General features: G+C 42.6%; 1 protein-coding gene across 4 annotated transcripts; it reads left to right on the forward strand.

The window, feature by feature from the left end:
* Positions 1-15,049: 15,049 nt before the first annotated feature.
* On the forward strand, positions 15,050-59,253 carry LOC147615151 (uncharacterized). 4 transcript variants are annotated; one of them, XM_086779156.1, is made up of 9 exons: positions 15,050-15,374; positions 15,495-15,593; positions 15,819-15,906; positions 15,991-16,076; positions 16,179-16,257; positions 16,389-16,448; positions 56,445-56,566; positions 56,697-56,768; positions 58,873-59,253. In XM_086779156.1, exons 3-9 carry the CDS (start codon positions 15,895-15,897, stop codon positions 58,973-58,975), a joined length of 534 nt encoding a protein of 177 aa, XP_086635282.1. In that variant the 5' UTR covers positions 15,050-15,374; positions 15,495-15,593; positions 15,819-15,894; the 3' UTR covers positions 58,976-59,253. The 4 variants fall into 4 exon arrangements, with proteins under 4 accessions (XP_086635282.1, XP_086635280.1, XP_086635279.1 ...); XM_086779154.1 differs by lacking the exon at positions 15,495-15,593 and having other exon boundaries at positions 56,445-56,577; XM_086779153.1 differs by lacking the exon at positions 15,495-15,593.
* The last annotated feature ends 12,836 nt before the right edge of the window (positions 59,254-72,089 follow it).

The following is a 72,089-nucleotide window of genomic DNA, read 5'->3' on the forward strand; positions in this document are numbered from 1 at the left end:
TATCTAGAACTTGGATTCAAGAAAGCTGCTGACCACATAGTGAAACGTCGCACAATATTACAGAACATCATCATTGTAGAGCATGTAGGGATAAAGTCACAATGTTCAGTACCTTGGTCTCTATTGTGAGCGAAAGAACCTGTGTCAGTGTAACATAGCAGCAAGCGAGAGAGAGAGAGAGAGAGAGAGAGAGAGAGAGAGAGAGAGAGAGAGAGATCCTAAAAATCGCGTGTATAAACGCGGCTAGATCCTTAAAATCGCATATATAAATGCGGCTAATCTATCATACATGCGAAAATACATGCGTTTCTACACGCGACGACCTGTTTAAACTAAAAATAACCCGCCTTCCCCAAATAAACATTTTGAACTAACATATCTGCTCTCTTTCGTTTTCGCCTCTTCCAACAAACACTAAACCTAAGTGCAAGGAGCAGAGAAGGAGCACACACGGGTGAAGGAAACCAACCAAAAAAAGAAGACTCACGTTTTCAGAGGTGAGTCAGTTTGTCCTTTGCCTTGTCTCTTTCCTCAGATTTGTCCTCAGATTTGTTTATGTTATTTTCTCTTTGCTTTTTGGGTTTATCTCCGTCCTTTTTCTTCTTTGGTTGCGATTTTGGGTGAACGATTCTGACAAGGGCGACAGTGGGCCTTTTATAAGGAAACATTGTCGGAGGTCGGTCGCTTTCAAAATTTTTTTTACGCAGGTTGCGTGTAAAAACGCGTGTATATCTGCGTGTATCCTGTCTGCACAGACTGTTCATGCGCATATACACGCGTTTTTGGACGGGTGTATACACGTGTTTCTGGACGGGTGTATACACGAGACTGTGTTTCCTGTTTCTATGGTTTGCAAGCTGATAGGTGGCTTGGATGATGATATTTGTGTGAGTCAAAAGACAGCCCATGATGTACATGAGGATTATTTTTGTAGATTCTTTATGGATATTCCAGGTTCTTCATCCGATCCATTTGTGTACAGCAATTGGCTGATGGAGATGCTAAATCATTTTGGGCGCCATTCTGGTCCAGTTGAGCTTACAGAGTACATGTATGCCCATCCCCCTCCTTCCATGCCTGGTGTCTATACCCCTACCGCGAGTATCCGGGGCACTCCACTGCCGTCTATGCCTACGAGTCCGACGAGACGGCATGCAGCTTCTCCTCTTCCCTGCCCACCGAGGAGACATACCTCGTCCCAGACACACTCACGGACACCCTCCCAAGCACTGTCACGTCAGGGCTCATAGCCACCATCACGTACTCCCTCAGAGCCACCGTCACGTCAGGGCTCACAGCCACCGTCACGTAGACAATCCCCCAATCATGACTCCACCCGCAGCAGTAGGAAGAGTGGGAGTGGAGGATGCGGCGGGTGCTTTGGTGGGGGAGGTAGTAGGGCACGCAGTGAGAGAGGAGATAGAGGGAGAAGAGTTAGAGGAGACAGTTCAGAAGAGGAGGAGATGAGAGAGGTGGAGGGAGTGATCTGCTATGCTGTGACGGATAGGGGCAGGATAGTGATGGATGTGAGGGGAAAAGAGGTAATGGAGTACATGCGTGGGGTAGTATCAAACTTGTATAGAATTTGTTTTATTAAATTTAAAGATCAATCTGAGAGCTTGAGCATTTCAATCAAGTCATTGTTTTTGATAGCAGACTTGATTATAGCAATTCTCTCTAGAGGATTATCCAATAAAAAATCTCCCACACTACTCATAGCAAGCCTCATCCATTTCTTTTTGCAGCCCCATGTGTTGCTAGGCGTGTAACACTCTTAAACTATCTATATCTCTCTCTTGACCCAAATGAAGTTCTTTTTAATTGGGGTTTTTGGAGTGCATGTTCCTCAAATTTTTTGTTAGTTTGTCTAAGCTCTGTTATCTCTTCCTAAGATGATTAAAGTAGTCTTTCTAACTCATTTACACGTTGAGTTTCTAGCCCTCTAACAGATTGCTTGTACACACCAAGCAAAGTTTCAGCCATGTGTGTGTGTGTGTGTGTTGATAATGGGAAATAGGAGCTTGATTATTCAATCTTGAGCAGTATCCAAATAAGCCTTCTCTACCATCCCCAATGAATTGAACAAGATCATGCGAAATGCTAAATGATTGAGGCTTACTAGTTGATGGATCAAGAGGGTATAAACCTCCTTGAACCCACAAATCTACATGCTTCTTCCCTTATGCATGTAGTCTTTGAGCTTCAGCCTCACATGTAAAGCTTTATGATGAATACTTCTCCATGTGCAATAGTCTTTGTCAAGCACCAAGTTGATATGGTGTCTTTTCTTTGAGTGAGGATCAACCCTTGGAGTCGCTATAGTAGTAAAAATGATTCAAAGAGAAAGCAAGAGATGGCAAGGAGAGAAAAAAAGATAGTAAAAAGAAAAGACAGGGAAAAACTCATGTCATGCCCTATAGAAGAGAGAAGTATGTTATGGATTCAAATATTTAAAATAAACTTATTTTAGAAAACGTATACTAAAGTATGTAAGACGACCACCAAGGATAGGTGAATTAAAGACACTATAGATACGTGATGGATGGCATATTGAAGACACTCTCCTCTAAATATAGGTAAAAGAGATGCATTTAATATAACTATTTTTCTCTACTATTTTAGTTAAATCACTTTGATTAAGAAAGTTAAATCCGATCCTTATATGACCCTTTTTTTTTAAATTTTGGCCCCAATATATGGTGCCTAGATGTAGAAGGGTACAAAATTATATAGCTACTAATCCTTTCTTCTCCCAATGGGAGACCTCTCTTCTATCTCACTCACTCAATCACACATACACACACAAAAATGTACTTTCGATATTCCATGTTTCTCCAAAACAGGGAAAAATCACTATTTGAATATGATCAATATACTTTTGATAATTTTTTTCAATGGACACTAAAGGCGAGAGCAATGTAATCCATGTCTATTAAAAAGAGAGAGAATTTATCATAAAAAAGTGGAAATTAAATAATAATGTGAAAATTATGAATGTCCTTTCTTTTGAGATGAGGAAGGAGATGCTTGCATAAAGGGTTTTCCTCATTTTCAACAAATTTGGGTCCTAAATTCTTTATCTTATTTATTCTCTAGAGTTTCACTTAAAAAAATGAACACTATGCTTTTTAAATGTTTAAGTAGCTTCAACAAGGAAAGCTTCCTCCCAAACAAATTTGGGAAAATTGAACACTCTGCTTCTCAAATGTTTATTGAGCTTCATGTCAAATGTTTATTGAGCTGCATGTCAAAAAATGCTTAATCTTATGGTCAAAAAATGCTTAAGATTATTACACTCCCATGAGATCATAAATAGTGCTTCAAATTCACCAAGTCATGAGTTGAAGACACTTCACCTCTACTTCATGCCTTCTTTTAAAGGGATGTAAAAAAGCGCAAATTTGAGGTCTACACACAAATGACCCAGTGTCCTTAGAATAGAATAGTCACGAGTTAAACAATGCCTCTTTGAAAAGAAAGTTACCTTCATCTTTGATGATCACGTCATTTTGAAGCTCCAACATGAAATATTAAATATCAATTCTTTGATCATGAAACCTCAATAGAATACCAATTTTTGGATCATGTAACCTCACTAGATCCACATGCCCACCTCATAATATAATCATGAATTAAGCAACACTTTTTAAATCATTTTTAAAACACGTATTAAATATCTTGAAAGTTTTTATCATGAAACCTCACTAGATCGACACGCACGGCTCATAATATAGTCATGAATTAAGCAACACCTTTTAGAGCATTCATCTTTATTGATCACATCACATAAAATAGTCATGAGGAAAGCAATGCCTTTAGAAGAACCTTTATCTTTATTATCACATTATCATTAAGCTTTGAAAATATGAAGAGTAATTAACAAGGTTCCAACCCTACTGGAATTATGATTTACTCTATATAGTGATTAACAAGGTTCCCTATTGGAATTATGATTTACTCTACATAGCGAGTAATTAACAAGGTTCCAACGCTATTGGAGTTATGATGTACTCTAAAGAAGACCCTATTAATAGAGTTTATCTATAGCTTACCCTTAAGACCATATTTATAATAGAGTTTACCTATAACTTACCCTTTTATTTAAAGAGTTCACCTATAGCTACTTGGTCACAAATCACGTGAATTGTGTAACTCAAGCATATTGACCACCCTCTTACCCTCAAAAAATCATGGAGTTTATATTTGAATGAAAATGTAGCTAACTATAACAAAATTAAAAAAACATGATATATATATATATATATATATATATATATATATATATATATCCTAATATTCAAGAATTACAAAACGCATTTAAAAACGGGGCCTGAACATTGAGACGATAATGAAAATGAAATTGAGAGCCACAATAATAATCTTGTTAAATAGGAGTCATTTGGAACGACATTGAAACTAAATTGCAATACATGTATTTACATTTGGCAAAGCGTAAGAGAAACATGGCCGATTATTTATCAACCGAAATTTTGCAAGCATGCAATTATATCCTAGCTCAAACTCATATATTATATAGACCAACAAAATGAAAAGATTACATTGATGTCTTCCTGTGGGTTTTGCTTGCAAGAAACCATGCAAAACCCTACCAATTATGATGCTCTCTCACTGACATTATTGGGTTTTTGCCTGCAGAAACGCATGCAAAATAAGACCGGCCAAGTGTTTGGAATAATATATTATCCATGCATGTAATTATCTTCCTTCGGTAGCCGCAAGAAGCTGCCATAGTGCTTTCAAACGCCATGCAAATGCGTTCCAAATTGCTGCAGTTACCTTAGGACAAACCATGCAAATGCTTTCCAAATTGCTGCAGTAACCTTAGGGCAATAATCTTGGGCCAGCTATGACGAGAATCATTAATTGCAAGGGTGGCAATTAATTAATCACTTATGGGTGGATTGATAAACCAGTGTCTAATGGGATGAAGTGGGCCAGCTATGACGAGAATCATTAATTGCAAGGGTGGCAATTAATTAATCACTTATGGGTGGATTGATAAACCAGTGTCTAATGGGATGAAGTATCCCTTGGAGCAAACATGACTATGCAAACACCAGCCAGGGTGATGGCAGCCCCAATACCATCCCATACATCAGGCATGGCTCCATCCAGGGCCCAACCCCATAGAAAAGAGACGCATATGAAGAAGCCACCATAGACTGCATAGGTTCTAGAGAACTCTTGCTTCTGCAAGGTGGGTAATACCCCCGAGGTCAGCAACACAACGCATCCCAACACAAAGATCCACCAGTGCCACCCATCTCTCTTCCATTTCCATATGCACCAGCCGCTTGAAACCTCGCATATTGCCGCAGATATCAAGAGGAGAATGGTTATGGCTGTATCTGCAGTAGATTTGGCAAACATGATGGGGAGATTAACAGAAGGGCACAGTTTTGAAGGGGGTGCAGGCAAGAAGATCAAAGCAAAGGTAGGCTTGAAAAAATGGAGTTGAAGAGGGTGGCAACGAGGGAGAAATGCTATAATAAAGCTTGTTTTTAGATAGAGAGAGAGAGAGAGAGAGAGAGAGAGAGAGAGATGGAGATCTCTCTATGTTGTCTGCCCTTATAGGCAGGCATCACATGCAACAAAAGCCACACTCTGCGTTGCACCTACCTACCTTCCCTTGCCACGTGCCACCTCATCTTTCATAGATCCATCTTCTCCCCCTTTCGCCTTTGGCGAGGGCCTCTAACTCCACTTGCCCATCTACCCCAACATCAGTTTCTGCAAACTACGTGTGTTGTTTTGGAGCTTGTGGGTGACGAAGCCATACGAGTGGTACCCACTTTGCCATGTCACTTTGTCTCATATTTATCATATGCATAACCCCTTCTCAATACCCTTTGTGTGTGTGTGTGTGTGTGTGTGAGAGAGAGAGAGAGAGAGAGAAAGACATGGTACATTAACCTCGTTTCATGTACTGGCCTCTCGTGCTCTTATAGTTATTTATTTTTCAATTTATCTTCATGAGAATTTCATTAAAAGTACTACTAAGATAGAGGTGATTAAAGTAAATTGCTACAAATGACGTGTTCTCTTTTTCTCCTTGCCCATAGAGTATATATTAGTTTACATGACACAGAGCCACCCACCACTAGTCAACTAGCGGTGGATCGAGATTCAAGATACCATCTTATGAAGACCCATGAGGTAATGCAAGGCTCGTCACTTGTCATTGTTATTTCTTGAACGGTGGTTTGCAAGATGAGGTTATCTAGTTTTGTTTAGTGGGCGCCCTTGAACATGAATTTTTTCAAGAAGAATAGCTAATCTCTCCTAGTTAGCCAAGGAGTTTCACTTCAAAGTCTTCTAATGAAACATCACATGCAAAGTTGGGCAACTAAAACTATAATCCGATCGAATATCCAATAATTGCATGCAAAGCCCCTTTTGTTTGGGCACAAAAATTGTATACAAGCCCTGTCCGTAGGTTTGGACAAGTACACTAAATATGAGTAAATTGCCTAAAACTTTTACATTATTACTCATATGATGTTTTCACTTTGCATATTACAAATTCACACGACATAGAGCTTAACTTGATTTATCAAGTAATTTTTTATGTATTCTACTATTTTCTATATTATTTAAAAGACATTAAAATTATTAAAAAATGTACTATTTTGTCCTCCCACCACATCTACCATTTAAACTGCTCAATTTGTATGGATCTGGTGATGAATTAGATTGGGGAAGATTAGTAGAATGTGGATCTAAGGTAAAATTACAAATCTAACGGTTGAATTTTTATAGATATACTTTGTAAAATATGTTATGATTGTCGGAGGCCCATTAAAACAATTGTAATTTAATTCTAGAAAATCAAGTATTGAATCTTTTAATCTAAAAACTCTAGGGGATCGATATACTTGTTACCATGAATTTATTTAAAAAAATTGGCTTTATTTGAGTATGGGAAGGTTTATTTTCAATTCTCCCAAGTGAAAATTCCCATATTGTGTTCAGTCTCCCCTTTTCAAGTCCAAAACCAATCCTAGTTAGGTTTGGAAATCTAGGCTTAGTAATCTTCAAAGCCTAGACATCATGCCATGTGTGAGCCTTGGGTGGGCACAAATCTTATATGTACATGCCACTTTATGAGACCTCCTAGAAGAGAATAGGGCAACTCTCCACCAACCACTCGATATAGACCCTAGCCAGCTAACTATAGCCTTGGCCGTCTACACTAGTCCGGACTCCCTTAAACCGCCGAACTCCCCCTAGCCTTACCCTTGTGTTGACATTACTCCATCCTTTTGGAAGAGTTTTTGTTCTCGAAAGAGATGGTAGGATATTGGGTCTTGAGAGTACTAACATCCTCCCAAGTAGAACCTTCTTTCGGTTTATCCTTCCACTTAACTAGACACTATTGTTTAATTCTGTGACGAGTTCACAATCTAAGATGCACTCTGGCTCGTGTGGTAAAACCAGAGGCTCAATTAAATCTATAAGAACACCTATATCCACCACATTGGCATCTTCGCCTAGTCGTTTTCGCAAATGACTAACATGAAAAATTGGGTGAACCTTGGAATATTCTGGCAGAGCTAGCTTTGTAGGCAACTTCACCTACATGCTTAAGTATTGTGAAAGGTCCATAATACCTAGGCGATAACTTTGGCACTTTTCTCATCCTCAAAGTTTCTGAACTTAGGGGGAAACCTTGAGAAATACTTGGTCACCTTTTTCGAATGTGACCACTCTGTGGTCTTCGTCCGCATAATGCTTGTAACGATCTTGGGCCCATTACATTTCCTTAATGATCTTCAGCATATCGTTATGATCTTGCAGAAAATTTTAACCTTTTGAATTCTTTCAGTAGCTAACCGCACAGCTACAAGGGATCGAGGTTGAAAGCCATACATAAGCATGAAAGGACTAAAGCCCGTAGTGACATGCTTCACACTATTATAGGCAAATTCTAAAATTGGTATAAGTAATCTTCCCAATTGGTTTGCCGTTTACTCACATATACCCTTAGCATATCCTCAAGTACTTGGTTGACCCTTTTTATCTGACGATCACTCTGGGGGTGGTCAGCAATGCTCATACTGAGTATTATGTCCAACCTCTTGAACACTGCTCGCTAGAAGTGATTATTAAACTTCTGATCTCTATCATTTATTGGCTAGCAACCCATAGAGTCAATAGATATTCTCAATGAAAAGCTAAGCTAACTATGGAATTTTCATCGTGGTTTTGGTCGGAATAAACCGAAACATCTTGGTCAACCTGTCCACTACAACCCAAATGGCACCATGGCCTCTGCTAGTTGTAGGTAGACCTACAATAAAATCCATAGAGATGATTTCCCACTTACCAGCAGGGATCTCTAAGGGTTGTAACAACTCGCCTATCTTAAGATGCTCAGCCTTATTGATCTCGCATTTTTGACAATGGAAAACATATTCTTAGATGTTCCTGTGAAATCTAGGCCAATAGAATTGCCTTCTCACTAAGGCATGGGTCTTTCTAATTCTAGGATGAATGACACTTGGACTACCATGACACTTATAAAGTAGTTGGCGCCTAGTGTCTAAGTCCGAGGGCACACATACTCTTCCTTTGTGTAACAAGTACCCATTATCAATGGAAAAATGCTTCCAATGATTAACCTCATCTCTAGAAAGAGAAGAGCTGGATGTGGAACTATCATCTACACTCACTACTATGGAGTGGGAGGGATCCCTGTGTTTAACAAATTTCCACACCTTTGCATATCACTAATCATGTTCGCACTTGCTTTTAAGTGAATCTAAAAATTCACTTTTCAACTCTGTGAAACTTAATGAGTTGACTTGAGGCATGTGACTTAAGGCATCAGCCACAACATTGTATCGGTGTAACGCCTCCGCTATGGCTGCGTCTTCCTCAAGCCGCCATAGCCTAGGCGTGGAGAAGAAGAGAGGGTGGAAGTCGGTTCACCTCCCAACCATATAATGACGAGTTAGGGTTTCTCGTTGGGTTTTATACCAAAACCCTGGCCTGTGTCCACACCTCCTAGCCCGGTCGCCCATCTTACTTAAGAGCCGTGCTAACTTCGATGTGTACACACATCGACCAAACCCTAGCGCCCATTAACCCCTGAACCCCGCTAGCATTAATAATACTCTCGAGACTCCGAAAGCTATTAACTTATGCTAGGGCTCGACTTCCGTAGGACCATAGTCCTGACAATCGGCCCTTGCGATACTTGAAAGTCGAATTCTGAGGATCTCTGCCCATCGAGCTTTACGACCTTTCAAATCAGTTTGAGTTGTCAACCATTTGATGCTCTCATGATCAAAAACAATCTCAAACTTAGCACCGTAGAGATAATGTCTCCACTTCCCTAAAGCATAAATGATGGTATAAAGCTCAAGCTCATCTGCAGAATAATTCCATTGAGCTCTATCCAACTTCTTGCTTTTAAAGGCTACCAGTCTTCCTCCTTGAAGAAGTACAACACCAACTGTATGGTCACTAGCGTTAGTTTTAACCACAAATGGTTGATTAGGGTCTACTATTGCCAACACATGTATGGTCACTAGCATTTGTTTCAACTACAAATGGTTGATTAGGGTCTACTATTGCCAACACATGTATGGTCACTAGCATTCGTTTCAACCACAAATGGTTGATTAGGGTCTACTATTGCCAACACATGTATGGTCACTAGCATTCGTTTCAACCACAAATGGTTGATTAGGATCTACTATTGCCAACACATGTACGGTAGCTATGGAAACCTTAAGACGATCGAAACTTTGTTGTTGGTCATCACCCCAAGCAAAGTTGTGACCCTTAGATTTTAATTGGTCCGTCATTGGAACCACTAACTTAGCATAATCCCAAATGAATTTGCAATAGAACCCTGCCAACCCAAAGAATATTTGTAATTCCTCCAAATTGGTTGGATGAGGCCACTTAAGGATTACCTCTACTTTTGTAGGATCCATTTGAATTCCCTCTAGCGAGATTATGTGACCCAAATAATGGATCTCTGAGGCAAAGAACTCTCACTTACTCTCTTTATCGTAAAGTGTGTTTTGCCTTAGCAAATCGAATAGTAATTGTAAGTGTTACAAATGCTCTTCCTTGGTGTAGCTAAAGATCAAAATATCATCAAGAAATACTACAATGAATCAACTAAGATACGGGCATAACATGCTATCCAAAAGCGTCATAAATGTAGTTGGAGCATTAGTTAGACCAAATGGCATAACTAAAAACTCATAATGTCCAAATTTGGTATGAAAAGTTGTCTTAGGAACATCCTCCATGCGGATGCAAACTTGATGCTAGCTCGATCTTAAGTCAATCTTGCTAAAGTATTGCGCACCTTGCAATTGATCAAAAATCTCATCAACTCGTGGGTAACAAATACTTATTCTTTATCGTAATTGCATTCAAACTACAATAGTCCACGCACAAACGCATAGACCCATCTTTTTTTTTTCACCAATAAAATTGGTGATGCCCATGTCGAATTGCTAGGCCTAATGAAGCCCCTAGCGAGGTAGTTAGCACGTTGACGCTCTACCTCACTGGCTTCACTCGCGTTAAGCCGATATACGGAGGCTTGCAGATTGGTTTAGCATCCTTGAGCACTTCAATGGCATGTTGGACATTGCGCTCAGGGAGCAAACCAAACGACAAGTCGCTTGGAAACACATCACAAAATTCAAGAGCAAAAGACTTCACAAAGAATTAGAAACTTGTGGAGTGAGCTTAGGAAAAATTTGAGGTTGTTCATTATTATGCATAGCACTAACATGTTGTTCACATATGACAGAATTGAGAGATTTAATACATTGTAAATCATGAAGAGAAGTATCACTTTTTGTACCCTTGGTAGACATACACAAACTGGAATTAAAATCATCACTTTTCGTACCCTTGGTAGACATACAAAAACTGGAATTAAAATCATCACCACTAGCATCATTATGAGACAAAACTGAAGGAGACATGTAACACAAAAAGAGATTTTCTATTTCATGAGCATGTACAAGGCGGTCCACTTTAGAAGAACAAATAAGTGGAGATGGGGGCACATCGCGCTCACCTTGCAAACGAACTTGTTTACCATTGACCTCAAAATCAAAAGTATTATCTAGATAACTATGAGAAAGAGATGGTCCTAAATGAAACAACCATTCACGACCCAAAATAATATCAGCTCTAGTAATATGCATAACCTAAAAATCTAAGTGCATTTCATGTCCCTGAATAATGAGTGGCACTTGCTTAACCACCGTGTCCCATACATGCTTATCATGCCCATTAGCAAGAGCTACCATGTATTTATGATCACTAGGGCTTTGTGGCAATTTTAATTTTTTAACTAAGTGATAATTCAAAAAGTTGTGTAGCCCCATCGTCAATCATGATACGAACCCTTTGTCCATTGATGTGTCCATGCATCCAAACCAAATCATAAGGCTCAAAAGAGGATACCCACATCATAGAGGTTACATAACACTCATGCGTGGTATTGGCATACTTAAACCTCATAAAACTTTTGAGAGGCCTCAAATGGCAAGACTTGCACCGTGTGCACTGCCTTACTACCGCCCTTATCGATATCCTTGCCATGATTCTTTGGACAATTCTGTTTATTGTGATCAACAGCCATGAAAATAAAACATAATTTTTCCTTTTTGGCTCACTCATAATCTTGTGGAGACAAGGGACCCCTTGGCCCCTTAGCCTTCTTAACCATGTCACTACCTTGTTTGGCCCCCTTTTGTTTGTTCCCCTTAGAACTATGAAGTCGGATGCTCCAACCCAAGGTGTATGGGCCATGCATTTCTTCTCAATATTACCATCGAAAATGTATGCACTCTTTATGGCCTCTTCTAAAGTTTTAGGGTATTGGGTTTTAACCTTAGTCTTATATTCATTATCTAAACCATGCAGAAAACCTCGTACTTTCTGAAAATCATCGAAACCCTCAAGCTTGAGAATTATCTCGCGATACTTAGAAATATATTGGTTCAACGTAAGACCTTCCATCTTACAGCTGTCCCAAGCATTCCAATTGTGATCGTTCTCGTTCTCAGGCAAGAATTCTTTTCGAAAAAGTGCCGAAAAAGTGCCTAAAAAGCAGCCCATGACGTAGGTCGATCGCTCGCTGAGGCTCATCCACCACTTGTAGGCCTTGCCCTCAAGCATAAGACTTACCTTGAGAGCATGAATAGCATCAGGAGAATGCTTCAAAAGGTACAAGTCTATCCACTTTTGTAAAAAAGTATTCATTGCAACTTTATTACGCTCCTTCTTTTCCCTGCGAAACACAAGAGGCTTCATGCTCTTGAGCATAGGTAACACTTCCTGATTCCCAGGCATTTCGGTGTCTTGAGTTGAGCCCCGCAGGGGTAAAGGCCCCTGGAGTATCAACTGGGACACTTCGAAACCCTGAATTAGCGACCAACTGCTGGAGAGTTGCTTGCATGGTCTGTAAACTTTGAGAAAGAACAAGTAAACTTTGTTGAACACGTTGTGTGTGTGATTCTAATAAAGTGTGTGCGTGTAAATCCACAAATCCGTGGTCACCCGCATCTAGATTAGCCACATTGGTATCCGAGAGAGAGAGAGAGAGAGAGAGAGAGAGAGAGAGAGAGAGAGAGAGAGAGAGAGAATGATTGCTCTCCTCGCGAGTCGAAAGAGAGAAAGGGACAGAGGGAAGACTTCCTCTTGCGCAGGAGTCGAGATGTGCACCGTTTCTTTGTTGTGCGGCTATGGGAGCTTCCCACGCAGAGAAAAGCAGAGGATGGTGGAAGGAACTGCTCTATCAATATGAGACCTCCTAGAAGAGAATAGGGCAACTCTCCACCCAACCGTCGGATATAAACCCTAGCTTGTTAACTATAGCCCTGGTCGTCCACACTAGTAGTCCGGACTCCTCTGAACCGCCCAACTCCCCCTAGGCAGACTCTTATCCTGACACACTTTATGTCCACATCAGCTTCGAGAGGATTGCCACATCCACCCTCTATGTCAACAAGTTGACTTCCCAAGTCATCATTAATGCCACAACTTCTTGTCACCTTTGCATACCACCTCGCACTTGGTGACATGGCATGCCACATCATGGAATGCCATGTCGTGCATCTTTCCATGTCATCCATCTATATGTTAACCCATGTAGACATGGGGAGTATAGCCACATCACTTGAAATAGTGCCACATGGCATGTACGCATGACACATCCACCTTTCCATTTTTTTCAATTTTTTTTAAAATTTAGTATGTTTTTAGTATTTTCCAAAAAGAGAATAAAAATATAAATTTTAAAGAATAAAATATATATAACTTATAAATATAAAATAATTTAAAATCACTAATTTCAAAGGATTATATTTCTAAAATTAGATAAATAGTAAAATTTTTAAAAGTCCATGTTATTTCATTAAAAAATAATAATTTTTAAATTTAATATTTCTTGAAAATATTTTGTGTAGAAAAAACCGTTGAATAAAATTTAAAAAAACACATTATGGAAGAAAATGTAGTTATATTATAAAATAAAAGATATTAAAAATATATTTAATAATGATAAATATTTAAATTTATAAATATTTATTATTAATAATCTTGATTTTTTAAAGTGGACAATAGATTTCTTTTTATCTTTATGTTTAGCTTAATTATCCAATCAATCACGTACTATATACATAGGAAATCCAATGAGATGTGAAGTGGATAAGCTATTTTTTCTATATAAACACACATCCTAGTAATATCCCACACACATCTCTAGTACTATCCCATCATTGAGCCTTCCTAATTTTCTCTCTCTTAGCTTCCTTGAGAATGAGTTCTGAAAGTCGTAGGAGTCGGAAATGTGATAGGACTAGACTTTTCCCCGTCCACCAAGCTCAAGAGGAGGAGAGGAAAAGGGTAGCTTGTGAGAGAAAGAGAGAGTGGAGAGCACGTCAATCGAGCAACACTTTCCGTTTGGCGACGATCCAAGCCTTGCCCCTCCTCTTGCTCTCCCTCCGCCCTCTTCTCCACCACTGTCGCTTAGTTTAGATAATCCACATGAACGAGCCCTTCCTCCTTCTCTAGAGCCCCTTCTCTTCCATTTCCTTCTCTTTCACAAGAACCCACCCCCCTCCTTTGGGCGCCCATAGTACGGATAGGAAAGAACTATCAAAATCAGGGGCTCATCTTCATGCCCATGCAATCTTCAAATCCTATTTCAAAGACCTCACACCTTCATCATAGACATGCGTGCTTGATGCTTTGATCGATTAGTCCAACATGGCCGAGTGCAGGGCACCTGCACCTGCTTTCTGACATTGGAGGTCGAAGAGAGAGGAGAGCTGGCATGGTGGCGTTACAAAGTGTTCGTCGTTCCTCCAATATTTCTCTTGGACTTCTCTTGACACCCAAAAGTATGAATGACACTTAGTGAAGCCTTCAAATTTTAGGCTTGCTCATGTGCATTACGAAACATTGGTAGAATTGGTGCCCAATTCTCAAAGACAGAATCCGGGTTCTAACCTTGACCCCCATTTGGCCTAAAGGGTGATTTAATTCACTCACCAACTAAAAAATTCAAGCAAATGACATCTCATTTTTGCCTAAGAACTTTTATTCAGGCTTATTTTTGATGGTGTATTAATTAATGCCCGCTAACCTTACCCTCACCCTCCTACCTTGCTAGCTCTCTCCCTCAGTGCGACTGAGAGCTTCCTTTGTCAAAACCTCTCTTCTTTCCCACCTGCCCAGCATCGAAGATCGCTCTTCTGCCCTTGAATTTATAAGCACCAAGAGCTAGGTAATTATAGTATGTTTTTAAGTTTGGTATCTTTTCTTTTCTGGAAATATACTATAATTAAAACATACTATTTAAATTTTTAAACATACTATTTTTGAACATTATAATTTACAATCTTAAAATAATTATTCTAAAGATTCAAAAGTTTATTTAATTAATAACCATTAAAAAAACGTGTTGGGTGCTTATTCTCTAGATTCTCAAAATTTGAAAATTCAATTTATATTTTAGCTCAAAAAAACCCACAAAATTTTATTAGCAATAGCGTCTCTGATATGGAATTAGTGCCAGCGTCTCTGTAGTTCAAAATGATTTCTTTGTTCGCACCACCCCCATCACTACACCCCGTTTCTACTCGTAATAATTATCTCCCACGCTGCCTCCTGCCCAATGGAGCTTCACGGAAGAGCCTGTCTTTTAGCCACCACAGGAGCAGGCTATGCATGGCAAGAGTGAGATTCAGTAGCCAGAAGTCCCTTGGTTTCAGGCAAGAGCTGACAACAAAGGAAGAAGAAGAAGATGAAATAGAAGGAGAAGGAGAAGTACAAGAAAGCAAAGGCAGCTATCGGGATTTTACAGGGTAGGTCAATACAATTTTTTTTGTCTTTGCTATTGAATTTTGATGATTATTTCGTCGGTAAATATTCTCTCAATTTGTAAGGCTGCATATATTCCAACCTTATAGTTTTCACAATAGCAGATTGGGCCTGTTCTGGGCAGTTTTTACAACAGCAGTTGGGTTTGAGATGGTCATTGGGCAGTTTGCAATGCTAGACTAGGGAAATTTTCCCAACAACAGGTGGGGCTTAAAGGTTTCTGGCGAGTTTTCAATGCCTGTTTCATGGAGTTTTTGTAATTACAGGTGGGATTTGAAAGGGTTTTGGTTTATTTCACGGTGCTTGTTTTGGGTGATCTTGGGAAGAGGGATTTGATCAGTTTGTACGTTCTGTTTTGGTGCATCTTAAGAAGGATCAGGGATGTTTTGGGCTGTTGCAGTGTTTTAACTGTGGCAAGCATGGGGCAGGTTTCTGGAGGAGGCTTTTAAGGATGACAGAGAGCTTCAAGATATCATTGGGGATAGCATTGGGGATCCAGAAGAAATGCGAAAACGGGTATAACTCTACCCCTTTCATTGGCGAGCGACCTTTGTTGAAAATATGCTTCAAAACTTGTAAAGAACCTCCCCACTTCTGCAGGTCAATGAGAGGGTTAAAAGAAAGGAGAAGGACATTTTGCAGGCTAAGACTGGTTCTGCCATTCCAATGAAAGTTTCTTTCAGTGAGTATGTGCTCCGTTCTTGTCCTTGGGGTAGACTTCGCATTTGATTTGATCCTTTTGTATGTAAACTATGCCTTAACTCGCAAATAAAGCCTGGATTATGCAGCTTTGATGCTACCGATTCATACATTTGGATGGAACTTTACAACTCTCCTTCAGAGAAGGATATTGATATTATTGGTAGTGTAAGTTGCTATTGTTACCCTTTGGCATGCATAGCCATTGCATAGCTATTTGGTACCTTCAAGTCATCACAATTCATGGCGTACTTGTTGTTTTGAGTATCCCTTTACATACAGTATTGTGATGCATGCAGGTTATTCGTTCATGGTACCTGCTGGGCTGTCTCGGAGGCTATAATTCCTTGAATATGCAGGTGCTTGTCACTGTATTTGAGTTTATGAAAGAAACTATTTGCAGCCTGATTTTTGAACTTGCATAAGTTTTGCTTGTTGTTTTTTAGTTAAAGGTGGTTAATTGAACATTAAAACTGCTTTATCTTAGAGTGTGAGGAGGTAGTTCGCATTTAATGCAGGAAAGCAGTCTGGTATGCGGTGACATGCTCAGCTCTGCTAGCAGAAGTTGAGCACACACAATGAGAAGACTCTTGGTAAACAATTTGAATTGGTTAGTGCAGTCAAGAAAAGAAATGAATCAATGTGTAGGCAGGGGGGACACTGAAGAAGAAAGATGGAAAAAACATGGACGATGGCTCCTAACATGGTTAAAAGGAGTAGAAGTGACAATCAGATTGGAATTAACAGCATACGGATCAGCAGAAGCACGTGTTCACAGGAAGCGAGTCTAGAGGGGCAGCAGTGAGATGTGTTTGGAAGGGATGTGTGACATCTTGAAACAGGCATAAATAAAACATATGTAAGATGTTTGTAAGATATGTATATGTAAGATGTTTGTATATGGGCTCCACCGATCAACAGCAACAAAAGATGCGCTGGTAGTAGCAGCCAGATATGGATGCGCAGAAGGGCTGTACAGGCTCTGTAGCAGGCTGTACAGGGCCTGGAACAGGCTGTACAGAGCCTGAAAACAGGCCGTACAATGCCTGGACAAGCCGTACAGGCCAGGTGGCAGATTGGTGCAGACAACAGGGCCTAGGCGGACAGAAGTGCAGCAGACAGAAAGGGTTAAGAGACGACGATGGCTGTTTGAAAAAGCACATATGAAAGCCATCTATAGGGTGGCGTTTTTTTAAAAACAAAAAGCTATGCTATGCTTGTTTGAAAAAACACATGGGGGCTGTTTTTATAAAATGCAAGAAAGGGGAAACGAAGGGGGGGCAGTTTTTAGCGCACAGTTAAAAAAGGCTAGTCACTTAGGTGTTTTTTTTGCCCATAAAAGGGGAGGCCTTGGACCACTTGCACTCAGCCCGTGACGAAATCGACTGAAGGCAATTGGATTCTGAGACAGCTCTTCATCTATTGTGCATGGAGTACAGGTGTGTCACTTCGTTTTGCATGCTTTTCTCCAGTTTCTCACGTGAATTGTATGTTTTTCCCCCCGCTTTTCTGAATTTCAGAATCGGTCACATAGGTATTTTGCAGTAGCAGGCAGACCTTTCTTTCTATTTCTCCCTTTACCATGGCGGCATGACTCCTCTTTGTTGATGAGGTTTCCGACCATGAGGAAGCTCATCCTCAAGGGTCAGCGGAACACATGGAGGTGCACGGTGAGGTGGCAGAAGGGGTCAAGAAAACTTACTTCGAGGAGCAGATGGCACAATTCTGGGCAGAGTTGCGGGAAGAGATCCAGCTTTTGCAGGATCAGGTGGTTTTACTTTAGTGGGTGGTGATTGGTGCAATGGCTCCTCCGGGACCGGCAGTAGTAGCTCCTTCTTTTGCACCCGAGGCTTTTGCGGTGAGAAAAAGGAGAGGACTTAGGAGGTGGTTAACTCTTGAGTCTGAACTGCTGGGACGTACACTTCGAGTTCCACCCATTCTCAGAAGCCTGGAAGATTCAAATGGTTAGGAGTCTCCTGTAGGGGAAAGCCCTGAAATGGTGGAGAGAACTCAGCAATAAACCGAGTACTTGGGCAGATTTCGAGATGAGTTCCTCCAGGTGGAGGACGAGTCCGACATAGTGGTCAAGTTTATGGACTTGGACATGAAGAACATGTCTTTCGACATGTACTTATAAAGATTCAAAAAGTTGCAGTCCCGAGCAGCACACATGGATGCCACAACATTGTGTGCGTTTCTTATCTGTGGGTTGGCACGGGAACACAAGCTCCAAGTAAAGAATAATCATAGCAAGACATTGGAGGATATGCTAGGAGTTATGAAGAGACAATGGCCGGCGAGACTCAGAAGAATGTCTCTTAGAAACCTCAAACCACAAAAACCTCTGAGCAGGCTTCCAAGTGTAAACAAAAACTTAAGTCTGAGAAGGCTCCACAAAACCAAACCTAGTCTTCGGGTGAACCCAATCCGAAGAAGGATCAGAAGCACTAGTAGACTCCATTAGGGAGGGCAGGTGTTTCTCCTGCAATCAAAAGGGCCATACGAAGGCAAGGTGTCCAAAGGGAAAGAACAAGGCACAACTCATTTGACTGAAGTAACAAGTAACCCTCAAATTATTCCGTGGATACTATTGTTTAAGGTCAGAGTGCTTGCATGGGATGTGTTTTCAGTCTTCGGTCCTAACAACTTGATACATATGTGGGTTGGTGTCAAGAGAGACTATGCGCATCCTTTTGGTAGCACACACAACTTCGTTAATGCTAAACTTATGCCAAAGCTGGGAGTGAAGAGGCAACCAAGTGATCATGTGTATTGTGTGAACTTGGTGGGGACATGGACAGATATCTATTCATAGTTAAATGTCCATGTAGATTGGAAGGGTCGTGTTTTGTCCTTGTTAATGGAAGAGCTCTAGTATGTTTGAAGGGTGATTTTGCGGCCCCCCCCTCTATTTTTGTAAACTCAACAAGACTTCGTAATATGCTGATTGGTGGGGAGATCACCATGTAAAAATAACCAAAAGAAATGAGAGATCTGGCTCCTTCTGTACGAATGCTAAAGCCTTTGCCAATATCTATGCTGTATCACTGGAGAGATATCATAACTCTCCCAATGAGGCCTGAGAGTAGGGATCCTATGCATCTGTTTAGTGATGAGAAGCATGACATTCTGGACCGTGAAACCGAAAAAGGGAAGGCTTTTCAATGGATTGATTCATCAATCCACTCCCACTCTCCTGGACCCCATTGAAGATATCTAATAGGACTGCCACCATATAGCCACAAACACCAAGAGCCATGAGTCACTATCTGAGGAGAAGGATCAACGAACTACCCCAAACGACCAACAATCCTCACTGGACTAAACCTAGTATTTGGGATGATCCCCTCCATGCTACATCTCCTCAATCTCCCTCCAGGCATGATAGAATAGATGATGCAATTTGTAGCCTCCTGGCCCAGGAGACAATGACCTGCAAAGGCATGCCTATCCTCGAAAAGATTCCCAGCCAATTCGGATGATAGTCTCCATGAAAGATCCCATAGAGCCACTCACGTAGAATAGCTACATCAATCTGATCAATACATATGCGTATGTGAGAGCCCCTAAGATGCTGAATGGATGCAGCTCTCCGATACACCGGAAGACTCTTAAAGGTCTTTCGAGCAAGAACTGTGTATGCACATCTCTCCCAACCTGACCATTGCATGTAACGAGATGCACCAAGTGGCCGACCGGCCTCATCTCTAATGAACTCGTTCCTGTCAGAATATGCAGCGGAGATGATGACCAAATCTGGGAACACGAGCAAAAACGCAGGCAGAAAAAACAGCACAAAAAGAGAGAGATGTAGGCGTGTAACTCTGCTCTGATATACACAAGAAGATCCCGAATATGATACAAATGAGGTATGGGGGCTGAGGACCTATATATACTCCCCTAGAGGGCAGTCGGCCAGCATAAGAGAAGCCCACGACTGATAAAAAAAGGTCCACGACTGCATAAATGCAGTCGGCCAGCTATCTGGTGCCAAAACCTGATCAAAACCAGTCGGCCAGCAGTAAGAGTGCCCACGACTGATAAACATCCAGTCGGCCAGCACTGTACTGCTCCTGGCACCCTCTGGCAGCCCTCCCAAGCCTCAGAAAAATGGGAAAAAATAGGGGAAAAATACGGAGAGTGGGGAAAAATGGGAAAACACCTCATAAGGGCGGGCACACCCACAACAAAGGCCCTGGTGTATAAATCTAGACAGGAGATGACTTCTAACACCCCCTCTCAGCTCCTGGCTGTGTGACCAACCACTGGGAGCTAGGGTGCCGCCTGAGCAAATCCTGAGAGCGACTTCGTGAAGAGGTCCACCGTACTGTCCTCCGTCGAACAGAACTCCAGCAAGATGTCATCAGCAACAATCTGTTCACGAACAAAGTGCCTCTGGATGACCAAGGGTTCCTCCAGTGGAAGCCCAAACCTGCAATGTAACCTCCTCCTGCTCCGTAAAACTGCTCCTGGGGCATAAGTAGATCTCCTCGTGTCCGGATCTCCTCCCCAAACCGAGTCACTCCAACCGTGGAGTCTGACTCCTTCCAACAATCCCCCTCCTGTGTACAAGAGTCCATGATCCTTCGCATGCCGCAGAAACCACAGGAAACGCAATCCTGCCTCACAAAGAGACATCTGCAACCAAGAGCTCAACTGCCTCATCAGGAAGCTCCCGTCCAATCCGGTGTCCATCAACCAGATCAATGAACCATACAGCTTCTGAGTCACAGAGACATCACACTGCTCACAAGGATCAACACCTGTTACGGTGCACAAGCAAGTCCTGGAAACCTGATGAAACCTGTCAACCACCCCCTCTGAATCCGAAACCACAAAGCCTGGAGAAACCACCTCCTTCTGCAAGTATTCACCTGTCACCTGCCTGGCTTTCCGAAAGGTCTCCGTGGAAAGAACATCCTCATCTACTGGAAGTTCTATGTCCCGAACACGACGAGACATCAGAGCATAAGTGACCTGTTCAGCTTCCTCTGACTCACGAACACAAGAACTACCAACCTCAGTACTGGAAAGTTCCTGCCAACTGCTGCCATCTACTGGCAAGCTATCCACCATCTGGTCTCGGAAAGCCCACACCTACAGCGTATCCACACCTGAGTAGCTATTACCACACTGCCACTCATCACAATCTTGAGGACCTGGGAGAGAGAGTGCTGAAAGCCTGTAGACTCCATTCTCCACTCCACCTTCCCAAACCACTTGGCCTGTTGCTTTGTCCCGGAGAGCAACAAAATGCTCATCAAACTCCACCCGTACGCCAGTCTTGCACACCTGATGCACTGACAACAGATGAAAACCAAGTGCCGGAACATACAACACCTGGGAGGAATGCTTCCCCCCTCTGCCATCGGGAACTATCTCCATCCTGCCCTCACTGTGAACTGGGATAGTGGACGTATCCCCAGTAAGAATATGACCAGAAAGCCTGCAGAGATCGTGTAAACCGGAACGGGAAGGAGTCATGTGCCTGGAAGCACCACTATCGAGAATCCATTCCCGAGTATCCGTTGCGGAGAGTCCTCCAATCTCCTCCCTGCCTGAAGAAAATGAAACATTGGTGTCCATCACCTCCAGGTGCACAAAAGCCGGAGTCTTCATGATTGCTGAGGAGTCTTCACCCTTCTCGGTCTTCCGCTTGGGACACTGCCTCCAGTAGTGGCCTTTCTCGCCACAATCATTACAGGTCCTCTCAGCCTTTAGCTTCTCGCGGTCAGCGTCGGACATCTTCTCAGAAGACTTCTCCGATGAAGCCTTCCCCTTGCCCGAGTTACGGCCTTTCGACCGTTGGCCAGTAAAGGCCTCCGAACCTCCACCCTGAGGAGGGTTCGTAAATCGTTCCTCCTGGTCCAAGACCATGGGCACAAGCTCCTCCCACGTGATGGTGCTGAGCCTGCCACTGGTAATCAACGACGAGTAGAATGCTGAGTACGAAGAGGGCAAATGTGACAGCAACGTGATGGCCATGTCCTCTGACGATATCTCCTTCCCAGCCTGAAGAACCTCCTGCTGAAGAGCCTGCAGCTTGTTAATATGCTCCCGCATCGTTGACGACTTTGCAGGGCTCATAACCCGCATCTGTACTTCCAAGGAAATCCTCTTCATGGGCGATACCCTGTTGTAAAGTGAGGCCAAATGCTGCCATATACCTCTGGCCAGCGTCATGTGCTTGACATGATTGATTACCTGCGGTGTGCAGTTGAGGAAAATAAACGAACGGACCCTGGCGTTGACACGATCCCACATCTGTGTCTGGGCCTCCCGGTCCTTTCGGGTTGACGGTAACTCCCCTTCCTCTACTTCCGGCCGTGGAACACCAACAACGACGAAATCGGCGAGATCGTAGGACTCCAGAACGGATTCCATCATCACCTTCCATATGCCGTAGTTGCTCCCGTCCAACTGACGGTCCACCGGGAACGTGGGGAGAGTCGGGATCTTCACATGTCTCTCGGCCATCTCAAACAGATCTGCCATAGCGGGGATGTACTCTGAAAAGGGTGGGTGGGTGGGAACAAAGAAGAACTGATACCTGCAAGTGGCTGTCCAGCAAATCAGCCCGCCTTCCTCTTGCTTCTCCTCTTCCCGAACAGTCCAAAACAGTCCACCAATCAGCCACAAAACAGCCCCCTCTTGCTCACACAAATCCCAAGACCTATCTAGAGCCTAGGGCTCTGATACCATGTCAGAATATGCAGCGGAGATGATGACCAAATCTGGGAACACAAGAGCAAAAACGCAGGCAGAAAAAACAGCACAAAAAGAGAGAGATGTAGGCGTGTAACTCTGCTCTGATATACACAAGAAGATCCCGAATATGATACAAATGAGGTATGGGGGCTGAGGACCTATATATACTCCCCTAGAGGGCAGTCGGCCAGCATAAGAGAAGCCCACGACTGATAAAAAAAGGTCCACGACTGCATAAATGCAGTCGGCCAGCTATCTGGTGCCAAAATCTGATCAAAACCAGTCGGCCAGCAGTAAGAGTGCCCACGACTGATAAACATCCAGTCGGCCAGCACTGTACTGCTCCTAGCACCCTCTGGCAGCCCTCCCAAGCCTCAGAAAAATGGGAAAAAATAGGGGAAAAATACGGAGAGTGGGGAAAAATGGGAAAACACCTCATAAGGGCGGGCACACCCACAACAAAGGCCCTGGTGTATAAATCTAGACAGGAGATGACTTCTAACAGTTCCACATACTAGGTTGTCTGTCAGCCTCGTCCAAAGACCTAGGGAGCCTTTGTCGCAAGAATGGTCTCATGCTTCTCCATGATTTGACAATGGTTGCCATAAGAGGGGGAAGATGGTGCCCTGATATCAGTCTCTGTGAACAAAAACCGTGTGTTGGGCAACCAATCCCTCCCAACACAGGGTGTACATCCGGAAATCTAAGACGAGAAAAAATCCTTCTTCCAAGGCTCAGTGCGTGGTAGGAAACCTTTGACCACAAGTTTGCAAAGCAACGCCCTGCACTGAACATCCGGATCAGTAATATTCAGGCCCCCCTCTCGTGTGGGATGAATAACTGTGAACCAAGCTACCCTGGCACATGTGTCTATGGTGCCATCCAAACCCGACCAAAGAAAATTGCAAATCAACCTCCGCAATTGACCAATGCACGCACAAGAGAATCACCAACAAGAGGCAATAAACCAAGCCGAGGCAAGCAATACCTGATTAGCCACCAATGCTTTGGAGGCTAAATCTCATCTCTTGGAGCTCCAATGAAGAAGCTTCTTCCGGATTCTCATAAGTACCGGAGCAAACTGCTGTGCACGAGAAATATCAACCCCAACCTCGCATCCCAAATATCTAGGAGTGCATTCCCTATTGATCCAAGTAAAACCAAGCTCTGCACCCCAAGCAACTCTCGGTGAGTCGCTAATCCAAAAACCAACAAATTTGTGCCAATTAATGAGTGTCCCTGCTGCCAAACAAAACTCTTCTAGTGCCACCTGGAAGGAACATAAGCATATGTGAGGCCTCCAAGAACATGGATGTGTCATCAGCTAACTCAAAGTCAAGCAGCTCCTCTTGATTACGAAGAGGTAACCTCAATCTAGAAATATACCAGCAGTGGAGCGGAGGAAAATGCTCATGGCCTCTGCAACTATGATATATAATAATGGGGCTAAAGGGCAACCTTGCCGTACTAAGCTAGTGATCTGAAACCGCTCTTCTCTATCACTGCAAGCGAGCACGCTACTACTGTGGGCATCACGATACATGCATGAAACTCCCCTGATCCATCTCTGAGAGAAACCCATATGGCTAAGAGTACCCTCAAGGAAGTCCCAATCCACTCTATCATAGGCCTTCTCAAAATCCAAAAGCAGAATGGCTGAAGGCTGATTACTCGCTTTGGCCCATTCCACGGCCCCCCAAAACGAGAAATTGTTATAAAAAATGCTCCTTCCGTGTAAGAATCCATTCTAAGTATCATGAGTGACATCTTGTAAAATTGGCTGCAATCTAATGCTCACTACCTTAGCAAGAATCTTATATGCAGTCCCAAGTAAGGTGATAGGTCTCCACTGAACAATCAATGTCTTATCTCCACTCTTAGGGATAAGGAAGATAAGCCCCTCAATGAGAGAAGAAGGCATAGAACCTGTGTCCCACATCTCCTGGAGAGCCAATGTGATCTCTGCCCCAATCTCATCCCAAAAAGTAATGAAAAAAATAGGGGAGAGGCCATCCTCCCCTGGACACCTACCATGAGGTAAGGGATGAAGAGCATGACTGAACTCCTACATAGAAAAGGGGCACCCAGAACGGCACACATCTCCTTAGTGATCAAATGTGGCAATGCATTCCAAACCTTCCTCTATGCCCTGTGTCTCAAGTCAGAATGAGACTTAGCACTAAGAAGTTGGTGATAGAAATCAGTGGCAATCTGTCTAACCATAAGAGGATTTGAATGAGAGTGCCATGTGAATCATGCAACTGCTTGACACTATCTCTGACATGAGATGGGCTGTGAGTAGCAAAGAAATGTTTGTTGCATCTGCCACCCATTTGGGTCCAAAAGGATTCTTGGGCATGGTAACGGTACTCCGCACGCTGCTCAAGAGAGTGATGAAGCTCTGTCCTAACAATCATAAAGAATCTGCAACCCATTGAGCATGAGGATGTTTCTCGTGCTCTTTTTGTAAGGCAGCCAGTCTATGTCTAATAATCCAAGGCCTCTTGCCTCTTAGAAAGAGTAAGTGTGATAAAAGCGGAGGTGGTGGAAATCAGCTGTACTGCCCAAACTAGCGGGTAGAAAGTGGAAGACTTGGCAGCTCACGACTGTGAACTGGCGGTGGTGGATGGTGGCGGCACCTTTGTCGGCGACTGACAGCAGGCTGGAGGTGGCAGCTATGATACTTCGTCGTAGGTCAAGGTCCTGACATAGGGAGAGGGGCGACCAGCACGTCAATGATAGATGATCAACAAGATTATTAAAGAGGGGATTAGGGGGGTTACACAAGTGAGTCGTGGAAAGCATATTTGTATTATGAAATTTGGTTCTTTTTTATAGGAGAGGCCTCCCTTTAGAAGGTGCGTGCACATGTCAAGGCATGATGCCAAGTGTCCCTAAGAGGTGTTGTAATATGCAGCGGAAGTCTTTGTATTGGAAGGTCGTGTCACACAAATGCTCACACTGTCTTCTGTATCCTGAGTTTCGTGAGTTTAGCAATCTACTTTAATACTTCAAACTTTAAAGAGATGAGAGAGAGATATATGAGAACTGTACACCAGATTGGGTCCCGAATTACCCATTGAAGGGCCCCTTATCCCGATAACGAGATAGTATTTGCTTTATTACTTTAGAGAGAATGACTGTGGATTGTAGATAAGCCAAACGCAAGATCTCGGAGGATCGGAAGCCTGGCTGAACTGTACACGACTGTAGAAACACCTCAATGAACTGATCTCGAGCCTATGCACTCTTCCCAAGGGCATGAGGAAGGGCTGCACACCTGAGGCTGAGAAAGGACTGCGGTGGACTGTTCTAAGCTATGTAAAATGCTTATGAATGATATGTTACCTTCACCAAATGATTGTAGCATGTATGGATGATGCACAGGGGGCGGGGTACTGCTGTAGAAGTGATGCAACTGCAGCCGGCTCTGATCTGTGCAGAAATGCAGGTATGTATGCTGTTCTGGGGCCTGAATGCAGGCGCCTATGGACTGTATGTTGCGCCTAGGTCTGCAAGGGCCTGAATGAACTGCTGAACTGCTGTATAAGACTGCTGATGTGCTGCGTTAAACTACAGGGGACTGATTGAAGCAAAACGCAAGCTCCAGAAGGGCTGGGATTAGTCTAGGCTGAAGGCGGGTAATGCTCCTAATGCTGAGGATGAAGGCGCCTAGCTTCTGAAGACTGAATGAAGAACTAAGCCCTATGCAAGCCTATTTATACTAGATAGGGGCTGGTCAAGTTGGCTGGTCATTTATTTAATAAAGTTTATGTTTATAAATGACATTAAATGCTAAATAAATACCATAAATTATTGGAAAAATACCAGATAAATCCTAGTAAATTCCCTAAGGCTTCTAGGATGTTCTGAATGATGCACAGGCATATAAATGCATATTATGCAGGATGCAGAGTGCTTTCTGATGCAAACCCTAAGGCTTCTACTGACTCTACATGCATGAATGATTCTCTCCAAGTGGGTTAAGGGACTTGACTGACTGATTGACCCGCTAAGGTTGAGGAATGACCTACGTAGCTTGTGCCTGACTTATCCTGGACTGAGGATGTACAATGGGGTCACAGCGTACGACAAATATCATCCTACTGGGTTCTAATAATATACAAATGTTGCACTGTTGATGATGAGCCATCTTGTCACCATGCACTGAGTGCAGAGTGCATGTGACAGGTGTCACCTTTACACATCATTGCTTACATAAGATTCTTCTAAAAGGTTGTACCTGAAACTCGCAGGCAGTGGGCGGTGCCCGAGGGACTAGGGCCTTTGACACACTTGTTGATACCATCAATGCATATTAAAACATTTAAACATAGCCACAGCCTTAACACATATCCATCATCACTTTGCATAAAACATAAAAGCGATAAAACATCCACAAATGCTGAACATGGAGCTTGCACATGTGACACCACATAGAGGCCGGAATGGGCCGACCCCCCCTCCTTGGAGTATTTTATTACCCAAGGAGAATAATATCATGTACAAGCTTTGAGGGCCTTACTCTCCCCATGCGAGATGCTGGATTATCCATATACAAATGCCATAACACAGCCCAATACGAGGCAACCAAGCCGGAACATAGGTTGTAGAAATGCCGAGCCAACAATATAATCCATATACCTCTGTGTGGGTACTGATTCTTCCCCAAAAACCACGAGTCTTCATGCAATAGAGCTGGTACAGCAAGTACAACTCTCCATTCAGCCGGTACAGTAGGTACAATGGTTGGTACAGCCGGTACAGTGGTTGGTACAATGATTGGTACAGTCGGTACGATGGTTGGTATAGCAGGTACAACAAGTACAAATGTTGGTACAGCATGTACAGTGACTAGTACAATAGGTACAATGGTTGGTACAGCAAGTACAGAAGTTGGTGCAGTTGGTACAATGGGTGGTATAGCAAGTACAACAAAGTACAAGGACTGGTACAACCAGTACAATGACTTTTACAATAGGTACAAAGGCTGGTACAACAAGTACAATGGCTAGAAATCATAATAAATGATTAAATACCCTTGCCTTCAGTATTTCTTCGCGATGGAAGCCTCCAAAACAGTCCCCAACAGCCGGTATTCTTCATGGGCAGCCTTCAAGAGAGAGAGAAAGAGAGTAGCCATCATTAGGGCAGCCTGTAACGGTGGTAGAGGCTAGTGTGCAGTAAGAGAGCCTCTATTAATGAAGAGAGAGGGCTCCAATTTATAGATTTGGGCCTCCCATGAGCTAAAATGGCAAGAGAAGGCTACAATGACAAGTGGAGAGCCACACAATAGCTGAAGTGACAAGTGTGAGGCCACTTGTCTCACTTTGATCCACTTTCTAACAAGTGTCAGGCCACTTGTCTCACTTTGGTCCACTTTCTTGTCACATGTCCCAATCTAAGAGATGGGTCCTTCCATAAACTTTATCTCTAAAAATATCCCAACTCGGAGACATTCTGTCATAGGCACTTTGCCAACTCTTGGTATCTGTTCAATTCCAGATGTAATGACGCGAACAAAATTTCCATCGGAGTCGGGCCAAAAATAGCAACTCTCCTAAATTTTAGGAGTGTGTTCCTTTGTGTTCTAGGATAATCCCCCATTCCCAAAGCTTGTACTTTCCAAATATTTAGACATCCTGGAGTCCACCAGACCCCTTTCATACTGGGAAATGTCCAGGCTGGTGACATCCTCCCCAGCTTCTTAAAAGTTGTCCACAACTTTAAGCTTCAAGCCATATATTCAAGATATAATCATGTCCCATAAGTGGGCGAGACGAGACAGTGTCATGACCCTGTGAAAGTGGAACAGCATGAGTGTCAGCATGGTGGTTGGTGAGCAAGATAAATATTTAATGATTCATATTTGGGTGCCCGGACAAATATTTATATGTGTGGACAACCCCAAGTGTGAAGGGGGACCAAGGGATTTATAACTTTTAATGTTTCAACCTTGGGTGCCCTTAGGCATAAGTGACCCTTAGAAAGTTTGATAAATTTTAGAAAGGGGCCACTAGGATATTTTTGGGAAAGGGGCAACTCCACTTTTGGAGGTACATGCCTCTCTCTTCTCTCTCTCTTGCTTTTTGGGGAGAAGTGGTGCAAGCTGGCTGCGTGGAGGAGAAGGGGAACCACAGCTGCGTGGAGAGTAGCCGTACAGAATTCAGGCCGTACAGAATTCAGGCCGTACAGAACAGGTGGTTGCAGGCCGTACAGAACAGGCGGCTGCAGGTCGACTGGCGGCTGGTACAGGCGGTGTTGGCGACCAAGGTACGGACAGCAGGTACAGGCAAGTACTGTGCAGTTCCGTACAGCTGGTACAGGCGGCGGCTTCTGTACGACAGCAAGTACAGGTTGCTGCACATCAACTGGCATAGGTGACTGCAGGCGAATATCTATACGGACCGGTGCAGGCGACAAGGACAGCTCTGTCCAGCTGGTACAGTCGGGTATATTGCAGACCCGTACAGCTGGTACAGTCGGGTATATTGCAGACCCGTACAGTTGGTACAGGCGGCGGTGCATCAAACAGGCAGCAGCTCTGCAGGCGCAGAACTGAACGAACTGGAACAGGCGGGTACTGCAGACCTGTACGAACAGGTACATGCGGGTACTGCAATTCTGTCCAGCAGGTACAGACAGGACAGTTCAGTCCTGTACAGCTGCAGGCGGCGCATCGTCAGAGAACAGTTTGGCATAAAGAGAATAGTTGCAAGTACTGTTCTGAGGTGGCTGCAAGCGGGGAAAGTACAAACAGGTACACACATGTGCTGCAAGTACAGATCCGTACATAGACAAGTGCACGTGTGATGCAGAGTTGCTAATGCAGGCAGCTGCAAGTACAGACTGGTACGGTCAATCCCTCTGGTGCAGAACTGCACATAAAAATTGGTAAGCTCTAAACATATCTTTCTTTCTTTCTTTCCACTGGCTTATGTTTGCTACAGAGTTGCTTCTTCTGGCCCTTTGTGAGAGGAAGGGTATAGCAGTTTGAAGGGTGGAAACAGAGACTGGACAGTGAATTGGTATCTAGGCTGAGTTTGAAGCCATGAACATGGAACAGCCAGATGTGTGCTCAAGGCTGCCCTGTTGAATTGTCTTGGTTGATTAGAGGGAAGCATAGTGTGTTGCTTTTGTGGGACACAGATCTGTGTGTGAATCCTCTATGCTAAGAGGTCTTGAGGGCTGCCAGATTGGACATGGAGGTTTACTTTCCTTGACTGGCTTTGTTGTACTCAGTTATACATTTCATTGAATTTGAATACAGAAATACGGAAAGGGGCGCCAAGCTTTGGGGCCAACAGGTGTCGATTTCCTTTTAGTTTTGGAGTATTCTAGTTCCTGTTAATTTGTTATTTATTTGGACTACAATTGGAAGGGTGACTGCTAGTCTACCGCACTTTGGTTTATACCAGAGGCCGGTTTCAAGGTTCCGTTGCCGGGACCCCATCATCAACTTTCTTAAGGGGGTGAGCTCGTGGTTGTCTCGAGGAAAGTCATTGCTGAAAAATTCAGGAGCATGTCAGACACAGAAGATGAATATTTTTATGATGAAGAGGAAGAGCAAGAGGCCTCTCTTGAGAGAAATGAATCTGAGGATATTCTTGCAGGAGAACAGGCTGCAAATGATGCACAATATGAGGATGTAACGCAGCCAGAAGATATGCCTAGGAAAGAGGAAGATGATGCTCAGTTTAAAAATCGTTTGGCAGGTGTAATGGATGTGTTTATGCAGCTCACTCAAAGTGAGAAGTTTGCTGAATTTATGAGATCCCGTTTTGAGCCTGAAAAGAAGAAGAAGAAAGTGCGCTCTAAGAACCCACCTCAGGGCAATAGTGGTGCCTTCCCACAGGATCCATCTTTTGGACAGTTTCCGAACATGCAACATGCTTTTGGTGCCAACTCACAGAGTTCCTTTTTCGGACAGCCATCTATTCCTCAGCAGTCTATGCATCCAGGCTATTTTGGTGGTGGCTCTGTGTTCCAATCCATGACTGGGGGTTATCCTCAGGGAGGCATGGGTATTCCAAGGAATTTTGGAGCTAGTTTTCAGCCTGGTATGCAAGGGAATATGTATGGTGGTATGCAGTCCGGAATGCAAGGAAACATGTTTGGGGGCATGCAGCCCGGAATGCAAGGAAACATGTATGGGGGAATGCAGCCCGGTATGCATAATGGTATGTTTGGAAACATGGCTGGAATGTATGGAATGCCAGGTGTGGGAATTGGTAATGTTGATCCTATGATGGGCATGAATGCCGGGGGTAGCAATCTTGTGAAGCCACTTCCCTACGATAATCTAACGCCTATGGGTAAGGCGAAGGATTATAAGGAAGGGGGAGCTGCTGCGAAATTTGACACATTCAGTGGGGCCAAAGATAAGCTAAAGGCACTTACCTTTTTACAGCAGTTTGATGCTGCTTTTTCTGGTGGTAATTACACGGAGTCCTCTAAGGTGAGAAAAGATGCGACTTTTCTCAAAGGCAATGCATTGCAGTGGTGGTCCACTCTTCTTTTGCAGGGCATAGCACCATCTACTTGGGTACAGTTTAAGCAGGTGTTCTCTTCCGTATGGCTCACATCTACTTTTGAGGTGGATGTAATGACAGCATGGCACAAGTTGGATGCATCAAAGTGTGAAAATCTTGAAGATTATAATAAGAAGTTTTGGGAAGCTTTACTCCCAGTTACTTCTTATCGTGCAGTGCCTTTGTCTGAGCAGGTGGAGAAGTATTGTTGTGGGCTGTCCAAGGAAGTGCGTGACTATTGCATAAAGACTCGAGTAACAAATATGTCACAGATGATAGAGAATGCTATGACAGCAAATGCGTTACTCACTGGGGTCTCATTTGGTTTTAAAAGAAGTAAAAGCTCAAGCAAGAGATCTGAAAAGTCAGGGCATGCTTCGCGTGATGCAAAAGGGTCTACAGAGAAGCGGTATAAGAAGTTACCAATGCCCAAGAGAATTCCTGAGGAGAGACGGGCTTTGATGGATGCTCGGAAATGTTTTTACTGTACAGAGGAGGGACATATGTCTTTTAATTGTCCCAAGCGTAAGTCCCAAAAGGACTCTGACACTAAAGGGGAGTCCAAATCTAAGAAACAAAAACCTTCTGCAGGGTTAGTTCCTGATCTTGTTGGGGAACAGCCAGGTGGTGAAGAGACTGAGTTGTGTAGGACATGGGGCAAAGTGAGAGATCAAAATGCCTTGATTTTCTTTGACACCGGTGCTAGAGCCAACTTTATTTCACCGGATTTGGCTGGCCGATTGGGGATCCGTGCAGAGGAGATGGGGCCTTTGTATGAGGCTAATATGGCTTGTCCTGGGTATGCAGAACCCGTTACTCCTATTATTGGGAAGCTCAGGCTTCATGTGCAGGATTATGTGGACAGTGAGGAGTTTTTCATCATGCCACTTGATGGATGTGATGTTTTGTTGGGTATGCCATGGTGCCATAGAGTACATGCGGTGGTGGATACATACAATAGGAAGATTACTTTGACTCATAGAGGGAAAGAACATATTTTGGATGTAAAGCTAAAAGGGGAATCTGTTCCTATTGTATCAGCTTCGGCAATTTCATCAGTAATGAAAAAGCATCTTTCCGCATACTTGATTTTTGTAAAGGATGCAAAAGATGATGAGTCTAAATCTAATTTGTCTATATTAGATAAAGACAGGACTGATTTCTTACGTGAGTTCCACGATTGTTTTTCTGAGTCATTGCCAGGAGAGCTTTCTCCGGAAAGGCCAGAAGATCATGCTATTGATCTGATTCCGGGTAGTACTCCACCAAATAGACCATCGTACTGTGTTAGTGCAGCCCAACAAGAAGAAATTATGAGTCAGGTACAGGAGTCGTTGAATAAAGGATTGATACAGCCTAGCTCATCATCCTTTTGCTCACCTGTGCTCTTAGTGCAAAAGAAAGATTGTTCTTGGCGCATGTGTATAGATTATAGGGCGCTGAACAAGAATACCATCAAGAATCGATTTCCTATTCCGAGGATCGATGACATATTGGACCGTTTACAGGGCTCCACAGTCTTTAGTCGGATAGACTTGAAAAGCGGGTATCATCAGATACGTATTAGACCCGAGGATGTGCATAAGACAGCATTTCGAACCACTTTTGGGTTATATGAGTTCTTGGTTATGCCTTTTGGTTTGACAAATGCACCTGCCACATTTAAAATGATGGACAGGATTTTCCGGCCTCATAGAGCGTTTGTGGGCACATTCTTTGATGATATGATTGTGCATTCACACACTGAGGAGGAGCATAGGAAGCATTTGGCCATTGTGTTTGAAGAACTCCGGAAGCATAGGCTGGTTATTAATGGCAAGAAGAGTGAGTTCTTCTTGGAAGAGATACATTTCCTGGGGCATATTGTGTCTAAGCATGGAGTCCGTATGGATCCTTCGAAAGTGGAAGCAATTCTTAATTGGCCAGATTTGAGGACCGTGCATGATGTACGCAGCTTTTTGGGATTGTGTTCCTACTAGAGGCGGGACATACGGTATTTTGCTGAAATTGCTTCGCCCCTTCATGCCTTAACAAAGAAGGCAACTCTGTTTAGATGGGCTGATCAAGAAATTACAGCCTTTAAAAAGCTTAAAGAAAAGCTTACTTCGGATCCCGTATTGGTATTACCGGATCTCCGAAAGGCTTTTGTTGTCCAGTGTGATGCATGTGGAAACAGCATTGGGGCAGTTCTCATGCAGGAAGGACGTGTGATAGCCTATGAGAATCGAATATTGCAGAATGCCGAGAAGCATTTACAGGTTTATGAGAAAGAGATGTTGGCTGTAATTCATGCTCTTTCTACATGGAAACACTATTTGCTTGGAGCTGATTTCACTGTGCAGACAGAACATCAGACCTTGCGTTATTTCCTCACTCAAACTAAACTTTCTGAGAAGCATATGTGATGGGCCAACTTTTTGTCTATGTTCCACTTCCAGATTGTGCATGTGGAAGGCAAAAAGAATGTTGTGGCAGATGCTTTGTCACGCAAGCCACAGGTCTCAGCAGTTTCACTTGCTTATCATCATGAGCGTGATGAGATGAAAGAACAGTATGCCCATGATGAGGATTTTGGAAGGCTCTATGATCAGATGTCTGAGGGTCAACGGCATGATCGTTATACTCTCAGAGATGGTTTTTTGTTGATGCATGGTAAATTGTGTGTTACCAGGCAATTACGACTCAAGGTTATGATTGAAAGTCATGCTCCACCATATGCAAGTCATAGAGGTATTGGCGCCACGGTAAAAGCAGTTGAGACTTTCTTTTATTGGCCCCTTGAGAAGAGATGTTGAAGGTACTGATGGCTGACAGTACATCTGTTTATGGGACTTCTATGATATGTGTATACTAGTCACATTGGATAATGTGGTTGTGTATACAACTTGGACTACTATTACACCATTGGTTTGCAGTGAATGTTGTTACATATGCATGGCCTAGAGAGATTGGGACGCTGATCTTGCCATATTGTACATTTCACTTTGGATATTTTGCTGTATCACTAGATTGCAATCGAGGACGCTTGCCATTTTTCAAGAGGGGGGTATGTCATGACCCTGTGAAAGTGGAACAGCATGAGTGTCAGCATGGTGGTTGGTGAGCAAGATAAATATTTAATGATTCATATTTAGGTGCCCGGACAAATATTTATATGTGTGGACAACCCCAAGTGTGAAGGGGAACCAAGGGATTTATAACTTTTAATGTTTCAACCTTGGGTGGCCCCTAGGCATAAGTGACCCTTAGAAAGTTTGATAAATTTTAGAAAGGGGCCACTAGGATATTTTTGGGAAAGGGGCAACTCCACTTTTGGAGGTACACGCCTCTCTCTTCTCTCTCTCTTGCTTTTTGGGGAGAAGTGGTGCAAGCTGGCTGCGTGGAGGAGAAGGGGAACCACAGCTGCGTGGAGAGTAGCCGTACAGAACTCAGGCCGTACAGAACAGGTGGTTGCAGGCCGTACAGAACAGCAGGTACAGGCTGCTGCACATCAACTGGCATAGGTGACTGCAGGCGAATATCTGTACGGACAGGTGCAGGCGACAAGGACAGCTCTGTCCAGCTGGTACAGTCGGGTATATTGCAGACCCGTACAGCTGGTACAGGCGGCGGTGCATCAAACAGGCAGCAGCTCTGCAGGCGCAGAACTGTACGAACTGGAACAGGCGGGTACTGCAGACCTTTACGAACAGGTACAGGCAGTTACTGCAATTCTGTCCAGCAGGTACAGACAGGACAGGACAGTCCTGTACAGCTGCAGGCGGCGCATCGTCAGAGAACAGTCGGTGCATAAAGAGAATAGTTGCAAGTACTGTTCTGAGGTGGCTGCAAGGGGGAAAAGTACAGACAGGTACACACATGTGCTGCAAGTACAGATCCGTACACAGACAAGTGCACGTGTGATGTAGAGTTGCTGATGCAGGCAGCTGCAAGTACAGACTGGTACGGTCAATCCCTCTGGTGCAGAACTGCACATAAAAATTGGTAAGCTCTAAACATATCTTTCTTTCTTTCTTTCCACTGGCTTATGTCTGCTACAGAGTTGCTTCTTCTGGCCCTTTGTGAGAGGAAGGGTATAGCAGTTTGAAGGGTGGAAACAGAGACTGGACAATGAATTGGTATCGAGGCTGAGTTTAAAGCCATGAACATGGAATAGCCAGATGTGTGCTCAAGGCTGCCCTGTTGAATTGTCTTGGTTGATTAGAGGGAAGCACAGTGTGTTGCTTTTGTGGGACACAGATCTGTGTGTGAATCCTCTATGCTAAGAGGTCTTGAGGGCTGCCAGATTGGACATGCAGGTTTACTTTCCTTGACTAGCTTTGTTGTACTCAGTTATACATTTCATTGAATTTGAATAAAGAAATACCAAAAGGGGTGCCAAGCTTTGGGGCCAACAGGTGTCGATTTCCTTTCAGTTCTGGAGCATTCTAGCTCCTGTTAATTTGTTATTTATTTGGACTACAATTGGAAGGGTGATTGCTAGTCTACCGCACTTTGGTTTATACCAGAGGCCGGTTTCAGATAGTCTCAAAAATCCAATATAACTGAAGAATCCATGTCCCAAAGAAATGGGTGAGACTAAGTAAGTCTCCATAATACCAATATCAAAATCATGTCTAAAAATAAATGGGTGAGAATTCCATGGAAGATATGCTAGACACAAGCACAAGAGCCAATTGTGACTCAATCACCAATATCAATGAGATAATCATATGTCAATGAAAATCACCACAAGCACAAGAGCCAATTGTGACTCAATCACCAATATCAATGAGATAATCATATGTCAATGAAAATCACCAACCAGGTGCTAAGACACTTAAATAAGTGCCATGCACAAGAAACTAGTGCCTCGCACAGAAACATGTGCTATGCACACAAACTGGTGCCATTCAAGAGCACAAACCATGGTGAGAGAAAAGCTGGATCTCCATAGTTCTGGCAATCCTTTCTCCCAATCCCAACAGTTCCCATGTTCTCCCATACAATCCCAACTCTGATCAACAAGCATGGTGTGGAAACAATGAAACACTCACTCCACAATCGCAACCCGAATCCACGTGTATGGTGGAGTGTTCATTGAATTGTCCTCTCACAATCCCAACACGAATCCACATGCATGGTGAGATGAACAATGAACCTCTTGGCCTCTGTATGGGGAGATAGTGATTCTAATATGGCTTTAAAAAAAAAAAAATCCATGTCCCAAATAAATGGGCGAGACAAAACAGTCCCATAAGTCCAGATATCATCTTGTGCTTTGTATTTTTCCAACTTTTTAACAATAAAGAAATATCGCAAGGGGCGCCGGACTTCGGGGCCAATGTGTTGTTGAGCGAGGAAGCGAGGATTCTGTGATTGTGTGTCTGAGTAAGTCCAGGTTATTTGTGAATGAATTACCGCTTTATGTGTCCATAGACCGGTTTTATGGTTCCATTGCCAGGATAGGGTCCTCTTTTCTGCAAGAGCCCGGACATGGATTGGATTGGGTGAACAGGAGACACACATAGTGAGGTACAACTGATTACAGGTGAGAGAGTACGGTCTCTTTCTTTGGATACAGGTTCCCTTAAACTTTCAGTTGACACTATGACAGACAAAGGGAAAGGCAAGCTCCCTGCCGAAGAGAGTTCCTCTTCTACTCGCAGACAGCGTATAGAGGTGACAGATGCCCAGGTGTCAGCCTCTGCTCGGACGGAGCCAGTAGTACAGCCAGCCTTGTTAGAGGAAGAACAGGAACAGGAGGATTTGTTTCAGGCACAGCTTCTTAGCATGCTTGGAACCTTTCAGCAGCTAGTTAAGAATCCTAGAATGAAGAAATTTTTGCAGTCATGTACAGGGGATTCCCAGGTTGAAGCATCCCAGCATGCAGTAGAGAGGGCACAAGAACAGTTGCAAATGAGGGTAGAGCATGTTGAGCAGGCACCTGTGACACTAGCTGATCCAGTGCAACATGTTACCTAGGCACAGGTACAGGCATTTAATGGCCAGGGCAGTAATGTGCAAAGGGTCATGCCGACCATTCCTCCATTCCTTGCTTCCCAGCCTGGCTATTTTGGTGGTGGGTCTGTTTTCCAGGCCATGGCTAGGCCGCCCACAGTTTTGCCAGGACTAATGTCAAGAGGGTCACCAAGAATGATGCCTATGGAAGCTGTGAACCCTCTTTATGCCAATATAGGTGTGCAGCCCGGATTTCAAACTTATTTTAGTCCAGCCTTGGGGCCCGTAGCACCTGTCAGTGTGGCTGAATTTTCTCAACCTAGTGGACAAAGAGCAGTAAATACTGATGCAGAAGAGGTGCAAAAGGATTACAAAGAAGGAGGTCAAGCAGTAAAGTTTGAGACTTTCAATGGGATGCAGGACAAATTGAAAGCGCTGACTTTTATTCAGCAGTTTGATGCAGCATACACTGGGGGTAACTTTACAGAGTCTTCTAAGGTGCGGAAGGCTGTTACTTTCTTAAAAGGTAATGCATTGCAGTGGTGGACCTCACTGCTGATGCAAGGACAAGCACCTGCTACATGGGTTCAGTTTAAGCAGCAGTTCTCTTTTGCCTGGCTTACAAATACTTTTGAAGTGGATGTTATGACAGCATGGCACAAACTTGATGCAGCCAACTGTGTAAATTTGGAAGAGTATAATAAGAAGTTTTGGGATGCACTCTTGCCAGTAACTTCCTACAAGACAGTGCCATTGTCAGAGCAAATAGAGAAGTATTGCTGTGGTTTGCCCAAAGAAATCAAGGATTATTGCATTAAGACCAATGTTTCTAATATGACTCAGCTCATTGAGAATGCAAACATGGCTAATGCATTGCTACAGGGAGGTTCACGTGGCTTTAAGAGCACAGTGAAGAAGGAACCTCAAGACGAAGGACAGAAGAGGCCACTATATGGCAAGTCATTTGAAGAGAGAAAGGCATTGATGCAAGCTGGGAAATGTTTCATCTGTGAATAGAAAGGGCATATGGCTGCAAAATGTCCACAACAGCCAGCAAAAGAGGCGGAGGATAAACAAGGGCCACCCAAGAAGAAGACAATGCCGAGTGCAGGATTGATACCTGACATGGTTGGTGACCAGCCATGTGATGATGCGACAGAATTGTGCAGAGCATGGGGTAAAATCAGAGATGCTATAGTGCTGATTTTCTCTGACCCTGGTGCTCGAGCCAACTTTATTTCACCAGCATTGGCAGCCAAGTTGGGAATTCGTGCTGAAGAGATGGGACCAGTTGGACAGGCTGATTTGGCATGTCCTGGGCATTCAGTTCCTGTCACTCCTATACTTGGCAAACTTCGCATGCATATACAGAGTTATGTCGACACAGAGGAGTTTCTTATCATGCCCTCGGAAGCACGTGATGTCATGTTAGGAATTCCATGGTGTCATAGGAAACATGCAGTGTTGGATGCTTTCAACAGGAAAATCACAATTGTACATAGGGACAAGACTCATGTTCTGGATGTGAAACTGAAAGGAGAGTCTGTCCCAGTTATTTCTGCTTTTTGAACTTGAATTCTGAATGACCTGTACATTTGTATTATATGTTTGGCAATGTACAGTTTTGACGTTTGTTGTCAATGACTTAATCAATGAATGAACTTTCAATGCTTTGAAGTTGTATCTGTTACGCTTCAAATGAATGATTTACATGTTGTGACACTAATAGTATAAGATATATGCTATCGCCCTGTGTTGCATCCGGAAACATGTATTTGAAAGGCTTGAACCTGCGATGGCACAAATGGTAGTGGGGAATCTCTATCATCGCTCCGTGTCATCCGTTGGCAGGAGATACATGCGATGACAATCACCTGCGGAATCTTGTGATCGTCCTTTGTCATCCGTTTGCATGTGGACTTGCAATCGAGGTCGCTTGCTTCTTTCAAGAGGGGGGTATGTCACCAGAAGGTGAAACTTTTTGCAGTTGTTTTCTTTATTTACATTTCTTTATAAATATATATTTTTCTTTTCTTTCTCTTTGGTTGCTGTTGTTTTCCCTCGAGATCTCTTGGAAGGGCTTGGACCATTGCAATGTCAGAATGGGTCAGCCAGTGGGACTTTGGACCAGTGGTTGGCTAAGCCTGAGAACTGCACTGAAAGATGAATGACAGTGTCCAAGACATGGCCACTGAATGAGGGCATAGGCCGGTTTACACTAGTAAGTGGCCGCCACCGAAATGTGAATGTATCTTGAATTCTAAGCAAATTCTGAAGTGACCATAGTGGTCAAAGATGGTGAGGAGACCAGAAGGAATGCAGATGACATCATCCCTAAAATCTAGGGAACTGCTATTTTGGGCAGTGTCGGAATTGAAAAGTGTTCGCGTCAGTTTGTGCAGAATGTCAAGGGGACCAAAAGCTGGCAAAGGACTGTTGTGAGAATGTGAACCAGCCAGGAGATTTTCAGCTTGGAAGATTGCATGTGGAAAAGGCTTAAAAATGTGCCAAGTGTCAAATTTATGTGCATTTTCCACACTGGGAAGAGGGAAGCGTGGGATTTTGGGCTGAATGAGGGTCATTTGCAGCCATTATGGTGGATTGTTGCAGGTTAAGAGCTATTGTGGTGCACTCCCTTGCCCTTCAACTCATGTACTGAGGGTTGAGCTTGCTCCCCACAGTCTCTCTCTCTCTCTCTCTCTCTCTCTCTCTTGCAGACTATGGTAATGCTCACATCAGATAAAATCAGGTACAGCTGTGTGAATTTCATGCTTATATGCAGAGGCTAGTTGCCTCCTTGAACAGGAACCGGTGTAGTTAGTTCCTACACCAAAGCAGGGACGGAAGAGGGTAATAACCTCTTCAATACAACGCTGTTTCAGCATTGTTTATGTGCTGTTTTTGGGCTGTTATGTTGCCCGGTTGATGCCAGAATGCAGTAGGACTTTGCTAAAGTCTTCAAGGACAGTACAAGGGTTAATTTGGGCTGAAAACAGAGCTGAAAACAGGTCTGTGCAGAAAATTACAGCAAGCTAAATTGTGATGTTTTGGACTCCATTGGGTAGTCTGATGCCTATGAAAGTGAGCCTGTCAGTTGGGACTCATTTTGAGATGTTATGGAACAGTTTTAGTGCAGTTATGCTGGCAAATTTCTCCCAGAATTTGTAAAACTCAGCTGGTGCAAGTAGAGTGCTCTGTTGCACTCGTGCTTTGTATTTTTCCAACTTTTTAACAATAAAGAAATACCGCAAGGGGCGCTGGACTTCGGGGCCAATGTGTTGTTGAGCGAGGGAGCGAGGATTCTGTGATTGTGTGTCTGAGTAAGTCCAGGTTATTTGTGAATGAATTACCGCTTTATGTGTCCATAGACCGGTTTTACATAAGTCCCTTGCCAACCTGGTATCATGTCCACTTTACCACTTGCACTCCGTGTTGGTACTCTGACCACACACCTTGGATGAGAGGTGGGCTCAAGTAACAAGATAAAACAATCACTCGCAGGCATAAATAGCCTGGTGTTCCATAAGCGTTTTTGCTACACACAGTATGCATTTCGGCCTCCAATAGTTTGTAGGCATTTCGGCCACAAACTCACACTACCCTCTCAAGTGCACATGTTCCCTTCCATCTGCTCTCTATTGTTCCACCCAGATATGGTAGAAACAATCTTCAAGAGAGCACGTAGGACAAGAGAACACTACACACGGCATGTTGTGCTCGACACTACCCTCTGAAGTGCCCATGTTCCCTTCCATCTGCTCTCTATTGTTCCACCCACACGTGGTAGAAACAATCTTCAAGAGAGCACGTAGGACAAGAGAACACTACACAGGGTATGTGAACAATGAGTTTCATAAGTCCAATGCATCCCAAATAAAGGGAGCCAAAAAGAATAATCCATAAACCTGAGGATAGATCCAAATCCCTAGAAAAGAAGTCCAGGAATCCATAGACTTGTATACCATAACTCTTACCCCATATTCCGTGCTAACCACACACCTTGGAGTAGAGGTGGACTTTATCCATAAAAGCATCATATCCATGAGATAACCAAAGATTTCTTCTCTATAAACTCGGACAGATTTGTCCATAGAAATTGCTTGTGAAGCCCAATATCTATATAAATCTTGTCCAAGAAAGAAATCTCCATAGATATAATCCATCCCAATAAAGGGAGCCATGAAAAGAATTCATCCCATTAAAGGGAGCCATAAACAATGTTTCCGTGAAACCATCTCAAGGCAAACAACAACACCTTTCTCCTTGCATAGCTATACAAGGGTTAGTGAACATCAAAAACACTTCATAGCAAAAGCACTAACTTTGCAAACTCAAAGTATACTTAGCTTTTCTTTGCCAGGTTGGTCATGAAGCCAAAAGAAATATCTGGTCACCATATCCTTAAGATATCCTGAGATATATCTCCATATAGCTTGCCTGTAAGCTTGATAATATAATCCCATATGGAAAGAGTGCTAAATGTGTGCACATAAAGTCAACTCCATACTTCCAAGATGAATTTTGTGAATTCATAAATCCTTAGACCAAGCTGTCTATTGCTCATGCTCTTGCTTCATAGGCTCTGAAGTGGCTAGCCATGCTTGATAGCAATGATGGTAAGTGTGGCTCCCACTTGAGATCTTTTCTCTTCCTTATTGATAGAAGGAAGCCTCTGCTTCCAAGAAAGCCTATGCTCTGATACCAATGAAACTCGCAGGCTGTGGGCGGTGCTCGGGAGACTAGGGCCTTTGACACACTTGTTGATACCATCAATGCATATTAAAACATTTAAACATAGCCACAGCCTTAACACATATCCATCATCACTTTGCATAAAACATAAAAGCGATAAAACATGGAGCTTGCACACGTGACACCACATAGAGGCCGGAATGGGCCGACCCCCCCCCCCCCCCCCCCCCCTTGGAGTATTTTATTACCCAAGGAGAATAATATCATGTACAAGCTTTGAGGGCCTTACTCTCTCCACGGGAGATGCCGGATTATCCATATACAAATGCCATTACACAGCCCAACACAAGGCAACCAGGCCGAAACATAGGCTGTAGAAATGCCGAGCCAACAATATAATCCATATACCTCCGTGTGGGTATTGATTCTTCCCCAAAAACCACGGGTCTTCATGCAATAGAGCTGGTACAGCAAGTACAACTCTTCATTCAGTCGGTACAGGAGGTACAATGGTTGGTACAGCCGGTACAATGGCTAGTACAGCAAGTACAGTGGCTGGTACAATAGGTACGGTGGCTGGCACAGCAAGTACAACAAGTACAAATGCTGGTACAGCATGTACAGTGACTAGTACAGTAGTGGTTGGTACAGTAAGTACAGAAGCTGGTACAATCGATACAATGGATGGTACAGTAAGTACAACAAGTACAAGGACTGGTACAGCCAATACAATGGCTGGTACAGTAGGTACAAAAGCTGGTACAACAAGTACAATGGCTAGAAATCATAATAAATGATTAAATACCCTTGCCTTCAGTATTTCTTCGCGATGGAAGCCTCCAAAACAGTCCCCAACAGTCGGTATTCTTCATGGGCAGCCTTCAAGAGAGAGAGAAAGAGAGTAGCCATCATTAGGGTAGCCTGTAACGGTGGTAGAGGCTAGTGTGCAGCAAGAGAGCCTCTATTAATGAAGAGAGAGGGCTCCAATTTATAGATTTGGGCCTCCCATGAGCTAAAATGGCAAGAGAAGGCTACAATGACAAGTGGAGAGCCACACAATAGCTGAAGTGACAAGTGTGAGGGCACTTGTCTCACTTTGATCTACTTTCTAACAAGTGTCAGGCCACTTGTCTCACTTTGGTCCACTTTCTTGCCACATGTCCCAATCTAAGAGATGGGTCCTTCCATAAACTTTATCTCTAAAAATATCCCAACTGGTAGACATTCTGTCATAGGCACTTTGCTAACTCTTGGTATCTGCTCATTTCGAGATGTAATGACGCGAACAAAATTTCCATCGGAGTCGGGCCAAAAATAGCAACTCTCCTAAATTTTAGGAGTGTGGTCCTTTGTATTCTAGGATAATCCCCCATTCCCAAAGCTTGTACTTTGAATTGTATGTAGGTTTGGTGGTGATAAGAGTAACCTATAAGCCTTGGCTACAGACAAATTGGCAAAAGGTAGAGGAGTATATCCTTGAAGCTGTCTATCAAAACACCAATCATGAAGTCTCTCTGTTTCTCAAGCATTGGGATCGGTTGAAAGGGCTACATCATTTTTGAAACAACTCTCCAGTTTGGCCTGTGATGCATCCCTAAGTTGCTTTGTCTGACTGCATGTGGAAAAGTGAGAACATAACCATTTTCATCCACGACATCGCATATGTGGCGAATTCCCAATGTAGAGAGATTGTATGCCTTTCTTGGTTGAGACAAAGCAAGCGATGGATCAAATACCGTGCTCCAATGAATACTCCGTAACAACAGTGAGTTTCCCTGATTTGGAGGCCTACCGGACCATTGTACATGACACAGTATAGATTGCCAATCTTGATTGAGAGCAGGCGAATATAGAGAGCTTGGAATACGATCATGGAAATACCCAAAGATTATATCATCATAATTGATGATCCAATGTCCATATGCATCTGGTTGCATGTTAGTGCACAGAGCTCCCAACATGCGTGTCCATGGCTTGACTTGCTCTATAAATGTAGGTAGAAGAGTGGCTTTGCCTGCCAGTATATGATAATGAATATTAAGGACATTGAACCCGCCATGCATTTTAGGCGAACATATAAGCTCTTGCCTTGCAAATGTAACCCTTTTCTATCCGCTTTGGTTTTCCATAGGCATTCCATTGCTTTAAACATGAAATTGTTAATCTGTTTGCTCAACCAAGGTATGAGCGGAAGATAGAATTGGACATATGCAATAATTATTGACTGTACTATACGCAATTGCACATGTAGAGGCCATGTAGATAATTTCCAATATTCTATTTATAATGCAATTTGGCCATCACCCACTGAGTCTCATCTTTCAAGGACAACTCCCAACCAATGGGATAACCAAGATGCTTGACTATCTCTCTGGGTGGGAGGATCTAAACCGGCCACAAAAGCTGATGCCATATAAAACACACACACACACACAAATGTAAATTTGAATATATGTGTGTGTGCATGTATGTATGTATCTATGTATAGTGTCACTTGGAATAAAATGAGGCATTTTTGTCAATCTATCAACGATAGTTGCAAGCATTCATCATTCGCTTGTCAAGTTGTCTTCACTTTCTTGAGCTGAGTATGCTCCAAGATGTTCGCTTGTTTCAAGTTTCAAGTTTCAATTTTCAATTAAGGTTTAAAGATGTTGCCTCAACTCTTGACTCTCGAAAATTTGGTCTAGACTTTCGACTCTAGTCTCTCAACTGATAAAAATTTCAACTTGTAAGTTCTAAGTCTAAATCTTAGTTTTGTGTTCTCTTTTCTTCTCCTGTTGTTATTAGCAATTTGGGCATAAGTTTTATGATTTTATGCTTACATAAAAATGTCATGAGTGCATCTCCGCCAAGGTTGAATAATCATATCGCATCCTCCTCATCCTCATTAGATGAAGATGAAGTATCTTCCTCATTTGTGTCACAATCCTCATGATCCTCATTGACAATTTCTTCTACATGCATGTTTTCTGTACCCACATCCTCTATAGTCTCTCAAACCTCTTGCAAGGCAATGAGCCTCTCATCATCTTTTTCCTTATTGAGCATCTCTAAACCTCTATCTTCTCATATCCTCTATCCTCCTTTTGGCTATGGTTGTGGGGTACATCACACCTTCAATCTTTCTCACAATGTTGAAAGTTGAATGGCTATTCTACTCTCTGCCCAATAGTTTACTTGAGCGACATTCAGCAACATTTTAATTTCAGACGCTTTGATGGGCCACACTACCCGGTGTTAAGTATTTACACACTACCCAAAAAAAAAAACTAAAACATGCCGGCCGCCCAAATTTTTAAGTTGCAAAAAAGTCAAGTTTGCAAGGTGTTGCAAGCGTGAGAATATAGCAAACGTTTGCAAACCTATGCAAACGCGCATGTTTGCAACTGATCAACTATTACCCGCATAAAATCATGCCTCTTCTTTTTCCTTGGTAGTCCTACCTACCCACAAAGAATTCTGCCCATTTTGTGTCCATATATGTGGCGTTCATTAGTATTATGTTGGCTACAAAACGGAAAGCGCTCTCTTGTACTTTCCATCCATCCTCGAATGGCTTTCTCATGGGCATTTTTCTTAGCTACCTTTTGGAATTCCTTAAAAAAACCCTTGAGTCCATGCCTTGTCCATTCTCCCCTTAGCCCATTGTGTGCTAAGTGGCTCTAGATTACCTTAATTGTCACACCCCGATGGTGTACCTCTTATTTAATGCCCCAATAAATACCGTGGTTTCAACTCCTATGCACTCCTTATTTAGTGGGTCTTAACTCCCATAGCCTGGCCACTTGATCACACATTGTTAAGCCCTCTAGGGTCTGGGTGGCATATTCTGGTTACCGCCTGAGGGATCATGTCACTACACCTAGGTAGCAGGCGGCCAAGCGCCAGTGTGAAAGGAAGTAGGTGAGTGAAAGAAAGTGAAGCAAGTAGAAAACAAAGATGTAGGCCTAGGTACAAGACCTGTAAATGCTGGAAATTGATGTTTATTGCTGAAAGGTGAGCACGAGGGAAGCCCGTAGGTGCTGTACAATGGCAAGAAGCAGTAGCAGTTGCTAATGACCTCAAGTGAATGCTGAAAAATGAGATGAACTAGGGGAAAGGGGGGTCAGCCCTTACATACTCCCCCACATGCTGGTCGGCCAGCTGGAGCAGGCCGACAACAGCACAGTAGCATAAAATGCTATATAAATGCTGATAAATACCTAAAAATGGTAGAAAAATGCTGAATAATATTTGCTAAGATATGCCAATGCAAGGCCTCATAAATGGCCACTACAAGCATGAAAATGGTGATGTAGACCATCCAGAGATGATATAATCCAACACCTCCTCTTTAGTGCCAGAGGGGCGGTCCAATATGAGCACGTTGAAGTAACACCTCCATAGTAGCTCTCGGAAGTTGTTTGGTGAAGAGATCAGTCACATTGTCCTTGGTAGAATAGTAGGTCAGTCGAAGAAGTCCCAACTCGATCCAGTCGCGTACAAAATGATAAATGCACTTCAATATGCTTGGATCGTCCCTGTATCACAGGATTTTGTGCTAGAGCAATAGCACTCTCAGAATCCGAGAAAATAGTAACCGGGGAAGTGTCGACACAGCACAAAAGCTCCAGAATTTGATGAATCCAAAGTGCCTCACTAGAGGAGAGAAGGTAAGATTTATACTCAACCTCAGTGGAATAAGTTGAAACAGTCTTTTGCTTTTGAGACTTCCAAGAAACCAATCCCGAACCAAGCATGAAGCAATATCCAGATGTAGATCTCCAAGTACGAATACAGCCTGCCCAATCAGAATCTGTGAAGCCAACCAAATCAGCACCACAAGAGTAGGTGATGCCATAATCTGAAGTACCTTGAAGATAATGAAGAACTCTCAAAGTTGCTTGCCAATGAGACCTTCGAGCGGCTGATGAGAACTGGCTGAGGACACTCATAGCATAGGAGATGTCTGGGACGGGTGTTGGCAAGGTAAAGCAATGAGCCAACAATTTGCCGGTACTTTGTGGAATCCACCAAGGGTGTATCATCCTCCTTGGATAACTTGGCATTGGGATCCATGGGACAAGAGAGAGATGTACAATCTGACAACCCATAAAGTGAGAGAAGCTTCTTCACATACTTCTGCTGAGAAATGAAAATACAATCATCTTTTTGCCAAACCTCCAGCCCAAGAAAATAATGTAGAAGGCCAAGATCAGTCATCTCAAATGTCTCTAAAAGCTTGGACTGAACTTGTGTGACCAACCCAATATCTGAGCTAGAAAGAATGAGGTCATCAACATACAAAACAATGACACAAATATCTCCATTAGATAGAAGCACATAGAGATTGCTGTCAGCATATGCCTCCTCAAAGCCAAGAGATAACAAGAAGGCATCAATCTTTTGATACCAGGCACGCGGTGCCTGTTTGAGACCATAAAGAGCCTTCTACAGAAGATACACATGGGTGTCTTGTCCCTGAATCACAAAACCAGGAGGTTGCTCAACATAAACTTCCTCCTCTAAATCTCCATTCAGAAAAGCGGATTTGACATCCATCTGGAACACGGGCCATTTGAAGTGTGTAGCCAGAGCCAAAACAATCCTGATGGTGGTATACCTGGTTGTAGGAGCAAATGTCTCATCAAAGTCTTCACTGCCTTCTGAGCATATCGTCGAGCAACAAGGCGGGCTTTGTACTTGTCCAAAGTACCATCTGCATGAAACTCGACTTTGAAAATCCATTTCACACCAATAACACAATGATGTAAAGGCCATGGCACCAAAGACCAAGTGTTATTCCTCTCAATAGAGGCCATCTCTGCTTCCATGGCTTGCCGCCACTGCGGCTGTGAAAGAGCCTCCTCTGGATTCTCAGGCTCATCGATCTCCTGGAGAGAATTCATGAGAGCATAATTCACTATGTGATGAGATGTGGAAGCCTGAGATGAATGATGAGGTCCAGGGGTGATGGTAGAGATCTGGTTATGGAGCTGTGCATCAATGAGACCAGAATCTCTAAAGAGTTGCTGAACCCACCGAGGTAGGCTAGCCTTTCTCTCAAAGCGTGAAGAAGAAGATCCAGCTGCAGTAGAGGACTCATCCAATGCTGCTGGAAGTGGTGATGAAGTAAGCACTGGTGAGGGTAATCCCGAAGTCAAAGCAGGACTCGTAGAGGGACTGGGAGCTGCAGAAGCTGATGCAACGGGAACGGGTGATTGTGAAGGAGCAGTTGGCACCGGGGTTGCAGTAGGGGGAGGAGGAGGAGCTGGACGTGGAAGAGGTAAAATATCACTAGCATCTGTCGGGAATGGATCACCCAGAAAGTTGGAAGATTCATTAGGTGGAGAGGAATCAATGCCAAACAAGCTCTCATCAAACCGAACATCATGATTCATGGGAAATAATGATGTCATCAACCTCCGGATCCCAAAAGCGGTACCCTTTGGATCTCAGACTGTAGCTTGTGAAGATCATCCTCTTTGACTTCGGGGCGAGTGTGGTCCTTTTCTTATCTGGGACATGCACATACGCAACACAATAAAAAACACGAAGATGAGAAACAGAAGGCTTGTGGCTTGTAAAAGCCTCCTCCGGAGTCATTCAACCGATTTTATGAGAGAGCGGTTAATGAGATAAACAGAGGTAAGCCATAGCTTCACCCTAGAAAGCAGGAGGGAGACCTGCATGATGCAACAAAGCATGAGCCATCTCTTTGACGGTCCGGTTCTTCCGTTCCACAACGCCATTCTGCTGAGGCGTGTACGGAACTGTAGTCTGTCAGTGAATGGCCTTCGAAGCAAGGAAGTCATCAAATGGTACAACAGCTTCACCCCAGAAAGCAGGAGGGAGACACGCATGATGCAACAAAGCATGAGCTATCTCTTTGACGGTCCGGTTCTTCCGTTCCACAATGCCATTCTGCTGAGGAGTGTACGGAACTGTAGTCTGTTGGTGAATGCCCTTCGAAGCAAGGAAGTCATCAAATGGTACAAACTCGCCACCATTATCAGTCCAGAGGAATGAAACTCTACCCCCAGACTCATTTTCCACCATCGCAATCCAAGTCTTGAAACTGGCAAAAGCATCTGACTTGCGAGCCAGAAAACATACCCAGACTTTGCGAGTGAAATCATCCACAAGAAGAAGAAAATATCAAGCCCCACCAAGAGACTCAACCTCTATAGGTCCTGCAAGATCTGCATGTATAAGCTCCAGTCTCGATGAGTGGCCCCCTCTGGAAATGTATCTTGATGATGCTTGCCCATCATGCAGGATGAGCAGATGTGTGAGAGAGACCTCAGCTGAGGTAGTCCATTGACAACCTGCTTAGAATGGTATTTTTGTAAGGCAGCAATGGGTACATGACCGAAGCGAGAATGCCATAGAGAAGTATCTGCCTCAGAAACCAAAGCCATCAAGGGGGAGAAAAGCTGATGAATATGGGAATCAGTGTGAGGGATCTGGGAAGAAAAATTGGTGATCTTGTAGAGACCCCCATCATGGATTCCATTGGCAACAACCAAGAATTTACTTCGATGACCTCATCATCAAAGTACACACCAAGTTCCTTCTGAGAAGCTTTGCATACTAAAAATAGATTTTTGGAAATCCATAGTACATGTAGAACATCATGTAAGGTGGCAGAAGAACCCAAAGAAACATTACCAACACCGGTGACAGGAAGCGAAGAGTTGTCGCCGATACAAATTGAAGAAGAGAGAGTCTGGTAGTCCTCCAGGATATGGGCCTAATTGGTCATGTGGGCAGAAGCACCACTATCACCAACCCATTCCACCGCTTCAGGTGTGTCACTAACCTTTTAAGGAGAAGTCATATCTATGATCACGAGGAATGAATCCTGTGAAGAAGTGGATGAATCTGTGATTGCCATGTATGCAACTTTGGTAGATCCCTCCTTGGAAACTTTACCTTTATCTTTGGTGTTGTCCTTGTCAGATGCTTTAGAAGCATCTTGGGCTTTATACTTGGCTTTGGCCGCTCGAGAATCATCACGACAAGCGAAGCAGCGAGCCTCAGTATGACTTGACTTGCCACAGTAATCACATTCATTGCTTTTGTCCTTGGATTCCTTAGAATCCTGTTTACCCTTGCCTTTGCCTTTGTTTTTATTGTTGTTGCAACTTGCCTTTTCCGCAAAGCATGCACTTGTCGTGGAGATAACTCATGACTTCCTCAAAAGGGGGGAGAGGATCACGGAAATAAATAGTATCCCTGAAAGAGTCAATGGAAGGAGGCAACTTACCAAGAAGTTTATGGATGGGATTGTTGATGGGAAAGTGAAAGAAGAGAAAGAAGGAAGATCTCTCCAAGATGTAGATCCTTGTCCTCAGCACCTAGAAGAGGGCTTCAGTAATCCAGCCAGCATAAAAATCAGCAATCGTTGCTGAAAATTCAGAAATACAACAGTCCCGAGTGTCGGATGAAGAAAACGCAGCAATCTTGAGGAAGCCTCTGCTCCAAAACAGAAAACGCAGCTCTCTGCTGCTCACAGGTCAGCGTTTTGCTCTGATACCATGAAAGAAAGTGAAGCAAATAGAAAACACAGATGTAGGCCCAGGTACAAGACCTGTAAATGCTGGAAACTGATGTTTATTGCTGCAAACTGAGCACGAGGGAAGCCCGTAGGTGCCGTACAATGGTAAGAAGCAGTAGCAGCTGCTAATGACCTCAAGTGAATGCTGAACAATGAGATGAACCGGGGGAAAGGGGGGTCAGCCCTTACATACTCCCCCATATGCTGGTCAGCTAGCTGTAGCAGACCGACAACAGCACAGTAGCAATATATGCTATATAAATGCTGAAAAATACGTTAAAAATGGTAGAAAAATGCTAAATAATATCTGCTAAGATATGCCAATGCAGGGCCTCATAAATGGCCAATACAAGCATGAAAATGGTGATGTAGACCATCTGGAGATGATATAATCCAACAGTGAGGACAAGCAGCGAGATAAGCACAGCATTTAATCATCATTTTCAGCATATTATTTGTCCAAGCAACAGGCCGACAACACTATAACTAGCCGACCAGCATCTCCAGTATAATATATAAGCAGTAGTCATATCAAGTCATTTTGATCAATGTTGCATAGAAACGCGTTTCGTACAGGTTTGAAACGTACGAAACGTTTCATCTTGTACGAAACACGTTTTTTATTCATCTTGAATATTTTAATACCCTACAGCCCGTCACATCACATCCTTTCGTACCTTTTCTGTGCGCGTTTCCCAGTGGCGGCTGCCTGTACTTTTTCGCCGTTTTGTGTACCAGCTTGCCATCGAATCAACGCCCGTGTCAGTCCGCCTGCTCCTTGGTGTCCTTGGGCCTTGTGGAGGTCTTCTAAAGGGTTTTCTCTGCACAACTCACAAAGCAGCACGTTTTGTTCTCTTCCATCAATATTTATGGCCTTCTACATAACTTCTACTGATGCTAGACTTATGAAATGCTGAATGAACTTGATCAAAATCAGTGTTGCCAGGCGTTTCTGAAACGACAGGTATGATTCATACGTTTTGAAACGTTTCATAAAAGGTAAGAAACGGGTACAAAAAGGTTTCATACAAAATAGAAAAAGCATGTATATTTTTAACTTGAAATATACAAAAGAAAAAACTGTTGACATAACTTATAAGAGACCACATTGAATTCATTTCAATAAAAACAAAATACATGTAAGATATGATGATATCACAAATCACGTGGGTGATGACTGAGCAGAAATCAAAAGGATCACCACGTGGGTGGTGAGTCATGACTCAAAATCCAAGATTAAAATAAATAACATGTCCGAAGTTCAAACTAAATAACATGTCCAAATAAAATGATGCTGGCAGCTGCTAGCTGCTATCCTCATCCTCATCCTCATCCTCATCCTCATGCTCATGCTCATCCTCATCTGCATCTGCAGCCTCACTCCTAGGGTCACTGCCGGTAGCCGAGTCCTCAAATGCCTCATCCTCTAGAGGTGCAGGTGCACCACTAGTACTAGCCTCTCGAGAAGATCGTGTAGTGCGAGCCGGAGCCATGATCTCCTCATAGAGCATAGAATAGATGTCTCTCTCCTGCTGAGGAATGTCGGGAATCTCCTTGCACTTCATGATATCAATCTTATTTGGATTCACCTGGCGAGGCTCAATGGGATGACCCTTTTGCTCTAGCAATCGGAGATTGCAATGACAAAAGACAAGCCTCTCCAATTGTGCTGTGGAGAGTCTGTTTCTCTTTTTCATGTGAAAAAGAGCCCATGTACTCTAGTTCCTCTCACAAGGCCCTGAACTACAATCTTGGGAGAGAACTCTCAATGCAATCCGTATCTGCATTGTACAAAAAAGAATGTTAAGTTAGCATTTGAAGTGCGACACACAACATAAAGTAATCTCATTTTATGATTCATGAATTTAACTATCATCTTGGCCAACAATAGAGCAAGGGGAAGAGAAGGTAGATAGCCTTAGGCCTAAATAGAGCAAGGGGAGGAAGATATGGGCTAGGGGTCAACCCCTTGGGGTTGACCAAGGCCCACACATGTACAAGCTGTTATGCAACCCTTTTGTACCATATTAAAATACAGAAAACCCTGACACCAATCTCTCTCTTCTTCTCTCTCCTCTGCCTTAATCATGTTTAATCAGCATCAATGTTCTTAATCAAGCTTAGGGATGTGAATCAATATAGCAAAGGCTTCCGCGCATGCAACATTGGTATCGGAGCATCTAGGGTAACCGGCCTCATGCAGTCCAAAGCATATAGTATCTTCAGAACATGAGAATATTGTAGTGGACTAGCAAGGGATTGATTGCAGCATTTATTAAGGTGTTTAGCATGGTACCTTGTCCAAGAGCTGGCCGACTAGCATCCTCAACCCATATAAATAGCATAAGTCATAAATTAGCAATGATCGAGTCATTTCCTCAAGTCAGCATCAATATGAAGTCAACATTAGCATCAACATCATAGATCTGTTCACAGATCTCATCTCATTTGTAATCATTTGCATCATTAAATTCATCTCTATAGTAATTAAGTTAATTAAGGCTATGATTACTATGATCAGCCTCCGCGCATGCAACATTGGTATCAGAGCATTCAGGCTCAGCCCACTAAGCATTGTCCCAAGGAAGGTGCACAATTCCAACAAAAAGGATGTAGCAGGGTAGCAGATGGAGTGGTCTGCAATAGGTGAAGCCAGAGGAATCATTCCTTGAGGGTATGTATGCAGAACCAATACATCATTAAGCTCTCAGATTAGTTCCCAAGGCCTAGCAACAGACATGATCAATTCCGGCAGGTGATGGTTGACCCACCGTTGTGTTAAGGGTAAGGGAAAGCAGGCATAGGGCAGCAATTGAGTAGGTGCTTAGTTCTTCAACAAGACTTGGAAGTGGAGATTAGGTATGAAGGTGTTCAGACAAACATATCACTTAGTTAAGGAAGTCAGCAGTAGCAAAGTAAGTAGCAGTCCAAGGAGGAAGGATGACAGAGTGTCCACCCCGTCATCAAGTTTAGCAGAAGGGAATGTCACGTGCATGCTCGTGCCATGGCTAATCCTCTACAGGAGCTGTCTTAATCCCTAACTAATCATCAACATTAGCATCTACAACATCCTCATCATCATTAGCAACCACATCATCATAAGCGTCGGTAACATCATCATCTACATCATCATCATTACCATCAACATCAAATCCTCAGCATCATCATTAAGTTGGAGGGTTTGGATGACCTGTCGGTAGCCAGCCAGGCTGTCTTACACTCATCGGTAGCCAGCCAGGCACCTAGGCAGTAGGCGGTCAAGTGTCAGTGTGAAGGCATTAGGTGAGGACAAGCAGTGAGATAAGCACAGCATTTAATCTTCTGCATATTATTTGTCCAAGCAGCAGGCCGACGGCACTATAGCTGGCCGACTAGCATCTCCAGTATAATATATAAGCTGTAGTCATATCAAGTCATTTCGATCAAGTTCATTCAACATTTCATAAGTCTAGTAGCAGTAGAAGTTATGTAGAAGGGGCTAGGGGTCAACCCCTTGGGGCTGACCAAGGCCCGCACATGTACAAACTTTTATGCAACCCTTTTGTACCATATGAAAATACAGAAAACCTTGACACTAATCTCTCTCTTCTTCTCTCTCCTCTATCTTAATCACGTCTAATCAGCATCAGTGTTCTTACTTAGGGCTATGGATCAGAACATCAAAGGCTTCCGTGCATGCAACATTGGTATTAGAGCATTCAAGCTCAACCCACTAAGCAAATTCCCAAGGAAGGTGCACAGTTCCAACAAAAAGGGTGCAGCAGGGTAGCAGATGGAGTGGTTTAAGCCAGAGGAAGCATTCCCTGAGGGTATGTATGCAGAACCAGCACATCATTAAGCTTTGAGATTGGTTCCAAAGGCCTAGCAACAGGCATGATCAGTTCCAATAGGTGATCTACCGCTGTGTTAAGGGTAAGGGAAAGCAAGCATGGGGACAACAGTTGAACAGGTGCTCAGTTCTTCAACAAGACTTGGAAGTGGAGATCAGGAGTGAAGGTGTTCAGACAAACATATCACTTAGTTAAGGTCAAAGTCAGTAGCAGTCCAAGGAGGAAGGATGACAGAGTGTCCACACCGTCATCAAGGTTAGCAGAGAAGGGAATGCCTCGTGCACACCCGTGCCATGGCTAATCCTTTGCAGGAGCTGTCTTAATCCTTGACTAATCATCAACATTAGCATCTACAACATCCTCATCATCATCAGCAGCCACATTAGCATAAGCGTCAGTAACATCATCATCATTACCATCAACATCAAATCCTCAACATCATCATCAAGTTGGAGGGTTTGGATGACCTGTCGGCAGCCAGCCAGGTTGTCTTACACATGTCGGCGACCAAGCGCCAATGTGAAAGGCATCAGGCGAGGACAAGCAGTGAGATAAGCGTAGCATTTAATCATTAGTTTCAACAAATTATTTGTCCAAGCAGCAGGCCGATAGCACTTTAGTTGGCCGATCAGCATTTCCAGTATAATATATATAAGCAGCAGTCATATCAAGTCATTTTGATCAAGTTCATTCAGCATTTCATAAGTCTAGCATCAGAAACATTTAATGATTTGAGCTGAAAATGTGCCCATAGGTGCCTGAACCATTCTGATATAAGGAAAGGTGGTAGCAAAAGAAGCCCATGCTTGGTTGAATTGAAGCAGCTGCCATAGGGGCTGAATATGCAGCGGCAATTGGCATACCCAGACGGGGATTAGCAGAGGTGGTTTTACAGTTAATGTAATAGGGAGCTTGGGGAAAGCCCATAGTTGCCAGGTGTTTTTAAAAACAAGTTTAAAAAACGTTTCAAATGTGTTTCTTCAATATTAGGGAAGTTCCAAAAACGTTTCATACAGGGGCCCGTGGGCAGGCGGGGGGGTGTACATGTAAAAAATATGCCAGATTTGGCTCTTATATGCTTGGCAGAACATGAATGTCAAAACATGCAGAACATGCATATCTTTAGCCTTTACAACATGTGAAAATAGTAAGGTTAAGAGTGATGCTGGGTAGGTAGGCTGTAGCCTGCAGCTGAAGCAACTCACCCTACTACCCAGACAAGCCAGTCACAAGTCACCAGGTGACATAATATAAAATCATGAATTTTATTCCAAAATCCAGATGTCATTAAAACATGCAACAAGCTCACAAAAAAAAAAAAAGCAAACACGTGCAAAATAGGCATAACAAGATAGGTTGTTTAAAAAATAAATAAATAAAATGCTGAAAAATAGAAAACAAAAATGTTTGAAATGTTTTGTATGGGTCATACTACAAAACATGTTCTTTGGCAACTATGGGCAAGCCACATGCTGTAAGAATGATCCCAGGAGAGGGAATCTGTGTAGCTCTTTTGTTGTGCTGCTAACAAGTGCTTTAGGGATGTATTCATTGCATGAGAACCATGTGGCACTCAATGCTCATTTTGGATAAGGAAGTTTTTTTTGAAAGATGAAGAGAGGCAAAAAGAGATCTTGTGACGAGTCTGAGTTTTCTTTTCTTGAACTTCATGTGAGGGCCTGTTCCATGGATACATCATGCTTGGTTGTTTTTGGGAAGTAAAATTAAGTCTCTTAAGTGGCTCAGTTGTGTAGAGCTTGGTAACTGTTTGTTCGAAGGGGGAAGGATGGTACATGGTGGAGGCACATTGGCACATGTTTAGCTTTTCTTCAATAAGCCTCAGGGACATATTTGGTTCCACCTATGACAGGAGCAAGCATTGCCTTCAATTGTAGCATCGAGGATTGGGTAGGGTGTGTAATGTGCCTGCAGGTGAAACTTTTTGTCTGGTCTAGTCAGGCACGGATAGATTTTGTCCAACTAAACCTTTTAGTACCAGGCCGGGTATTTTTCATTATTAGAGCTATGAGATTATTAAACATGATGCATACCAGGATTTCAGAATGAAGGTTATTTTTATTTGAACTGTATTGGTTTGGTATTGGCTTTTAGCTAACTAGGGTACCAGTCAATGAGCGTTTGAGCTATAATGAGAAAGTTGACGACGAGATTCTGCCCGCCCGTTTTAATAATATTGGAGAATTGGAGTTTCAGCATAATTGGGGAAGATTTTGGTATCAAACCAGCTAAGTCTTATACATGTTTTTTTTTTTTCTATGATGCTTTCAATTTGTTTTTAGAGATCTTTCGTTTAAATTTTCCAACCTTTTGCATGCCTGAAATGGCCCTTGTTTTATGTTGCAGGGTGGATTTGGGAACTTCGGATCCTCTTGCATTGGACATCTTTATAAACTCTTTCACCTGTGTGAGCTCAGAGTATGCCCACAACTCTTATTTGATGCTTTTGATTAAACTTGCTGTATCTCTTTTGGCATGTCAGTACATCGTGTCTCTGCTTGCATTATGAGGGAATGGCATGGAGTTTTAGCACCGAATCCTTTAGACACTTAATAGTAAATACTTACTGAAATTCACCCCACACAAGCTACACCGGCCCCACGGTCAAACTTGTAGTGTGTGTGCAAACCCAGCTTCCAGGATGGGAAGGAATTGCTGTAGGGCTGGCCTGGTCCGCTTAAGTCCTTAAACACCATCCTGCTCAAATCTTACACACAAAAACCATCGAAGGGGTTTCTGAAAAACAAACCACCCAACCATAGCTCTGTCTTTAACATCCCAGATCCTGAGCCTAGATCTATACCAAGTGCGCACAACCGGCATCCTGCTGTCTGAGTGTCTAGACAAACAGTGACTATTCACACCAGGTTATGTAACACTGAGCCCTCTATCCATGTCTACACCTAGAGCTTGGTCATGGGGTTCTGATGTCCTAGGAATCTTCCCTAGTGGAGATTACGAGCAATCCATTCACTCATATAGGCTTGTAGTTAGTAACAGAAAACAATCATAAGTCGCTTTACATTGAGTTGAATAAAGTCATAAGCCTAACCTCATTAATCAAGCCTGTCTAATACCACCCCGGCCCCCCCCCCCTCCTTTCCCCCATCCCCCCCCCCCCTCCCCGCGCCCCACACACACACACACACAAGAAGAAGAAGAAGAAGAAGAAGAAAGAAACACCCCACACACCCAAAGAGTTGGTCAGCCTGCTGTAGAGGATCCAAGAATGTGGATTTGCCTATTTAGATCTCTGGGAAGCTAGAGGCTCGCATATAATGTTGTATTAAATGGGTGAGGAGTCAACTTGATTCATCATACAAGTCCTCACCTGGTATAGACATGGTATGGTTATGGTATGGTCATGAGTTTGATCTTGATAATAGCAAGATGGCTGGCCAAGGCAGTGCATACTTCTGCAGAGAAGAGGTGCACGTGATTTTGGGAACCCAAATGAAATGTTTCTAAGACTTGTATATCTAAAGAGATTTGTCATGGTGTCAAGGATCAAGGACTGTGAGTAGCAGTGACAGAGACGTGGAAAGTTAATTGAACACTTTGACAGGGTGAGCATGACTTGTGATGGACTTGTGACAATCTGGAGCAAAATCACCGAGAAAGGTGTAGACGTGTGGAGAAGAGGTGCACGTGGATTTGGGAACTCAAATGTTTCTAAGACTTGTATATCCAAAGAGATTTGTCAAGGTGTCAAGGATTGCGAGTAGCAGTGACACAGATGTGGAAAGGTTATTGAACACTTCTACAGGGTGAGCATGAGTTGTAATGGACTTGTGACAATCTGAAGCACAACCACCGAGAAAGGTGTAGACATGCATTAGCATGGGATGGATACATGAATTAGTGAGGCCAAGAGTTGTACAGGGCTGTTTAATCAGAGGTTCGTATGGGTGTGTCCCTATCTGTATTGCATGATATGTGTGGTGTTCTTACAGCTGATCTGTGTGCTGTTTCGTACAGCAGAGCTGTGTTGTCCGTCCTGGTAGTGTAGTAGTATCTGAGCATATGTTTACATTGAATCTTCCACAGAGCAGTACACACCTGAGCAGAGGCTGCAAAGCTGATTGCTGGGGAGAAGAGGGCTACTTGTGCTCTTTGATGAGGGAATTGGTGGCCGGCCACTTTTTTATACCTGTAAACTCAGCTGAAGCATGAAAAGTTGAAAGCTCATGATTGAAATCTCGCTTAATCTTGTAAAAATTTAATCCTATACTCATCTGCTCCTGCATAAGAGTATTTGGATGAAAGGAGTCTCACAGTAACATGTTGCCTCCAAATTCTAGGGGCTCATCTCTGTACTGAAGGCCAAGTCTTAGGTGTCTGTTCTTGTATCCTTAAGTCCAGGTCTTAGGTGTCTGTTCTTGTATCATTCTTAGCATCATTTAACCCCTAACAGATGTTGCCATCCTGCGAAGTCCTCTAGAGGGTGCACTTGTATTGGAGAGAGAGAGAGAGAGAGAGAGAGAGAGAGAGCTTAATTGAGTGGTTAAATGTTATATTGCAGTTATGTGGGAATTAAAGAACTTACTTTTGGGGGGGGAAATTTGGGGCATTGGAATGAGGAGACGACGTCTGAAGAAGAAGGTTACAGGTCTTTCAAAATTTGATACAGGAGAACTTGTGATTGCCCTTTTGCTATTTCTTAGGTGTTCCTCGTGTGCTAGTAAAGAAGTCTGTTTGAAACACCAAAGCTTAGGTATAGATTGACAAGCTCCTTGGATGAACTTACCTAGTCCAGTAATTGGTTTGTAAGGGCTTCTCTTGAAGCTTTTAAGAACTTGGAAAAGTTTTGTAAATTATCAATGTGTTGTATAGGTATTAGGTTCATGACATCTGAATGTTATGCAGACAAAAGTTGTTTGATGAATTGATATGTTTTTTGCGAGGTTTTGAAGCTTTGTCACAATCTTCTATTAAGCTTATGAATTTCCAGCTCATCAAAGCCAGGCTTGAACCTTTACTTGCTTCTTCTACATTCTAGATGAGCATCTTTGTCTAGTTCGTAGGTTAATACCTCACCACAGCAATTTAACAGGAGCCACAATGATGTAGACTCTCTTGTTGGTAATTTTTACAAAATCATTTATGTGAGTTGTATGTTTCATTATTTTTCAAAACCCAAAACGCATCTTGTGTTTAGAAAAGTCAAGCTCATTTGGGAATCGAGACACTCAAATTTCAGCTAATAATATTTTAACATCTTTGTTCCACAAACAATTTTGCCCCTCCTGTAATCATTGGAAGCTAAATAATAAGGAAAGTTTTTAAAGGGAATATATTGAGAGAGTTGGTAATAATCATTGTAGGTAGAGGATAGAGAGACACAGAGTGCTGATATGGGGCTTTTTTTTTTTTTTGTTGCCTTGAAGTTGCCCACTTGGGTGGGGGTTACATGAGTGAGGAATATAGGTAATGAGCGGATGCTTAGATGGAAGGCAACATATGTTCCTCGTAATGCCACATGGTGGTTACTTTCTTTCAATTCTCTATAACATGTAATCCATGCTTAGGCTCATGCATTATGATAATATCAATACATGGTTTGTTCTTGAGTCTTTGTTATTTGCATACTTCTTTGTAATGTCTTTTGGGAGTCTATTGTCAGAATAAGCAGCGGAAATGAGACAAAACAGAGCAGAAAAAATAATGCAGAAGTGCTGGAGAGAGGAGTGCTGTATAAACTCTGCTATATACACGAAATCCGGTACAACTGAGTGTGGGGGGGAGAGTGGTATATATACCACTTGGGGTTGCTAGTCGGCCAGTGTAAAACAAGCTGACAGCCCCCAAGAAAGCCCATGATTGAGAAACTCCAGTCGGCCAGCATATGATGCAAGTCGGCCATCAGATAATCAAGTCGGCCACCTCCTAGCCCACTTGGAGGAGCTTTGAAGCTTGCATCGACACGTAGTCCATTCACTTCCTTGGGGGATCGGCCTATAGAGGTGTGTAGTATGTCTCAATGTACCATCCCATAACAAAGACTAGAAGAGTGTTAGTAGATGTGAGTGAAATTTTGACTAGATGTGGACATGATCTGCAATGATGACAAGCTTGCATTATGTGTGTTGCAGTAGTCGACAGCATTCGAACTAAAAGGGATTTGAGTACAAACAACAAGAGTCAACTAATGTCAAGCTGGTGGATAGGTGCAACGGTTGTAATGTCAACATGGCCAACTGTGATATTCAAATATCATTCTATGATCTTGAAATTCAGCTTCTCCAGGATGCCACCATCCTTAACAAGGATGAGGCCACGATTGAGTTTGAATGGCCGGAGGACATTACTTTTTAGCCGCCATTCGAAGGCAATTTAAAAGAAAGTTTCCAATGGTGGCAGGAGAAGGGTGGAGAGTTGCTCTAGCTACATGCCAGCACTTGGTGAATCACAATAGCTCCACCTACTATCCAAGGGTAAGTATCTTACTCTTATCACAGAATCTACCTACAACTACTAGCTAACCTCACAAGGAAGGCATTCCCATTTTTAACCTCACCCGATGACAGTGATGAAGATGCATCATACAAAGAGGATGAACAATTATTTGAGAGTGGGGAGCCAAGATTTCCAGAAGACGAAGACAAAAGAGCTTAGAAGATGAAGCCTTGACAGCAGCGATGGGGAGCCATGGTCCCATAAGAGCCCCCAATCCACGCAAACCCTACTACATGAACCCCCTCCACAAGTCCCTACACCCACCACCACCCAAGCACAATCATCATCACAAGTACCTTCTAGTTCCACTTTTGTACTAAAACCTATCATTCCCACTAACACTACAAACCTTTTCAAGATAAGCATGTGCAAGTACACCGAGTTGACCAAAGAATGACAGAGGTGTACATAGTAGTAGATTTATGTGGTGGTAATCGGCAATCCTTTGTTTAAATCAAGCACCGTGCTAAAATGCTGAAGAGTTCTAGGAGGTAAATTTAAACTTCAACCTCAATACTAACCTTGATATCAAAGGTGGACTTTTATATTTCTAGAGGGTAAGATATTTTTTGGCACAGTACCTCAACTTTTGAGGACATGTTTGATACCAATTTTGGCTTTTCATTCTACTAGGGAAAGAAATTTGCTAAAGGGGAAAGAAATTTGCAAAGGTATTGCGATGGGAAGACATAAGCTCAAGTCTATTTTGCAAAGGTCAATGGGAAGACCATAAGCTCAAGTCTATTTAGCTTTTGAGAACAAAATGAATGGGAGCATTGGGGTTAATATTTTGATAGAAAGCCAAAAAAGCTCTTGAATAATGTCTCTTGAATGCTTCGAGGATAATGATTTGCTTAACAAGATTTTCAATCCAACCAAGATAAGATTATCTTTTCCAACACGTGTGTTTATGGAATCTTGTTCATGTGTCCATTATGAAGGACATAAAATATGCTATCTTGCATTGTGAAACATGCACACTTTTATAAGGACATAGAATATGCTATATCTTGCATCGTGCAACATCCACACTTTAGCCTGTATGAAATTGATCAACATTTCCAATCTCATGATCATTGCCATAATGTGCTTAGATAAAATTCAAAAGCACAAATCTTTTCTTTCTCTTAGAAAAAATATGGATTCGTTCCAAATAATGATGAAATTTGGTTGAGTAAGCTTTTTGTGTTGTTAAGATCTAACACCACCACAAATTAGTCCGCACTTTAACTACATGTTCTAAGGTTCTAAGGCTCATCCAAATTGATGCTTTGAATGCTTTGAAGGTCAAGAAGTATGTTTCAAAAACGATTTCTGATGCCCAATATATTTTGGTAACACAATCATATCATAAAGTACACATTCTCTAGAACTTGTTACTACTTCTAGATATCTTCCACAAGATGACAGAGCTGTAGAGTCAATGACATAATTTTGAGAAACTAGAGAAGGCAACATATGGTTATTTCTTATCACTACATCTTTCTCTTGGTAGGAAATGTGAATCCAGTAGTGATAACCAAGAGATAGCATCTCTGTATTTGCTAAAGTATAATGTTGATTCCATGGCTTTGTCACCATGTGGAAAATATCTATGAATAGCAACCGAGAGAAATTGTACTCTATATTTGCTAAAATGTATACTTAACTCCATGGCTTTGTCACCATGTGGGAAATATCCATGAGCAACTAAGAGAAATTGTGCTTTATGATGTGAACTGTATTGTACCTTACGGTTGCTTTATATATTCCAATGCCGTCTTACAAAAGTGAAGTGCTTGTTTGCATGGGTAAGATGGGAAAGCATCTTAGGATCGGTCGGGCAGTTTGATTCTTGTTTAAAGACCACTTGGCCTTCATATCACATGGCTCAATGATAGCCTTCTATTTCAAACTTGTCCTCAAGTTTCATGATTCTTAGAAATAAAATACGTATTTTATCAAGCTATAAAGAGTGAAGATTAAAAGTATAATGGAAGCTATAAAGAGTGAAGATTAGAAGTATGATGCAAGCTATAAAGAGTGAAGATTAGAAGCACCCCACAAACTTTGAGTACCTTATAAACTTTTAGCCCCAAACAAAGTAGCACCTTCCAATGTAGGAGAGCAGAGATGACAAAAGGCAAGTAATCCTTTCACATCATGGATTGCATATAAGGGCCAGAGCCAGTCCGCCTTTGAGGGACATGAATGAAGCAGAACCTGTCATCGCACAAGCAACAAGAATTTGCAATCAAAAGCAGCACTGCATCAACATGGGCCTTACTCAAAACATTCTCTACAAATTCCCCTTTGCCTGCAACGCGACATGTTAAGCTTCCTGATCGTGAGATAGTCAGAGACTACAATAACTTAGGCCTCCAACTTTAATCCATTAATGATTTTTACCTTAGTTGGACGGACCCTATTGCTCTCATTAATTAATTGATTTTTTAAAATAATTATAGGGCCCTATTACAATGCATTTCTTTCTTGTCATTTTGAGAGATTATGAACTCGTACCCTCGTTAGCTAAAAGTCCATTCCAAACGTCCAATGTAGTTCAAATAAAAATAAACTTCATCTTGAAATCCTTGTATGCATTATGTTTAATAAATCTTATAGCTCTAATCATGAGAAATACCTCGTGATTAAAGGTTTAGTTGGACAATATCTATCCGTGCCTGACTAGACCAGACAAAAGTTGCACATGCATGCACATTACACACCCTACCGAATCCTTAGTGCTAGAACTCAAGGCCATGCTTGCTCCTGTCTCATAGGTGGAACCAAATATGTCCAGTAGCCAATTGAAAAAAAGCATTAAACATGTATGTCCACCATCCTCCCCCCTTCAAACGAACAATTAATCAAGATCCATACATTAAGAGTCTTAATTTTACTTCCTAAAAACAACCAAGGATGCCACATCCATGGAACAGGCCCTCACACATCAAGTTCAAGAAAAGAGCACTCAGACTCGTCACATGATCCTCTCTTTTGCCTCTCTTTTATCAGTGTAGATGGGGTAAAGCCCAAATGTTCTAATACTGAGGAGCATTGCATGCCATAGATGGCTCTCATCATCATCATCATCTTCTTCTTCTATATCTAATTTGGGAGATGCCACGTGGCAGCTCCTAGCTGCCCCATGTGGCATACTACTACTCCTTTAATACTCTTATTATTATACCATACTACAGCTACTACTACTATACACACACACACAACAACCACAACAACAACAACAACTACTACCACTACCACTACCACTACCACTACCACTACCACTACTACTACATCATTTATGTGTGTGTGTGTGTGTGTGTCTTATTAGAGGGTTAGAGTGTTAAAGACAGAGAGGTAGATAATTAGAGAATGATAAGGTGGGTGAGAGAGAGAGAGAGAGAGAGAGAGAGAGAGAGAGAGGATTAGAAAGAGAAAGAGAGTTAGAGAGTGAGTTACAGAGAGTTTGAGAAAGATAAAGAGAGAGAGATTGAGAGAGAGGGGTTAGAAAGAGAGTTCGAGAGAGAGAGAGTTAGAGAAAGGTAATACACACACACACACACACACACATCTTCTCACTCTCTAATCCTCTACCTCTCTGTCTTTAACACTCTAACCCCACACCTTCTCACTCTCTAATCCTCTACCTCTCTGTCTTTAACACTCTAACCCTCTAATGTGTGTGTGTGTGTGTGTGTGTGTGTGTGTGTGTGTGTGTGTGTGTGAGAGAGAGAGAGAGAGAGAGAGAGAGAGAGAGAGAGGGTTAGAAAGAGAAAAGAGAGTTAGAGAGTGAGTTACAGAGAGTTTGAGAAAGATAAAGAGAGTTAGAGAGAGTGAGTGTGAGAGAGAAAGAAAGAGAGAGAGAGAGATTGAGAGAGAGCGAGAGGCGTTAGAAAGAGAGTTCGAGAGAGTGAGAGTTAGAGAAAGGCAACATACATGTACATACATACATACATACATATATATAATATATATATATATATTAGAAGGTTAGAGTGGTACAGATAGAGAGGTAGAGGATTAGAGAGTGAGAAGGTGAGAGAGAGAGAGAGAGAGAGAGAGAGAGAGAGAGGGTTAGAAAGAGAAAAGAGAGCTAGAGAGTGAGTTACAGAGAGTTCGAGAAAGATAAAGAGAGTTAGAGAGAGTGAGTGTAAGAGAGAGAAAGAGAGAGAGAGAGAGAGAGGGGGGGGTTAGAAAGAGAGTTTGAGAGAGTGAGAGTTAGAGAAAGGTACAGAGAATGTTAGAGAGAGAGAGAGTTGGCTAGTGTGTGTGTGTGTGTGTGTGTGTGAGAGAGAGAGAGAGAGAGAGAGAGAGAGAGAGAGAGGGTTAAAGATGAGTTAGAGAGATAATGTGAGTGTTAGAGAGAGAGAGAGAGAGAGAGAGAGAGAGTGAGAAGGTTAGAGAGTTCGAGAGATAGTTACAAAGAGTGCGTTAGAGAGTGAGTTAGAAAGAGTTAGAGAATCATAAAGAGAGTGAGTTAGAGAAAAAAAAATGAGTGTTAGAAAGAGAAAGAAGTAGAGTTAGGGGTTAGAGTTAGAGAGGGGGTTAGAAAGAGAGAGAGAGAGAGAGAGAGAGAGAGAGAGGTAAAGAGAGTTAGAGGGTTAGAGAGAGAAAAAAAGAGAATTAGTGAGAGAGAACAAGCTAGAGAGAGAGTGTGTATTAGAGAGAAATAGAGAGAGAGTTACAGATAGATATATATATATGGAGAGAGAGAGAGAGAGAGAGAGTTAGAGAGAGAGGGGGATTAGAAAGAGAGAGTGAGGGGATTAGAAAGAGAAAGAAAGAGAGTTAGAGAAAGGTAAAGAGAGAGAATGTGTGTTAGAGAGAGAGAGAGAGAGAGAGAGAGAGAGAGAGAGAGAGAGAGAGAGAGAGTTGGGTAGTGTTTTAGAGAGTAAGAGAGGGTTAGAGAAAGGTAAAAAGAGAGTGACTATTAGAGAGAGAGAGAGAGAGAGAGAGAGAGAGAGAGAGAGAGAATTAGAGAGAGTAAGAGAGTTTGAGAGAGTTAAAGAGAGAATTAGAGAGAGAGACTTACTGTTAGAGAGAGAGAGAGAGAGAGAGAGAGAGAGAGAGTGAGTTCACCAATTAGGGAATTTTTTTCTCTCTTTGGCCTAATTTGCATAAAGAAAAGAGCCAAAATTAAGAGCTTAATTAATCTTTGATTATTAGCTAATTTATGCCTTAGATCAAGCATAAATCTTAGCAATCTAAGGATCTATCTAATGATGTGCATAATGGTGTGGATTAATTGATGATTAAGAGTTAATTAGGGACTCATGATTAATCTAAAAGGGAGAGGAAGGATTAGTGAAAGAGTTAATCTTTGATTAATTTCTAATCACATTTTTACACAACTCATTAGTGGCTAATGAGCATTGAATGAAAAGATGCCCCTTAGTTGGCAATTGGCCACTTTTGGGAGTCATTTATGAAGGGTGTAAGGGGGTGTCATAAAAGTGGACTTTTTTCCCACTTAACTTTTTGGGGAAATACCCATATTTTCTCAATTTAAAATTCAAAAAATATTCCCTCCACACAAGAAAACTCAAAATTCTCTCTAGACTCCCAAAAAAAACCATGAGATCCATTTCACGGTGTGAAAAGGATCTGTGGAAAAAAAAATACCGTGAGATCCATTTCACGTGTGAGATGTATTTCACAATGTGAAAAGGGTCCGTGGAGCCCCCCAAAAAAAAAGAGTATTAAAAACATCCCTCTTTAGAGGCATGTATCTCCTAAACCGAGATTCCAATGAACTCATTCTACTGCTCATCGCGAAAAGACTAAATTGAGCTCTTTGAAATTGGTCTTGCGTTTCCGAGGGCAAAATCCATGGTTTTGCCATCCGACCAGCAACCTCAAAATTTGACCTAGAAATCGAGGCAAAAAACGGGCCTAAGCACTAAAAATCACCCAAAATAACCCGAAAAAGACCGCTTACCATATTCGGCTACTTTTAGAGTGTCTAAACTACAAAATCACGAAAAAGTCACAGAGACAAAGTTGTAGTACTCCAAAAATACTACAACTCTCTCATACAACGTTTTTTCAAATTCCTTTTGAAACACATTCAAAAACGAGTCGCGAAAAAGAAAAAAGCTTTCCATTTTTTTTTCATCTTGAGACAGTGATGGAAAATAGGTTTTGAGACCTCCTCTTCCATCTAAGATGCTACTAGCATGCACTTTTTCCATAAAAGTTCAACCTAAGAGGGCATTCACATGCTTTTTAAGACCTCGTCTTCCATCTGAGACACCAGTGCCATGCACTTTTTATACAAAAATATATATCTAAGAAGTCATTCATGTGCGCTTAACTCCTGAGTAAATTAGGACAAATGAACCCTCGTTTGACCCAGATGAGGGTGTGCTAGGCCCCGTGAGGCTGTAACGGGCTGTAAGAAACCTAAAAAGCAAAAACAAAAAAAAAACACATGTGCTTGCTCATTAAGGAGCAACTGGCAATGCAACAAGGTATGTCAACGATACAGGGATTACGTGGGTCCACACCCAAACTAAACCCAATGGCTAAAACCTTCAAGCCATTGAGATCCATGCCCCAAATGCACCTCCCAATACCATTTGCCATGCCGACAACAAGCATGTCATCGGGTTTTACATCCCCTATCACCTCAATCATGTCATCGGGTTTTACATCCCCTATCACCTCAATCCCTCCGAGATTTGGTCCCTTGCTTAGCACTACCACAAGTCCTAAACCTTTAGAAGTGCTAGCTATCAACCCTTTACAACCCTTAAATGCCCAAACCTTGGCCATATTGACTAATCTAGGAAGGGGGGTTGCCTAAGGACTAAATGAGGTCTTAACCACAAGAGCACCCACACATGGCCTCAGTGACTCATACAAAAACACAGCTGTATAGATTTCCAAAATCATGGGCAAGTACCATGGAACGACTGATCCTATTCAATTCATGCAAATGTTTGAACAAAGATGTGAAGCCTTTGGAAATCCAAACTGCCCCGCCAAGGTACATGCGTTGAAACTTTGCTTAGAGGGAAAGGCTAGTTGATGGTTCATCACATTGATATCTACGATTAAGGCGAATTTCAAGACCTTGAAAATAGTCTTTATCCGGTTTTATAAGACAAGGTGATCGATGGAGTGTAGCAAGAGAACTCTATTCAATTAAGCGAAAATAAAATGAAACCATTAGAGATTTTATCCTTCGAATAAAAATCTTAGAGTCACAATGTGAGCTATGGGACTAAACAATGCTCAATTGAAGAGATATTTCATGATGGACATAAAGAAAAATAGCTTACACAACTTGATCATTGTATCCAATCTGGAAACATTCGATCAATGTTGTAAAGAATCAATACGGTTAGATGACAACATGATGGAGGAGGATGATCACGATATGAGATGTTCCTCATCTAAACCCAAGAAAGCAAAGGCTGAAGAAAAATTGATCTTGGAAATGTCATTCCTTGAATTCTACACAGCCTTGCTTAAAAGCTTTGAACCGGAAGTGCCAAGAGAGCATGAGCTCCCTTAAAACCAAACATCCTTAATGTCTCTCAAAATAATGGGCAAAATGCCTTGTGTTCATTGCCATCACTACGTCCATCCCAATCCCCAATGTGCGTACCCTAGGCCTATCCTTTTGTATTGCATACATTATAAAACCTTTGGTCACGACACTCCGATGTCCCTATTCATCTACAATTACCTCAAAACATCAATCTCCTGTGTCCCAAACAAACACAGTTTAAAGGGTAGAAAGTGCTCAAGAAGAAGTTAAGCAAACACTTGAGTGTTTCTATTATTGTGGATCACACAAAGTAGCAGACTGCATAGTTTGGAATACTTCTATGCCCATAGTCATTGACACTTTGCAACCCATATGTGAACGGCATGGCATCGATCACATATTCAAAGATTTCCCAAGGCGAGTTGCTTCAATGTAACCTGTCTCGCAAAATACAACTCTTAACATCTTGAGTGTGTAAAATGGAAAATTTTCCACGGTACCCTTGAATGTGCCTACACGCTTGCAAGCCAAGGCACGAGAAACAGTCAAAAAGAATGCAAAAGAACACAATTCGAGATGGGTAGAAGAGAATATTTTAAAACAGAAGCTAAAAACGAAAGCAAAAACTTCTAAATCCAATTTAAAAAAAGACCAAACTATCGAAACCTCGGTTAAAATAAAGGATAGGGGAAAGGAGCCTATGGAGGACATAACCCCAAAAGAGCCAAAAGATACACATGATGCTAATGCATCCACCTCAAAGGCTACCTCTCAAACCACAAAACCCACATGTGCGACACATGATATAAAAGCCCGAAAGAAAGTCCGTTCTCATTGCATGGGCAAACATAATGAAAACCTAATGATCCAAATAAAGTCAAAAGATGAAACACGTTCTAGTACGTCACTTAGTGAAGACGAAATAAGTTCTAATTCGTCACTCAATGCACCTCACAACCCAATAAAGAAACTAGAACTTGCCCAACCGTGCCATATTAAAAATTATGATCACATGACATACGAGGAATGCAAAAAGCAAGCTCAGGAGAGTATGCTTAGCATTGTTGAGTGTCATACAGGATCACCGATTGTGATTGAACCTCATAATGTCAAACCTAAAAAAGCAACTAAAATATAAAAACTGGAGGATTATCGCTTTCCCTTTCATGAGGAAGATGTACTCTCTACAGAAATGAACTCAACAAGCCAAGAAGAGTCATCAAAGGAAGATTGCCACGAATGATGCAGTTAAAAAAGCACATGAGGAACTCGATGAATCCCTTACAAAATTTAAGCAGTTTCTCAAATCCTCCATTGGAGGAGTGATTTTCTCTCAAGGTGAGACTAGCATAGCTTAGACCCTTGCACCTTTGAAGGGTAACCATGAGTTGTACCAAGATCTTAAGAGCTACATAGAACAAGATTGTAAGGATTCGCAAGTTTCCAAATAGAACTCAGTTAAAGTGGTCAGTGGACCCAAGGTACCATTGTACACATTGGGCACTCTTGAAAAAGCTGAGAGCCAAGAAGAGGATGAAAGTGAATGGGAATATGAAACCAAAATGGGAACTGAAGCTGAAACAAAAACTAAAACTTCCATGGTTCCGCTTGAGGATTCTATCATGGTATGGTTAGATTTCCCTACGGGAAATAAGGTTAAGTGTAAATGCGTATTGATTTAGCCCTCGAGCAAGCCATAACCTTGTGAAAATAGAAACTTGGGTATCATTGGGCCAACTTACAATCATCCCTAAAGGAAATTCTTTTGCAATAGGTGCCAATGGAGAAAACATTGAAGTTCCAAGTTGCTTCAACTATGCCACTCAAACAATCGGTCAAATTATGGAATTTGACTTTCATGCAACCCTAGATTCCCTTGAATATGATGTCATCCTTGGTAGAACTTGGGTACGTGACTTGTGGTATTCAATTGACGAACCCATGTAAATAGTCACCTTAGAGACTCTTGCCTGCATTGTGAAATTTCTCTTACAGGAGGAAGAGACCTTAGAGGAGCTGGAAGTTGGAACTCCCAACATATCTTACTCAGAATATCCCAAGGGTTATGGTTGGATTTGAACTTTTACAATAAAATCAACACACTCCAAGCACAGCTTTATCCAAGGTGAGAGTACAATCTCATGACCCTCAATTTACGGGATTTGTTAGGTCAACCAACACTCAACGCTCATCTAGAGAAAATTCCATTCACAAAATACATGAACATGCCATGTTGGGATACTTCAAACAAACAATATATATAGAATCTAACCCCCTTACTTGCAAGAATTTTGTGGTTAAGTATATGTTGGAAGCAACTTTAATCTTAGGGCACAAATGGACTATTGTTGCACCCAACCACCACTATGCTTTGCTAGTGACAGGGTCATCATAATGGTCAATGACAAAAAGTTGACGGTACCATACTGTAAGGAAGAGGATCCAACCCTAAGGGATCTCTATGATGTTGAATGTAAAAAGTTACAAGTCTCTTCCTCTCAGGAGCCCCTCTACATAAAGACCTACCATCTGTGTCAATGACCAACTCCGACAAAGCATCCACCCCTTCAACTCCATCCTCACCAACAAAGTCCAATGCCAAAACCTCGCAATCAACAACTATTACTAAAGAAGTCCCCCAAGTGCAACCATCTATCTCTAAAAAGGAACACAGAGGAAAAGCATTGACCTCAACAACTCCTCAGCAACCAATCTCACCAAAGGAGAAGGCTGCATGCTCAAAAGCCTCAACATCAGAAGCCACCACTCCACAAGAGCCTTAAGCCTCATCGTTAATAACTCCCATGAGTCTCCAACCCGCAACCTCAGCACCCACCAATGTGAAGGAGGACCCCAAACCTTCCGCTTCAACCAAACAAAAAACTCCACCATGACAACCAAAATCAAGGTATCTTAATGGTATCAAGATGTGGGTGGAAAGCAGCTACTTGTAGCTCAAGGCTACTACGAAGGTGCCAGTCCAATTTAGGTGCCTCAACATTAAAGCCTCTTCCTCAACGCAAAACTCAAAGACCAAAGAAGAATAAAAGTACTCCACAACATCGTCCACAAAAGCCTATGCAAGTTCCTCAAAGAACTCTTAACAACTCAACAAGTGTGGGTACCAAAAAGGTTACTGCAAGCTCAAGGGTACTACCAAGGTAATACCAAAGCTTGGATTCCCAAGCGCATCAAGAAGTCACTTAAGCCTACACAAAGAAAGAAACCTCAGCACCAAAAGCATTAGCCCACCAATTCATAATATTCATCAAAGATGGGTGTCTGTACATGTGCTTCAAGAAGAAGGATATTATGACGAAAATTCCATCATATGGTTGCTAGGATCGAGCAAAGTGAAGAAAGCCTCACCACCAACTTCAATTCCAAGAACTTTACCTAAAGTTCAATAAGAATGGAGACCCAGGCAACACGAAGCAAGCCACTCAACCCCCCTCATGCATACAACACATACATAAGAGCTTACTTGTTCAATCAACACCACTGGAAACCACCCAGAAGCTGTACCTACAAAAAAAGAGTGAAAAAATAGAGAAAAAGGAAAAATAAGAAAGGAAAAGAAAAAGAAAAGATAAAAACACAGAATGGAGACCCAGGCAACACAAAGCAAGCCACTCAACCCCCCTCATGCATACAACACATACATAAGAGCTTACTTGTTCAATCAACACCACTGGAAACCACCCAGAAGCTGTACCTACAAAAAAAGAGGGAAAAAATAGAGAAAAAGGAAAAATAAGAAAGGAAAAGAAAAAGAAAAGATAAAAACACAAGGAAGTCACACA

Source organism: Cibotium barometz, chromosome 40 (genome assembly GCF_041138505.1).
Source record: "Cibotium barometz isolate CiBa-2024 chromosome 40, ASM4113850v1, whole genome shotgun sequence".
Lineage (NCBI taxonomy): Eukaryota > Viridiplantae > Streptophyta > Polypodiopsida > Cyatheales > Cibotiaceae > Cibotium > Cibotium barometz.

Coding starts and splice junctions, on each gene's coding strand:
- LOC147615151 (XM_086779153.1), top strand. CDS start 15,103: ATGATTTCTTTGTTCGCACCACCCCCATCACTACACCCCGTTTCTACT. Junction 16,258..16,388: donor ATATTGATATTATTGGTAGT/GTAAGTTGCTAT, acceptor TGATGCATGCAG/GTTATTCGTTCATGGTACCT. Junction 16,449..56,444: donor ATAATTCCTTGAATATGCAG/GTGCTTGTCACT, acceptor ATTGGCTTTTAG/CTAACTAGGGTACCAGTCAA.